The sequence below is a fragment of the Ammospiza nelsoni genome, chromosome Z (genome assembly GCF_027579445.1).
Source record: "Ammospiza nelsoni isolate bAmmNel1 chromosome Z, bAmmNel1.pri, whole genome shotgun sequence".
NCBI lineage: Eukaryota > Metazoa > Chordata > Aves > Passeriformes > Passerellidae > Ammospiza > Ammospiza nelsoni.
In genome coordinates this window covers 85,713,448-85,784,846 of record NC_080669.1, presented here as the reverse complement: position 1 = coordinate 85,784,846, position 71,399 = coordinate 85,713,448, and the positions used below count along the sequence as shown (strand labels likewise).

General features: G+C 44.3%; 2 protein-coding genes across 2 annotated transcripts in view; both read right to left on the bottom strand.

Annotated features, from left to right (window-relative positions):
* Positions 1-376, bottom strand: part of LOC132086366 (urea transporter 2-like) — a 7,554-nt gene extending 7,178 nt beyond the window's left edge. Inside the window, exon 1 of the mRNA XM_059491972.1 lies at positions 229-376. Within this exon, the coding sequence (XP_059347955.1) occupies positions 229-376 (148 nt within the window). The remainder of the gene's footprint in view (positions 1-228) is intronic.
* A 16,233-nt stretch (positions 377-16,609) lies between these two features.
* Positions 16,610-58,571, bottom strand: LOC132086425 (urea transporter 2-like). The gene is made up of 9 exons (XM_059492093.1): positions 58,511-58,571; positions 29,320-29,512; positions 27,213-27,402; positions 26,669-26,797; positions 23,684-23,876; positions 22,009-22,156; positions 20,399-20,533; positions 18,145-18,194; positions 16,610-16,879 (listed from the first exon to the last, which is right to left on the bottom strand). Exons 2-9 carry the CDS (start codon positions 29,483-29,485, stop codon positions 16,610-16,612), a joined length of 1,281 nt encoding a protein of 426 aa, XP_059348076.1. The 5' UTR covers positions 29,486-29,512; positions 58,511-58,571.
* Between the last annotated feature and the right edge of the window lie 12,828 nt (positions 58,572-71,399).

The following is a 71,399-nucleotide window of genomic DNA, read 5'->3' as shown; positions in this document are numbered from 1 at the left end:
CATGCTGGGAGGTAAATGTCATCTCAGACATCCCCAAGATTTAAGCACTGTGTGGATCTCTGCACAAAGCTGATTTTTTCCCCCTACAAAACGGACATAAATCAGTGTAGAAGGAGTTTCTATACTACTCTAAGTTGAATCACATCACTAAGAAGTTAGTTATTACTCCTTTGATGTACTTTTTTTTTTTGGAATCCGCTGTCATTAGTCACAATGAAGTAGGTTTACCTTTCAGCCAGGTTCCAAAATCCTTCATGTCTCCAGTGAGGTAACCCACAGCTCTGCAGAAACTCTTCCCACCCGTGCTCAGTGGATTCTGCTTCATTGGCATTCTTTCCCCCTTGCTTTCTATCTTGACATCAACACAGTTTTCCATGTTGACGTTCTGAACCTTTGGTAAAATTCAAGGGAAAAGAAAAAAAAGAGGGTTCATTACAATGTCTCTTTCTGATCCCTGTTTATTCTCTTTGCCACATTACTGCTCACCACATGTTACTTTGGAACCAGAAGGAGGAAAATCCTTGCTCTGAGCACCTGATTCTTTTGTTTCCATGACCACATTCCCTCTTCGCATTCCCTGTCCTCCCAGACTTCCACGCAGTTATAAGAATATTTCTCATTTATTAAGCTTCTCTGCTGCTTAACCCATACTTCCAGTTTGAATTTTTCCATCAGCCATCAATAATAGGCACCTAAATTCAGTTTTATAATTACCTATTGGGATCAGTTCACCCTTCTCGTGAGCACAGGTTTAGCCTGGGGTTGTCCATGGTGCCTTATTCCATAACTCACATGCATTCATACATTCCTTTTTCTCATTTGAACTGCACTTTAACCTGACCAAACTTAAGAAGTACCCAGCATTGATTCAAGAGTTTCATGCCAGAATTCACCGTTCTTGCTTTCCACTCTGCCTTAGTCATGTTGCTTTTTTCTCTGCTGAGACAATTTTGGGGACTGCATGTTGGAAGCTGTAGTAAGAAACCCTTGAAGATAAATGAAAATACACTTATTAAATTTACCAGGTGCTATAAAAAGTTTAAATAAGATAGGGGGCTGTTATAGGCCCAGGAAAGGTGTTTAGGCCTAAATAAGGTGTTTGGGATGCAGGACTGGGAAATGGGGTCCCCTCTGGGACACACACCCTTTGCATAAGGGGTTGCTGGAATAACCTTTGGCACCTCATACAGCCTAGACAGCATTGTTCAGGCACATGGATCAGAGCCTTACACCTAACAGTAAAAATCAGTGCCTATAGCCAGTTTATTGTTTGTCTAAGAGTCACCATATAAATAAAAAGCCCTGTTTCTGGAGCATACTCTGTTTCCTGAACTAATTCCTGGTGATTATCAAGCAAACACCAGTCAAAGTGTGTTGTTGTGTGAATACAGAACCAGTGATGCTTCAGGTCTCGCTGGTGAGTGCCAGCTTGTGCAAGAAGTAATGAATTTATATTGGGAGCTGATAGTCTAAATAGGATGATACAGACACATAGGTCTTGTGTTAGTTCCTGGTAAACAGTGGGGGGAGAGAACCCATAGCTCAGAAATACAGGTGCTGAGTACTAAAGGTGCTTCACCCCTGGGCATTGCACTTCCAGACCCTTCCAGTGTGGTGAAGCATCTCTGAGTCTGTGTAGGGGAAAGCCTGGTGAATGCACCATTGGTTAATCCTGGCTATTTTCTTGTTCTTGTGGTTACTGGAGGGATGGTGGTGACATTTCAGGAAGCAGTAAATACTTGCACAAATAAAACATGGACATTTTCTGCCTTCTGGAAGAGCTCAGCTAATAAAAGGACAGGTTCTATATGAGATGCTGATTACAGGACCAGTAAATATAGAAGAGTATTGAGTTTGGCTTTGTGTAGGACATGAAGGTAAGGACCTGGAATAAAAAGGCTAAGGAAGAAAAGAAGAGGAGGAAAGAGTGGTGCTAGGGATGGTGTCTTGATAAAGGAAGGCTTTTTTTGGTGTCTATTATAACTTATTATGTTAATTCATTAACCTTCACTTTTTTCATACTTTATTCTGGAATAAGTGAACAGAATGTACTTTCAGTTAAATCAAAATTTCCAGCCAAGATAAACGCTCTCCATTTGGTGAAAGTGCATTTACATTTTCCTTTCAAAGGATCTCCCTCTTTATGCAGGTTGGGCTTTCCCTGTTGCCAGCCTGTAAAATGAGTTGCTGCTGCAGTGCAGAGCAGTGCTGTGAGACCCTGGGTGTTCCCCTGCACGCTGGGTGAGGAGCTCTTTGCACTCAGGGGTCTGCAGGGTGGGATGGAATGTGCATGTGAAGTGTTGCAGTCACTGTCCACTCCCCTCGTACAGTGGAGATAAAAAAATGGAAGAGGCTGAGGGCCTGAATTCAGCAAAAAATGGATGTATTGCTTTGCCATATGAAGGCAAGAGTGAGCTGGCAGCGCTCCTCTGCCCTTTCCAGGGGCAGAAATGAAGCCAGCTCGCTGCAGCTGGCACGGCAAGCAGACCAGGTGACCTGGTGAGTCACTGGCACTAAGCTGCCTCCAGCTTCACACCCAGCGCCTGCCCAGCGCGTTCCGGAGCATTCCGAGCCACAGAGGCTGCAGGGTGATCCTGGTTACCCTCTGTCCTGCAGGGCTGCCCACCTCCTGTTCATTATGTCAGAATGAATCACAGAGTACTTTGTGCTGGAAGGGACCCTTAAAGCTCACCTATTCCACGCCCTCAGGCACTCCCATTTGGGCTGGGCATGAGTGTCTCTAGAGGGACCACAGGAATTTCATTGTCCAGTCGAGCTTGTGGTGAGTAACAGGACAAGGGGCAGTGGCTGCAAACTGAGAGAGGGCAGGGTGAGATTAAACATCAGGAAGAAATTGTTTCATGAGAACATTGCCCAGAGAAGCTGTGGCTGCCCCTGGATCCCTGGAGGTGTTCAAGGCCAGGATAGACAGGTCTTGGAGCAAACTGGGATAGTAGAAAATGTCCCTGCCCATGGCAAGGGGTGGGAGTGGATGAGCTATAAAACCCCTTCCAACCCAAACCATTCTGTGATTTTTTTATTCTTAGGGAGAATGAAACCATTATTGAACAGCCTTCTCACCTGCAAAACAGCCAAGTGGGAAGTGGGTGTAGGCCAAGAAAACCTTTGGTTTGGGATGGGGCCCTCATGACACAGTGAAGACCCAGATCCAGCCCCACTGGTTTCCCTGAATCCCATCCCAGGCACTGTGTGGGGGCTGCATCCTGTCTGAGGGGTTTTGGTGTCACCACAGCCCTGAGGCTTGTGCCATCTGTTCACAAACACAAAGTATGAAGGACTTGCACTACTTCAACTGAGTTGTCCAATAAGAGCATAAAGAGGTAGTGAAACATTTGGAAACTGACACCAGCATAAACTTTTTTAGGCATTTTTAGTGATTTTACAAAGCAGTACCTATATATATGCATAGATTAATGATTTGTTAACATTATGTTGCTTCAGGGAGTAGGTGATAGCAGGAATTTAGGAAAGGAGAGAATACAGAAGGTGTCTTATCTCAGAATTGTGGATATGCTCAGAGAATTTAACACAATGATGTCTGAATAATATTGCAGACTGAAGTGTACACGTTCTGATGGGATTTCATGTGTGCTGGTCTGCAGCAGGTCTTTTGAAGACCTGCAGCTGAAGTTATGTAAACACAAGGTTTTCACTGAAAACATTATTTTTCCTTAGTGCACAAAGCAAGGAAATGGAAATAATTGCAAAAGGAGTGTTCTGCTGCAACAGACTGCTTGGCTTCTGCAGGGGGGTAGGTTTGGTAATTTTTGTATTCTTGATTTCTATTAGTCCAAGGAAAAAAGAAAAAAATTAAAGACTAAGTTCTGTTCTCAGACAGACAGCTTGGAGCACACTGCCTCGTCTCACATAAACTCTCGAGAGGTGCTCCAGCCCTGCAGTGCAAACTCCCAGTACTGGTGTGTAACTGGTGAGATACAGGAGCAGCAGCAGAACCCAGGCAGAGCCAGGCTGAACACACTTTTGATCTCAGTGCTGTAAGTGCCAGTGGTTTGTAGTGTGCTGTAAGTGCAGAGAAACTACTGAAAAACCATTTTCATGGGAAGTGAGAGCTTCCCATGAAACAAAGCAGAAAACACAGAAGATGTTTCTCTTTTATGAAGGTGAAATCATCACAGGGCCGAGATGTTTATCTACCGTGTTTTTCTAATCATCCTTTCAGAGTTAATAAATGTCCTGTAGCAAAGTGCTGACGTTATGCAACCCCGTGTCTCCCTAAATCAATTTTCCTTCCACTGGTGTGCACTTCCTCCCTGCCAAGCCATACCCACGGCATCCCAGTCATGCCTTCTAGAGCTGTGGCTGCCCTCCTGCAGCACCTGGCCCTGCAAACACTCCTTTATCCACCTGCTGAGGAGGAGACAAGCCTGGCCACAGGTTGGTTTTGTGCTGTGCATGGTAAGAGCAGCGTTGTGCTTGCAGCTGGGAGAGGGACAGAGCTTTTAGTTTGGCTGATTAATATTCCAGGTGATGGGTGTTTCCAAGCTAGGACACGGGGCTTTTACCTGTGGAAATGCAGCAAAGCTATCTAGTGCTTTGTCTTCTTTCTGGAATTTTCCTCTCTCCCTGCCAAAATCCAGGTTTCTCTGAGGGTTTAATTTATGGTGAGGCATTTGTTTGTGCAAGGACCTGCTACCTCACAATCGCGGCCATTGTATCTTGCATTCTCCGAATTGTTGCTGTGAAGTCTGCGGGCAGCCCAGCTCTGTGAGCAGCCTGTTTTTAGAGGAATTCCTGCATCCAAGCACAATAGGAGGAAAGGGCCAGACTCTCAGCAGCTCTAATTCCAGCACACCCCTTGTGATGTTACCAGGGGTGTAGTAAAGCTGGATTAATATTGTGTTAGGCATAGGAACACACGCAAGCACAAGCACAGTCCTTGAAACAGGTTATAATGCACCTGACCCTCACTGGAAGAAAACAGCTCAGGTTCTCCCACAGAAGATATATTTCAAAGTATTAGATCAAAAGAAAACTTACACCTCAGATTCAAATATTCATTAAGCTCACACGCAATTCAGTTTTCAGAGACCTGTCTCTTAGGGATAGAGAAATACAGAGACACTATCTCATCAGCTGTGTATTATTACTATCTGGGCATTTTCATTTGGCAGAATGTAAAGGCAGTAAAAAGAAATGTTAAGGAGTTCTGGTTATTTCTTTTAAAAATTTATTTCTTTTCTCTATTTCCTCCAAGGCTCGGCCACCTGGGCTATGCAGTACTAATAAATCCTCACCCTGCTAGAGACTCCTTGATAACTCATATTCTTGTGCTCCTCCTGAGCCTCAGCTGCTCTCCTTCAGCAGGGCTGCTCAAGTGCTGCTTGCCAGGTGTTTTGAGGAGAGGAAAGACCCAGGTAAGTCAATAACAGGGTGCATTAAAAGGAAAGAACAGAGTGCTCTTACCTCTCAGACGAGCTTGGGAGGAGCTGTAGGTTTGCTGGTTAGGCCAGAAGGAAAGTAGGGAAAAAGAAAATGTCCCACCAGCTTATATAGGCTAGCATGGCTCCTGTTCTGATATTACTGATTTGTTTCTCCTCCCACTTAGTGAGCTCCAAGTGAATGTTAAGAAAGTTCCCCTTTGAATTCTCCACCTTTCCTCTTGCTCTGTCCTGGGTCTCTTGCCAACAATCTATCCAAATGTTGTCTTTCCTGCTGGATTTTTTTAAAAGTTTTTTCTCAGTTTTTAAAATTATTTTATTTTTACTTTTTCCTTCTTTTAAAATTAATTCTCCTTTAACTTTGTCCTTTCTCCTTCTCTACCACTTAAAATAACAGAAGGTTTTAAAATGGACTCTCAGTATACCTGAGCTTGACCTCAAGTTCATCCTCAGCATTATCTTCCTAATCCAATACAACTTAGCATCCTTCCCTACCAAAATTCTGACCTGAGAAGGTGCAACACAGCATTTTGTGTTCAGCAGCCCATCAAGTTTTCCTGTTTCTGGGTACCTTTCAGAAGCGCTGTTCTGTTAATGAAATGCAATGGAAGACCTGGTGACTTTCCAATGTTTAATAGCTTTTATATATTATTTGAGAAATTCAAGGGGTATTTTTCTTTCTCTTTTTATTTCTTTTTATTTCTTTTTCTTTCTTTCTTTTTTCTTTCTTTTTCTTTCTTTTCCTTTTTTTTTTTTTTTTTTTTTTAACCTATCCTCCCCATCTCACTGGAGGAATCTGAAATATCAGAAGTGTGGCATATTTGAGAGGTTTATAAGGCTGTGAAAGTGCTGCAAATGACAGAGAAGGCGCTGGAGAGGGAAGTCTTGAATAGCAATGCAGGAGAAAGGACAGAGAAGAACTTAAGGATGAACTTAATGGTGAACTTAAGGGACTTTATAGGCTAATTTAATCCATAGTAGAATTCACTTCAGGACTCTTTCACAGTGATGGCTGAGAGAAGCAGCCTCGAAAATTGATCTGGGTGCTGGAGAGAATGGTTTATTGTTAAACCAGAACCCATCTAGCTGTATGACTTTGCTTCCCCCAGCCCTGTGGCAGCAGCCTCAGCATGCACATGAGCTGGAGGGATGTTTTTCTCCCTGCACTCATTCCCAGGGCTCATCTCTTTTGATGGAGATGTTTTTCACAGCAGACTGGATTTTTTTCCTCCCCTCAGAGGAGGGCATCTGATCTAAGCTGTCAGCTTAGCATTGCTGCAAGAGCTGGTTCTCCTCTGATCAAACAGGCAGCAGCCCTTGTGGGTGAGCCAGACACTGCCATCCTACACCTTTGCGCCCAGCAGAACGTGTAATTTTGCAGGGGACTCTCCCTCACTCTGGTGTAGTTAACATATTTTCCCTTTACCATTAATTTCTCCTCGGGCTGCCTTTGCTTTCTCACTGGTAAAATGAATCCTTGCATGTCCAAAGAAGGGAAATTCATTGAATGATTTGGATGGGAGAGCCTCACAGGGAGTCTGTTCAGACTGAGTTTTGATCTTCACTCCTCTCATATTTCAGGAATGCCCAGACCTGGCTTCAAATTATTTCAAGCAACATCTCCTCAGCTCTCCCTCAAAGGGGTGCAGCACATGGGGCAGGCAGGGCTCACTCCTGGGCTGGGCTGTAGGGTATTTATTACCTCCAGGGAATCACAGTTTCACAGGATATTCTGAGTTGGAAGGGACCCACAAGAATCATTGAGTCAGCTCTAAAGTAAATGGCCCATACAGGGAATAAACTGACAGCCTTGTCCATGTCAGCACCATGCTCTGAACAACGGAGCCAATTCCGGGTGAGGGAATGGGAAATGAGGAATTCCAGGCGTGTTATTGGGAATGGGAGTGGGAAACGAGAGGATGTTACTGGGAATGGGAGTGGGGAACACGGGAATCTGAGGGAGTTACTGGGAATGGAGAAGGAGAAATGAGGATTTAACTGGGAATGGGAATGGGAAACGGACACGTGGAATTCTGGGTGAGTTCCTGGGAATGGAATTCTGGGGGAGTTATTTGGAATAGGGAAGGGAAATAGGGAATTCTGGGTGAGTTCCTGGGAATGGGAAATGAGGATTTGGGTTGGTTATAGAATCCCAGAATGTTTTGAGTTGGAAGAGACTTTAGAGCCCACCTCATTCCACCCCCTGCCTTGAGCAGGGACACCTTCCACTACCCCAGGTTGCTCCAAGCCCTGCCCAGCCCAGCCTGGAACACTTCCAGGGATGGGGCAGCCGCAGGCAGGGGCTGTGCCAGGGCCTCCCCACCCTCACAGGGAACAACCTCTTCCTCACATCTGATCTCGACTGCCCTCTGTCTGCATGAAGCCACTGCCACCTGCACTGTCACCACCTGTGCAAGGGGGCCCGGTTCAGGACTGCTCTGTCTGATTCTGGTGCCTTAATGAGCTGCTTGGCAGGTTGGAGCGACACACAAAGGAGGCAGTGGCTGTCGGGTCAGTGATGGATATCTTGGAGTGGAGCATTGTTTGGATTATCAGAGCTGGTTAATCAGTAACAGGATCACAGTCTGCTGGTGGCAGTGAGGTCCCTGGCAGAGCCTGCTCTGGGATGGAGAGCAGGGAAAGCCTCCAGTGCCATGTGACAATCTCTGGATCCCAGGTGCAGCCAGCTGCTGGAAAGGTGGATGCAGGAATGCCTCCCTGCAGCTGTGTGCCCTAGGTAAAGCCTCCTGGTTGCCCGAGGACTGAGATTCCCCCTGTATAGGATTGGTGTAGACAGGTGGGAATGATAGAAAACCTCCCAGTGCCAGTTCTGGTGCCCAGCACTAACCTCCAGTGCTGTAAGTGATTTAGGTATCCTTTGGGGTTCTTGGTGGGAAAACTGAACTTGCAATGTCCATTCCTAGGGAAAAGGATTGAGACGTGCCACGTGTTTGTCACGTAGCTGTCACTTATCAGTTATCACTTATCCACCTGCCTGGGAGTGGGCCACCAGCTCTGAGAGACCAGATAAATGTGTGCAAATTGATCATGCAGGTGACACAGGGCACTAGAGAGTTTCCTCTTGATCTTAGGCACGTGTGAAGACCACTTGGTGCTGAGGACAAGGCAGCTGGTGTTGGTGTCTGGGAAGGTGTCTCTGAGGAGATCCCTTGGACCAAGCCCAGTGCTGGATGTGGTCAGAACCATGTCACCACTGGATCTCAACCAGACACAGCACCAGAAAAAAGCTGAATGATCCCTGACTGGTTCAGCTCGCCCGGCAGGAGCTGCCTGGCTGCATCAGCTGGGTACAAAGCTTGAACTGGTCAGCTGTGCCAGGAAAGATTCTAATGGCCCTAATTCAGCTTCACACGCTTTGGCTTCACTCCTTTCTCAAGCCTAAGTGGCCTTGAAGTGGTGCATTAAAACCACTTGGTAGCAGATTGGCTTTTACTGCTGTTTTTGGCTGCACTCCTTGACTCAGCTTTTACCGATGGGAATAGGCCTGCTCAGGGAGCTGCATCAGCTGTTGGACTCCAACAAGTGCTTTAAAACGGTGTAAATCCATGTATGGAGCTTTGCAGGTGGCTAAACCCCAAGTCCTGATCTGCTTTTGCCAGGCTGGGGTGTGGATTATGTGATACATGTCCAGCGTTTGTGAGAGAAAGGGAGAGATCCCTTCCCTGGAAATGCTGGCAGCATTCCTCCTTATGGAGCCCACAGAGAGATTTGCTGTCTTGCTACAAGAACACCGTGCTGCACTGTGGTCACCTTGGTGACCACCAGGACCCTCCAGACCTCTTCTTATGCTGCTTTCCATCTGGAGGGCCACCAGCATGTACGGATGGAATTGTTCCTCCCCAGGTGTGGGACTCCACACTTCTTCTGGAACTTGAAGGGGCTCTTGTCAGCCCATTTTTTCCAGCCTGCTGAGGACCTCTGGATGCCAACATAGCCGTCTGGTATTCCCAACACTACTTCCAGTTTTGTGCCTTCCACAAATTTGCTGAGGGTGCGCCAACATTCTGATCCTTAGTTAAGAAATTAAACTTAATATTCCTGGCTTGCACCACTAATGACTGGGGTCTACATGTAATTTGTGCCACTGATTATAACTCTTTGAGCCCAACCATTCAGCCAGTTTTCAATCCAACTTTCTTCGCATTTATTTAGCCCATACTCCATTAACTTGTCTGTGAGGATGTTATGGGACAGAGTCTCAAAATGAGGTGATGCTCCAAATTTGCTACAGCAAGGTAAGGGACTTTTGCAGCTCACCTGGGCTGGCTGTGAGCAAATCTAATGTTTCACTTCCAGAAGTGCTGCCAGTCTGTGGTTCTGGTTCAGGTGTGTGCAGAGCTGGCAGTGGTGATGGAAGCATGGCAGGAGTGAGAGAGAGCCCGTGTCCTGGCTGGGGACACAGCTGCTCTGGCCAGCCGTGGTCTGTCCTGTCCCTCAGGCTGGAGGAGCAGGTCAGCCCCCACCAACATCTGTGGCCACCTTGCTTTTCATCATCTTGTTTTTAGAAGTGAGTGAAGAGTGGAAAAATCTGTTTCAGCACAGAGCACCGCAGGGTCTGTCACAATCTTGGACTTGTTTGCTAAGAGCAATAGTTTTGGGTTTATACAAAGCCAACAGCTGGATGGGAATGGGAAGGTCTATCCCTGCATTTTGGCCTGTGAAACTCTCTAGAGAAAGCTGCTGTTTGCCATTCCCCTGTGTGGCAGGGGACGGGGCTGGGTACAGACTGCTCTGCTCCAGTGTCCGTCTCCCTCTCGTGTGTGACTCCAGCACACCCACACGTGCAGCTGTGGGAATTGCAGCAAATATTCAGATCTCCAGGTTCAGAGGGCTCACAAACAGCAGTTCCCTTGCCCTGGCAGAGTCCAAACTCTTTGTGCTCTATCTGCTGCTCTGTGCTCTGCTCCTAATGGTGTATACTCCCAAAATTTCCAGTTGTCCTAATGCATACACATCGCTTCCCTCCTCCTCCTGCCTGCTCTGGAGACCCACTGTCCTTTCTGTCCACCTGGACATGCTCTCATGACTCACCTGCTCAGCCCATGCAGCTCCAAGGGTGCATAAGTGATACCTGGAAACCAGCTTATTGATTAGGAGTGGCAGTCTCTGCATCCTGGGGTAGGAGTGGGGCAGGAATGTGTGAAGGGCAGGTTGTAGCTGTCCTACAGCTACAGCAGTGTGTAAAAAAGCTCCGCTCTGTCATGGCAAAATAAGTGGCAACTTCAGAGAGAGGTGCAGACTCTCTGGTTCATGCCTGAGTCTGAGCCTCAAGGCTGTTTGTTTTTCTGGTCATCTCTAGCATGGCAGACTGGATCATCCCACTTTAGAATCACAGCATTATAGAATAGTTGTTCAGAGAAGAGCTTTGAGATGATTGGGTCCAACCATTATATTGAATCAGTCTGAAATACTGGAGGGGTTTGAAAGCCTGAGGTTGATTGTATTGCTGTATTTCAGTAAAGGTGGGAAATTGAAATTGAAATAATTCTAAGTTTCAGCGTCAAACCCCTCTCCTGTTCTCCTGGTTCCAAGGAAAAGCCCAAATTCAAAAAGGCTCTTTTTCTAAATCTATCTCGAGACAGCAGGATCCTGTTAGAAATAACAAAGCTGGCCAGACTTGTCTCTTTTTACAACACAAGGCAAAATGTTTCTCTGCTTCTTTATTTACTTTTGCAATTTGAGAGTCCATTCACTTCCCTGCATCCACTCTCAGCTTGATAAACTTCCCTGCCCTTTCTGCTTCCCTTGCTCTGATGGTAGGGCTGTGAGTGTCACCCAGGGTATGGCTGCTTCCAAGGAAATAATCCATTCTCACAAAACTGTGTGTTGTAGGAGATGTATGTGTTAGGCCTTAACATAGAGCAGAATGCTATAATTTTTCCAGCAAAAAACTCTTCCAGCCTATAAATCCCAGTGATTACTACTTTCTTGCCAAGTAGTTCTTATTAGAAGTGGAGGATGCTGTACACAGCATGGGTTGCTGATCAACAAGAGAAAGAGGACTGGTAGCTTCCAGAAATGAAGCATCAGACAGGAGAAACAACTGAAAATTAATAGTCAGTGCAATGGATAGAGGGAGAGTTACTCTGGCTGTGGGATTTTGCAAGCAGTGCTACCAAGTGACATTTTCATGCACAAGCACAAATAGGTATAAATCCATTTGCAAAAAATTTCACATTTTGGGGTAGGCAAAAGAAAAAAAAAGTAATATCTATTGGGTAACTCAGTTTCTGTGAAGGAAGATGTCCTAAATGTGATTTAATTTGCACAAGTGAATGAAGCTCACTTGGCAACAGCAAGAAAGCATTGCTGGCTGACAGTTTGTCATCACCTCTGACTTTTTGTTTTCTCCAAAGACAGGAAATCTCTCCCTGATTTCTGGCTGAGTGCTTCTGCAGAGCAGAGATTTTTGGAAGACAGAGCAACAGACCTGTCAGCACTTGGCTGAAATGAGGGAAGTGTGGAAAAGCAGTGTCAGGTACAGGACAGGGTGTGCTGGGGGAAAAATACTCCAGACCATCCTGAGCTGCACAGGTCAAGGATGCCTCTGCCTCTCTGCCTTTGCCTTTTGCAATTCAGTGCTCAGCACAGTTTAATTTGCAGGGGCTGGGATGTGCTGCACAGCCCCAAGAACTGTGCATTTTGGGTGGTGACATAGCTGGATGCTTTTGGAAGGGCTTCTGCGCACACGTGGTGCTTCAACCCTGCTGTGCTGTGTGAAGATGCGCATTTTGGGAGCAGGGATTTTTGTCAGCCCCAGCTGTCTATGCAAAAAGCTGCCCCTTTTTGGATGAGAGGATGTGAGGATGCAGCTCCGTGAGACTTCAAGCTCTTGAATGCACAGAGGTTCCTGAGTGCACTCAGGAGCTGCTGAATGACAAGTCAGAGATACCCAAACTCATTGTCAGGCAAAACGTGGTGGGAGAAACCTTTGCTTCCCATACAGCTATCGCATGTCTCATCCCACCACTGGAATGTGTGAATTCCAGCTGTGGCAACAGCTGTAGGAATCTGTAAAAGCCCCCTGAGAACTGTAAAATCAACTGCAATCAAGGGCTTGTTTCCTGTTTGAGCTCCTTCCATCTCCCAAATTAAAACTGATGTAGAGGAAGAGGGAGAGTGGGAAAGCATTCAGCAAACAGGTTTCCCCCTCAGAGTGGTGACATTTCTGCAACCCTGGCAGATGTGATCTACAGAAAACCTAAATAATTCTGCAGTGTTGGACAAGCTGTCTGTCTTTGCAGACTGGAGATGTCTGGCACGGACAGAGCACAGGGCAAATCCCCAGCAGCTGGATGTTTTTAGCAATTATCTTATTCTGACAAGTGTTGGAGTTTTGGGTTTTTCAGCTTGTAGGAAGGTTCCATGTTGTTTGACTGCCCCCCTGGAACACAGAGCCTTTCCTGGTATTTCTGGTGCCTGCTGGGATGCTGGCTGGCTCCCTGTGCCAGCAGCCTGGGTGCTGGGGAGAGATGCACACTCTCCCTGTATCTGATGATTTCAGGCTCCTGAATCAGTGCAGGTCTGGACTGATTGCTTGTAGGTATGGGAAGAAGAGGTGTCACATTGCAGAAGGGCTGAAGAAAAGGACAATATTTATTTTAAGCTCACAGCAATGTTGAGTGGAACAAGGAGCAGGGCCCAGGCTCTGCAGCAAAGCAGCTCTGGTTGCTTGAGAGTGGAGTCCAACAGGGAAATTTGTTCATCAGGCTTTAACCCACTGTGCTTTGCTGGGCTGGGAGGGCAAGCAGTGCTGCAGCCACATCTGCCCATCATTGTCTGGAAGCACAGCACTGCGTTTTCCAGGTCTGCACCTCCCTGGTGCCACCACCTCCTGTTGTGGTCTCCCTCTGTGCTGCTCTTCCCATCAGCTCTTGACCTCTGACTTTTTGGTTTTCTCCAAAGAACGAAAGTCTCTACCTGATTTCTGGCTGGGTGGTTCAGCAGAGCAGAGATTTTTGGAAGACAGATTAAGTCTCCAAGAAGATCAGATGATGGAAACCAGTTTTAGAGTGGAGATCAGGAAAAAATTCATTTTGGAAAGGGCTGTCAAACACTGACACAGCTGCTCAAGGCAGTGATGGAGCCCCCATCCCTGGAAGGATTATAATTCCATGTGGATGTGGCACAAGGGGACATGGACTAGTGTCAAGTTTAGCAGTGCTGAGGGAGTGGTTGGAGTTGAGGATCTTAGGGGGCTTCTCCAGTCTATAGGATTGTGTGCTTCTGTGAATCAGGAGGGAAATTTTGTGCTCCAGCAACGAGGATGCTCCAGTGCAGCTTGGCAGCGTGGCTCTGACCTCTGTGTAAATGTCCACTGGGAAAGCAAATCCCTTCCCTCCACCTTCCCTCCACGCAGCTTTGCTAATTATTCATGAGGAGTCATTGCCAGGTCAGTCATCCTGGAGCCATAAATGCCCAAACCAAGATATCTAAAGGGCTTGCCCCTGCTTTTTCTGTATGAGTTCTGTGGCTGATCTTACCAGCAGAAGCACCTATGTCTACAGGAGAAGAGTTGAGAACTTCCCCTCAAAAAGCAAAGTTGCCTTTTTTTTTCTCTTTTAAGGGGTATGAAGCAAATGCAAAAGTAAGAAAAATAATATTTGAAAATAATATTTGAAGAAATAATGTAAGCATTTTTCTTGGAACTGCATTGTGTACTTACTATTTTTTACATTGAACTCCACTTAGAATTGTCTTAATTCACTGGGAAGCTCTCTTGTAATTCCTTCACTTTGCTAAGTCTGTTCTGCTTTTTTAATTTTTTAAGGCAAAATTTTAGGGGGTTGGTTTTTTCATGTGGTATGGCTAGGCCAGGTGTTGGTTTGTACAGGAATATTTATTTAATGCTGTTTAAGGCGGAGGTGAGCTGGGTGGAGTGATGACTCTAACTGCAGAAGAAACTTTTTTTGTTTTCTCCTTTAAGGGTCATATTTGTTTTATGTTAGACCTCTGGGAGCTGTTGCAAAATTATTAGTCCCACTGAAAACTGTACATTTTTTCTCTCTTAATGAAAATTTTTATAGAAGTCTCTAGGTATCAGACTGCTGGGCTACCACTGATAGTTTCAGTTAGTGCTTTTATTGTCTGCTGTTCCCTTGCAGGAGACACTTGATTTGTCTTGCCTGTTTTCAAGAATTATTAGTACTGGCTATAGTTACTGAAATATTTTGATTAGCTAGAGACTTAAAAAAGCTGTTTATACTCTATTTTTTATGGAAGGCTTCAACTCTAGAAATTGCTTTACTAATTGACTTTAGGATGAATTTTCATGTGGCTGAGGAATTAATGCCTGCAGTGGCACTTGGATGACAAATCCTTTCCAATAGTCATATTGTGCCTGGGCTTCACTGTTATTTTTAGGAAAACAAACAATATGTTTGGCATAACTAACTGCAGTTGTGGTTTTTCTTCACATATATGATGAAAAAAACATTATTTTGCTGTAATTTTCCCAGTAACCTTGCACTTCTAGTATTCAAATATTTCTCTAATGCTACACATGATCTAAATTAAACTGTTCATGAATAAGCTCTCCTAGTTTCTGTGTGCTTCATATTTCATTGACTGCTGCAGAGAGGTCTTCAGACAGTTGTGTGTCACCTCCTGTGTTATTCTGCCTCTCCTTATCTCTCTACAGCAGCAGCAACAGGGGGATGTCCCTGACCTTGCAGTTTGCAGTGACCTCAGGAGATTGCTTTGGTCCTAGCATTAGTTTGCCGATATCATGGCTCAAAGGATGTCTTGGAAAAGAAAGGAGGAAGTAGGACCTAAATTTTACCAGAATTCCTGGAATGGCCTCCCTTGTTTAAAAAACCCCAAACATCTGAACTTAAACAACACTGTGTTTTTGTCTCCCAGGATAAATTCATTCTTGGATGCTGTTCTATGGGATATTTAGAGGGGTGGCAGATGCTGGTGCTGCTGGATTTTAGGTGATTAAGGCACAAATAATCCCATGAACACAATCCAGGCTCACCTTTTTAAAAAGTGGTTTTTGGAGGTGGGATCCCACCTGCTCAAAAATATTCACATGGATCTGTAAAACAGCCCAACATCGTGAGGCAGAGAGGGCAGCTTCTGGTCTGAATGTTTGTGGTTGCGTAGTCCCTTTGGATTTTAAATCTTCACATCCCTTGGGCCTGTGATTTTAAACTGACCTTGTAAAACAACTTTAGAGTGAGGAAGCCTTTCTGTCAGGCCTTCTTCACAGAGGTTCCTGAGAAAATCCTTTGCCAACTCCTTAGGGCAGTTGGAGCTTCCCTGCTGTATGGATTTTGAGGAGGCATAAAGTGGCAGTGGTAACCTTTGCCTTGTTAATTTCTCATGGTCTAATGGAAAGGATCTGCTCCTCTATGAAAGAGAGAGAAAGAACTGACACCAGCAGTAAATGTTTATCCTATTCTTTACATGAAGTTTTTTTCATTTCCCAATGGATGTGTGTATGGATTCAGACTTGCTATCCTGCAGTCAGCAGGAGAGAGATCTTCAATTTGCAAGACAGAAAATTATTCAAGAAAAAGAAGAATGTTTGATCACTGCTAGCTAGTCGCTCTTCTAGTCTGATTAAAGCATATATATTCATTGCCTTGGCACTTAATGAGGAGGCAGGAGATGGCACCAGAAGTGCTACAGGATGTGCTCTGTAAGAATATTTACCTGTGTGTGTTGTAGCTGTTAAGAGGTATTAAATGGGTTAGACATTGATGGCACACAAGAAAGGAAGAGAACAGTCTGTTTATTTCACTTTCAAATACACATGCTCTTAATTTGAAGTGCAGCTCTTGACTTAGTTCTTACATTATTTATTATTATTAGACACCGATGCCTTCTCAGCATATTTATTTTGTTAAATTACACCTCTGAAATTAAATGCAGCCTCTTGTCAGCTTTAATGTTCTTCTGCCTATTCTTATAATTATTATTGATAAGAGGTGACTTTCAAGTTAACAGCCAGTGGATTGATAAGGCAGCTGTTATTATGTTACCTGAGTGCTTTTTGGAAAGCTTAGCTCAAGGGCAAACCGTGATTTCTCCAGTGCGGAATGCTGAATCCCCAGCCTGCATACTGCTGGCAAAAGTGATGCTTGTGGCTGTGCTGCACCTGGGTGATGCCTGAGAAGCTGCCCCCAGTCTGCCCCAGGCTGCAGAGCTGTGGGTGCCTGCAATCAGTGAGCGTGGCGGCTCTTGGGGGTGCACAGGGGGGTGCCCCCACTGTTAACCCCAGAGCCGTCAGAGGGTTCCTGCTCCCTTCGCTTCTGCTCCTCCCGCCGGCTCTCCGAGGCCCTTCTCCTCATCCTCAGGTAGTAGATCCGGTTGGCTTCTGGGTGGGTGACCTGGCAGAGGGGCATTTTGTAGATGGCCGGGTTCTGGGAGGTGATCAGCAGGAAGAGGAGTGCCGAGAGGCAGAAGGGCCAGGTGCACACTGGCAGCCCGAGCTGGCAGGGGACACAACACACAAACAGCACTTTGGTACCATTTTTGGTCTCTGTGCTTATTCCTGCCTGTGGCTACACTCTTCCATGTGGGAAGCTGGGAGAGCCTTGGTTTCCCTGAAGGCACAGTGGGCACCAAATGCTGATTCAGCTGGCCACACAGAGGTCTGCTTTTCAGCTGCAGGGCTGCACAAAGCATCTGACACTGCAGACCTCAGTCCTGTCAGTGGTGCAGCTTCAATGCCAGTGCTGGATGGAACCTGGCACCAGCGTTGAAGCAACTGAATCAGGCTCTGAAGCTGTGATCACTTCAATGAAAGCCAAGACAGCCAGCTCACACATGGACACCTGAATTCTCTAACAGAAGAGCCAAATTCTACCCTCTCTGTTCTGTAAAATATGTATGGAGTGTATTATTCATGCATATTTCCACTCCCCAGTGACAATATCACACTGGCATCACATCTAATCCTCAGCCCTCTCCGTTCCCCCACCTCTGGACCTGAATTGAGGTTTTCCAAAAGCAAGATCACAGGGACAAAAAACTGGGTGTCCTTTTTCCTGATGACTCCCAAAAGCAGGTGTGCTTAAAGCAGCCCATATGTGGGGACCTACACAGTACTGAGAGGGTGCCACATGAAAATGTTCAGTGCATGAAGCTGCTAGTTCTAATATTTTTTTTCTTTTAAGTTAGTAAGTCAATTTAATTAAAATATGGTTTTGCTTTAATCTCTCAGATCTTAAAGAAGAAGCAGAGCCTGACATTTCTGTCTTCACTCCTTTCTTGATTTGTCCAAATATAATAATGTTGTACTTAAGAGAACAGTCTCCCCCTCATTTTAGTTCTCATACCCAGTTCAAACATCAAGAATATCTATGAGCAGTGTTGGAGAAAGAGATTGAATGAAGAAAATGAGAATTTAGATAATTTGGAATTGCTGAAAGATAATGTTCAACTAAGTATTTAATCTCAAACCATATGCTGTTGCTGTAACTCACATATACATGCGCAGCCCTGTTGTGGATAACATGCTCCAAAGGTCTTTGAAATCTTATTATCAGATATAAAGTCTTCAGGGGTACAATTCAGCTGACACAGGGTTTGTACAAGACCTGCCAGCTGAGTGCAGCATTCTCATTTCAGTGTTGTCAAAGCTGACATGGAGAATTTTGAGGCATTTCCTTAATGTCATATTTGAACAAATCAAGATGCAGTTAAAAACAAAAATAAAAAAAACCTTAGGTAAAACAGAAAAGCCCATACTTACCACAGAGAGTGCATTAGCAAGAGCTGCTCCAGAGTAGGCACAAAATAGTGCTGAAAAGAGAAGACCAAAGAGAGCTCAGGATGAGAGAAACATTCAATTCTCAATTCTCAATTCTCAAAAAACAAAACCCCAAAAGAAAACCCCCAGAAAAACCAACCCCCCCCCCCCAAAAAAAAACAAACCAAAAAACCCCCTAACCCAAGCAACATTTTCCAAATGCACAGCAAAATATCCTCCCAGATACCTAATGTGAGGATCACTGCTAGTGTTCAACAATTAGTTGAAATGCCCCAAGAGAAAGTGGCCTAAAACTGCACCAAGGGCGATCTAGGTTGAGTATTAGGGAAAAATTTCTTCACAGAAAGGGGTGTCCCACCCCACAGCTGCCCAGGGCAGTGGTGGAGCTCCCATCCTTGGAGGGATTAGCAGCTGTGTGGATGTGGCACTTGGGGATGTGGGTTAGTAGTGGCCTTGGCAGGACTGGGGGCACATTGATGTTCTTGGAGGTATTTTCCAACACAAATGATTCTGTGACTGCATTTTGTTCTTTCTTCTCTGTAGAGATGCATGGTGAATGAAGAACAAAGTTTCATCAAGATGGAGTGATGGTGGCATTTCTTTTATCTTTAATTTTTTTTTTTAAATTTGGCACTACCTGATCCACATGCAGTGGGAATTTCTGAAATTCTCCAGAATTCTTCAGAAATTCTCTGTCCTGTGCCTTCATACCACAACCAGTTACCAAAGGGTCTCTTTGCATCAGGATGCCAGAATGGCAGAACAGGAGGCAAGGTCAGGCACCCAAGGGTTAAATCAAGGAAGGAAAAGCTACTGAGAAACCCAGAAACTGTGCTCAGGACACTGAGATAAAGATAATTGGAGCCTGGGCATATCTTCACAGGAATGTCTTAACTGGGAAATTTCTCCAGCTGTTCCCACAGTGCCTGGTTTTGGCTGCTGTTGCGTGTGGGGTCTTTGGGTGGATGGGTTTTAAACTGACCAGGTGCAACAGCTCCCTTCTTATGACACATTTCCCCCAGTGACACATATAATCAGGAAAAGGCTGCTTCTATCAATCTGTTGAGTTGCTAACTGGTTAAACATGCTCATGGATTAACTTGAGCTCATTCCACAAACACTACTTCCACCCTTTCTAGATGTTTCCATGTTATCAGGGTCTAAAAGTATTCTCTCTGTACTTGCACAATCAAGCCCAATGCTGTTGCTACCAGAGAAACAGCCCTTGCACAGTACGTATTTTTGGGACACACAGAGTGATGGCTGGCTCTAAGCCTGTGCTCCTGTCTTAGGTTGGAAGTGCAAGATGTGGCTGGGGTTGTGTATTCTATTGCCATCTGTTAGAGGTGGGGCAGTTATCTTCTGTTAATTGGGCCACCCTTTAAAACCTGGTGGGGCAGGTTTTTTTCAATCTCTTCCACAACCAATCCTCCCTCTTCTGTTCATGGGACAGTGAGTGTCCCTGCGTGGCTGATAAAATTACATCATCCCATTGGAAGATGCTCTGGCCAGGGGGAGGAGCCAAGCATTCCTACCAGGATATAATCTGATATTTGGACCACAGAAGCCTTTTCCTACTGCATTCCCAGAGGAGCAGCTTTCTCCTCCCCTGCATTCCCAGAGGGAGCCCAGGCCCATCTACACCACCACTGGACCTTCAGAGGAAAACTCCTCCCTTGTGCAGGATCCCTGCTGCAGCAGAACCACAGCTGGCCCTGCAGGAGGGCTGAGCCCCCATGGGATGGGGCTGGGACACCACCCTGACACACAGGGGGGCAGGTCCTATTCTGACTTTGTCAGTGTTGTTTTGTATTACTACATTTTATTTTTATTTTTATTTTTATTTTTATTTTTATTTTTATTTTTATTTTTATTTTTATTTTTATTTTTATTTTTATTTTTATTTTTATTTTTATTTTTATTTTTATTTTTATTTTTTCTTTTAATTTTTATTTTTTCCTAATAAAGATCTATTATTCCTACTCCCATATCATTACCTGAGAGCCTCTTAATTTCAAAACTATAATAATTCGGAGAGAGGGGGGTTTGCATTTTCCATTTCAAGGGAGGCTCCTGCCTTCCTTAGAGGATGCCTGTCTTTTCAAACCAAGACAGCTCTTAATAAACTGCCCAAATTTTTGCCTTCCCTTTATGTAAAAGATACTTACCGCAGGCAAATGAGAGCAAATGTAGAAGATACCACAGGCAAATGAAAGCACATGTCAAAGATACTCACCACAGGCAAGTGAGAGCACATGAGTCTGCCAGGTCAGGGCGTAGAACATGCCCCCGATGGCAATGCACGCCAGGGCACAGTTGTAGTTGTGTAGGCCAAGGTAGATGCTGTCAAAGGGGGATGCAATGCTCAGAGCTGCAGGACAAAGGCAAGGCTGTGAGCTCAGGTGTGAGAGGAACATGCAGGAGGAGTCTGTCATCTCTTCCTCATAACATCAGGGTGGGTTTGTCTGTTCTCACACACGCACACATGCAGGAAAAAGAGGATGTCAAAGGAGGCTCTCATTATTTTAGAGTTCTGATAATGTCCCTGCGGTGGAATTTGGCCCAGTCTCAAAGGCTTAATTCAGACAAAACTTCCTGTGTATTCACTGAGTGTGTTGTATCCACACACACAGATGGAGGATCCAACCAGAGTGTGGGAAAACCTCACCTGGGTGTCCTCCTTGCAGAAAGCTGTGCTCACACACACACTGTTTACACCTCATATGTACCCTAATTTTGAATATCAGAGGCACAACTGCATGTCCTTTGTGGGAGCAAGCAGAGTTTTCAATTTTTCCTAGAGATCTTTGTGAGATATGGTCCAGTTACAAGAGGTAGTCACTCCACCTGTGCAGTGGAAATTCTCCACGGGGATGGGAGTTGGGGGATCTGCCCCAAATTTGACCTCTCAGAAACTTCTGTAGGATTTCTCACAGGCTTCAGGAGTACCAGTGAAAAGGAGAGTTCAATATGTAGTGCACAGACCACTAGCAATATTAATGCATTTCCTTCTGTATTGTCCTCATCTGTACTCTGTTTTATCACCATGCTTGTCCCCAGAACTTTCCCCTGACCTTTCCCTTCTAGACTGAATGCCATACCTCTGCAAGTCCTGCCATATGCTCTTAGCCATACAAGTTTTGTTTAAAATCATGAATATAACACAGCTACATCATGTATAAAGTGCTTCAGAGCACAGAGAAATTTTTGGATCACTGCCTTTACCAAGGAATCAGACTACACTTATTCTGTCATCTGTATTTATTAAAATTGGTCTCTTAAGTGGCATTAATGTTATCTAACTTCTAGGGTCTGCTTCTTGTCTCTCAATATTGTTTCTCTCTGGTTAGTGGAGAGACAGGACATTTTTAGTGGCATTCATTTTGCTATTTTGACAAATCCACAGCAGGGCTGAGCAAACTGCATCCCAGTAAAGTCTGTTTCTCTTCCTTGGCTGATTAGTTCTGGGCCAGACCTTTGCTCGTGGTCATCATTTAAAGCAATTGTGGTGGCAAGAAATCAGTTCTGAAAGTCTTTCTCCAGATTTCCTTATGGTCTCCGTGGGATTTATCACATCCAATGGCTAGAGAGTTAAGTAAGGTGGAACAAACCACCTGTCTGAGTTACAAATCTAACAAAAAATGCAAAGTTTAAAGAAAACCTGCTTCTGTTGTTCCTTGCACTCTGTTGTGTGACCTTTGCTAAGAGCTTTCAAATTTAGAGACAGTTTGAAAGATGAGTGTTTTCCCCACTACGGTCAAGATCATACAATTTTAAAGTCTGGACAGAATCTGCCTTGGATCAAGATACCTTGGTTGCAAAAATAATTTGGTCGGTGTTTCTTACCTGCAAACATCCCCACAGCTGATCCAATTGCAGCATGCAAACAAATCAGTGGGGAGGAGATGAGCAGAGCTACAAGGAAAATCCCTCCAGTCCAGGGGTTTCCACAACCATACACTTGACCAATCCCAACTGGGATGGATTGTAAGAGCTGCAGCAGATGGCAGAAAAGTGCTTGTTATTTATTGTCTGTCTGTGCCCTGAGGGACACAGCAGATGTTCTATCCAAGATACTGGCTGAAAAGGGAAGGAAGAAATCCTGGCTCGGAGCTGGACTCGGAGCACCTCATGGAATCTCAGAATGGTTTGAATTGGAAGGGACCTTAGAGATCATCTCATTCCACCCCCTGCCATGAGCAGGGACAGCTTCCACCATCCCAGGCTGCTCCAAGCCCCATCCAGCCTGGCCTTGGACACTCCCAGGGATCCAGGGGCAGCCACAGCTGCTCTGTGGGGGCCTCACCACTCTCACAGGAAAGGGATTTTTCCCCAATATCTAATCTAAACTTATTCTCTTTCAAATTGAAGCAATTTCTCCTTGGGGGGAATGCCTTCAAAAGTCCCTCCAACTGTAAGTAGTCTTTGCTACACAATCTCTTCAGGTATGGGAAGGCCTTAGGTAACCCCAAAGTCATCTTTTCCAGGATAAATAAACCCAGTTCTCCAAGCCTTCTCTTATAAAAGATTTGCTCCATCCCTCTGATCACATTGGTGCCTCCTCTGGATTCCCTGCAGCAGCTCCAGCTCCTTGTGCTGCTGGAGCCAGGGCTGGGGCAGCTCTGCAGGTGGGCTCTCACCTGAGCCCAGGGGCACAGGGGCAGGATCCCCCTGCCCTGCTGCCCACGCTGGGGATCAGCCCAGGGCAGGGGGTTCAGCCTGGGGCAGGCCCAGCTCTCACCCACAGCTCCCCCAGCTCCTTCTCCCAGGGCTGCTGCCTCTGCTCAGCCCCAGCCTGGGTTGGTCCCAGGTTTTGCCCCGGCCCAGGTGCAGCTCCAGCTCTTGACCTTGTTAAACGCCATGAAATTCCCTGGGCCACTCCTGCAGCCTGTCCAGGTCCCTCTGGATGCCATCCCATCCTCCAGGAGTATCAGCTGCACCTCTCAGCTTGGTGCCATCTACAAATCCGCTGAGGGTGCCCTGGATCCCTCTGTCTGTGTCATTAATGAAGATATTCAATAACACTGGTGCCCAGAAGGATCCCCTGGGACCCTAAACCATTCACCACAACCCTCTGGATCTGTTACCCTGTTCTCCTCTGGGAAGGTGACCCTCCAGAGCTAGAGCTAGACATGAGGGGACTGGGTATAAATGAGTTTCTGTCACTTTGAAATCCTGATGTTTCCTCTGAATTTTCAGATTGCCACTGACAGTGTTGCTGATGTTTTTTTTAACCTGGACAGGAGGAGGTCATATCCAGATGTGTGCTGGATGTACACTCAAGACTAGTTTTGGGCCAAGCCAAGTTTGAGGGGAATGAGAGGCTCGGGTTCTCTGCTCCCTGAGGCTCCACCAGCCTTTCTGCTGGAAGAACCAGGACTGTCCCTGGGGATTCTGTGGCACCGAACCAACCCATGTACTTCTGTGAATTCTGACCCACATAAAAGCATCACCCAGAGGAGAACGCCTTCATGCTCACCTTCTCAGTGAAATACCACAAACCTGTTGGTGTGAAGCTTACCAGAGGCACATTGATGTCAGACCAGGTGATATTGGGCACTGCAGCTACGGGCTTGATGAGGGTTGTGGGGAAGAAGGGGTTGTAGTGTCCTGTGGCTGCCAGGTACAGGGTGACCACAATGTTGAAGGGCAGAGTGAAAACAGGAAGGTCCCATTTGCTGAAGATGGATCCCAAAGCACTGGACAGTACTGGGCTGAGAAAAGGAGAAGAAATAGAATTATAACTTGCTCATCACAATTTATAGTGGTGAGACAGCCTGCCTCTTTGGTCACAAAATGATAACTTTGGCAAATAAAGGCCAATACAGTTCCTTGTAGCAATGCCAGGTGGTGAATACCTTAATAATACCTTAATACCTTAATCTGCATCAAACAAAGACTTGTCAAAAGCTGTTTGTCTTTCTGAAGAAAATAAGGTCCCATTCATATATGCATCCAATACAGCATTTGAGCATGGACAGAGACAGGGAATCTGACTTACTATTCGGTTTAAAATTTGAACAAAAAGCAGAAAAGGAAATTTTGGGAATGTTACGTGAAGAACTGGGGAAAACTTCAGGTGGTCTAAAAAAGCTGCTGTCTTGAGGGGGCAGGAGGGAGTTGGAAATTACCCAATTTGCTTTTTTTTTGGCCTTTTTTTGTTTTGTTTTGTTCTTGTTTAAACAGTTTGAAGGGTATCACGAGATGGGTCTGGAAGAGAAATAAAGCAGAAGAAGTGATCAAAGGTAGTGGAAAATCTTCCATTAAGAAAGATAAAAATATTTACTCTGCTGGACACTGTTTCTGGGGACTCTGAGGCCCAACAGAGTGTAAGATGAAATCATCACTGTAGCAGAGCTGGGCAAGGTGCTGGTACTTGACTTCACTCAGACCCTGACTGATGTAATTTTGTGCTGCCCAGGTATCATCTGAAATCATACACAGTTTACTGAAAACTGAGACTTGTTTTTAAGTAGCTTAATTGAATATTTTTAGTATGTAAAGTATTTGGGGTGAGACTCAACCTAGAGTCAAAACACAAAAACCGTATAAACCTTGAAATACCATGGCCTTTCCCAAAGTTCTTGTCTGTAGAACCTGGAATATAATCTTTCTTTGATCTGCTTTCCTCAGGACATTTCCAGACTCTCTGATTTCCACTTGAAGTGTGTGTCCTACATGAATGTCCTACTGTATGGAAGCATATTGGTAAGGTAATATCTGATTTTTATGGATCTCAGAAAGCTCAAGGAAGAGAAGAAATTGCCAGTCCTTTGTGCAAATGGCCAGTGTTCTCCTTCCAGCTGAGCTCTTCAGCTACAGGTGAGCTGAATAGCTCTTATGGTCTACTCCAAGTAGCAGTGAATACAAAATCAATTTAAAGACTTTAAGTTTTTCAAGGAACTGGATTTGAGCCCTAGAAGGTCATTAAGCTGGTTATAATAAAAAACAACTCCATCCAAGTTATTTGACATTTCAATAGCAACATCTTGTGTCCTGCTGTACAGATACTATCAGTGGGAAAAATGCTTTGTTCTCCCTGTGTAATCTCAGATGAAGCCTATTCTTTTTTTGACAAGTTTGGTTCCCAAAGGAGTTTACAGATTTCCTTGCTTGCAGCTGTAGGGAAAAAAAATAAATCAGTACTTCAGTGAAAATAGTGTCCTAATTTCTGTGCTGAAATACAAAGCTTCTGTCACTTACACATCTTGTCAGGAAAAAAGGAAACAGTTAAATAAATGCTGACTTCTAAAGCTGAAAGTCAAAGTATCGGTTAAAAAAATCACTGAAGTGTCTGATTTTAAAATATTTCAGCTCTACCCTCAAGATTTGTGAACTAAACAATGAAGAAAATTTTGAACAAAAGGCCTCAAGGAATTCTGGCAGATGAGACAAACTAAACATTCTTGCAACATGTCCTGGGTTTTGAGAGATTGTTATAAAATGACCTTTGCTGAGAATGACTAAAGAAATGAAATATAAAAACAAATCTGATCTTAAAAGCAGTGAAAATCCAATAATGGTTAGCATCTTACTGCTTACAGTGATAAAATGTGACTATTAAATTAATTTCAGCTAAGGCTGTTAAACAGATTCTGCAGTGCTCTTCAGATCCATATTTAAAAATGGCAAAATTTAATCCTGATGGACATAGCCTGTTCTTTGGAGCTATTTGGAGGAATTAATTCTGCTCATGACTGGTTGCACATCTGAGAAGGAGAATATTGAATTCAGCCCCAGGATGAGCACAGGGTTGATTCAGGGCTTGGATGAGGAAGAAGCCTTGTGGTGTTGGGTGCAATGACCTCCATCCCATGTGTGTCCTGCTGCTGAGAGCCATTTTCAGAGGCCTGGGGTGGTGCTGCTTTGCCTGTGTGCTGCAACCAGTGTTTCTGTGCCCTCAGCTCCTACCATGTCCCCCACGAGCTCCGTGAGGTGACAAACACAACTCTCCAGTGCCATCAAGTCTGGAGTCACTGGCACAGGGCAGAGGGGCCCTCAGTGTGCCTGAGCTGCTTGTAGGCAGACCTATCCTTTGGGAATTGTCCCTAGGAGGAGTGATGCCTCAGGTTTTGGCTTTTATTTTCAGATTCTGTGCTGCTTTACTGAGTTTCATATTAGGGGATGGTGAGCTCTCTTCACAGAGCAGGGAGACAAAACAATTCCTTCTCTAGCTGAGGATCAGGGACAAATGATCCAAATTTCAGGCCCAAGAGCATAAACAACGTGGACTGAAGAGAAAAAAACAAGAGACATGAACTTGGACAATTAACTCCAACATGTAAATGGACCAAAACTTATAAAAATGAGGGACCCCATGACCGGCAGTCCATTTTATGTCCATTTTGGTTCATCCTGGGTGTAGCCCTGGCTGGGCTGTTGTGCTGCCCAAGGTGGATCCATTGAGGCCTCCTACTAAATGGAGGCCTTCCACTTTTTTCTTTAGCTCTGCCTGGTCTCTGTTCTGGGTCAGCCTTCAGAAGGCATGAGGAGCAGTGGCACTTACCAGGCCATGGAAATCACAGCCACGGGAGGCAGGAGCCACCAGTAGTAGTCGCCCTTGTCAGAGTAGACGGCCATGAGCAGGCCCGCCAGGATCCCGTTGTAGCCGTGCAGCCCAGCTGCGATGGACGACCTGCCATGGGAACAATTGAGAGGCAGAAAGCTTTGCTGAAGGCAGCCCATCTCTGGGGCCCACAGAAACGCAATTTCTAAGTGTCCTGCCCCTGTGAAAAAGCAGTGAGATTACTGATGTACTGCCTTGCACTGGTGTGTGGAAGGGGGGAAGTTTGGGAGCTGCTGGATGATGGAGGGGGATCCTGGTGACTCAAAGGACCTGCATGGTTTGAGGATGGCTATCAAGGAGAAAGAACTGTGTGTTTTCAGGAAGACAGGCAGCCACAGGGACAGGCCAGCTCTTCTTGGCCCCAGCACTGTCTTCACCTGAGTCTTCTGTCTCTAACACGGCAGGGTGACCCATCAGTGAGCTCCAAATAATATCACAACCATCAATTTTTATTAAGTGCACAAGGACACGAGGTGCCACCTACCTGTCCTGGCTGAGGGCCAGTGCAGTTAACGTGGACACGGTAGTTCCAGTGCAGCCCGTGAGCATCCACCAGGGGCTCTGGATGAAAAGCCCCACTAAAATGATTAGCCCACTGAGAGGGTTGTTGACAAACATCACCTGAGAAGTCCCTCGCAAGATCCAGTCCACCAGCTGAACCATTAAGGGCTTGCCTGGAGGAGATCAAGGCAAAACACTGTTGGAAATGCATCATTTTAGCAAAGTACAATCATTGCAGCCCCTTTCTGCGTATAGAACAGAGGTGAAATATTAACAGTTCTGTAAAACAGGTCTCTGATTGGTTGTTGTCTCTGTATATTGTCTGGCACTTGAGAATTAATAGGGATGTACTGGGTACTGCTATAAAATTTATGGAGGGCCAAACACACAAGTGATTTATTTATGGTTGTCAGAGAATTATTTGTCAAAGGATTATTTGCATGGTAGATCACTTTAGATTCTGCTGTAAAATCAATAATGAGACAGACTCTTTTTGGTGTATAATTCAAATGCAGGGGGGGACTCTGAAAATACTTTATGTATATAGGGAAATACAGGAAATATAGGAAAAGGAAATGATTTTGCTCTTTTAGGAAGAAAATCAGCAACCTTGAGCATGAAGGTATGGTGTATATGGGAGATGGGGGTCAAAGATTTCTAAAAAGTATTCTGAGAGCTAAAGAACCTAAATTAGAAAGCAGTAATTATAGTTTGGACAATACTCAGGGCAAAGAGGCATTTCCAGAGGACAAAGAGTTATTGCTCTTTGGAGAAGGTTATTGAACCTGGACAGAGTAAACAGACACCAAGCACAGATACCTCAGGTGAGTGCAGGGGAAAGGTGGGATGAAGGCACTGCAATAACATTTTGCTGCTTGTTCTCCTACTGCAAATTGACTTGAGTTTTTCCTCTGCCTCTCTTCTGGGAAAACTGCAACCATTTCTAAACTGCTGTGTGTTATTAAAGGATGATGCAAGGAGAGTGGTTGGGAAAGGGGAGCTACTTCCATGAACAAGATGTTCAGATGGTCATACAATGTGCATATGCAGCTTTTATCTTCTACAAGATTTGAAATTAATAATCTTAATTTGATTGTTCATTAGATGCAGCTTAAGGTGCCAGGGTATTTTCTGAATATGGGCAATGAGTTATTCCTAAGAATTCCTTCCAGGCAGGGTTAAGGAGGAAGAACAAGGAGGAGGAACAGGTTTCTTAGAGGAAAATGTCCAGGCTTGTCTGAACTAATCTTAATTAATATTTGGTGTTGAGCTATGCAACAGGTATCAGCAATACACTTAGTCTCAGACACAAGTATTAGCTGTAAAAATTCAAATATAACAGAGGACAGCGGCCAAAGCTTTCCAGAACACTGAATAAGAAAAGTTGTTGACAAAGCATGAACCACTGGAGTAAAGAGAAAGCAGGAGGAGATATTCCCCTGTGTCTGGGGATAACACTGGTCTGGCTATAAATGGATGCCTCTTTTTTCTCTCCCATTGCTGGAGGTGTACTGCTAACAACCTCAGCCTTGACAGAGGACCCACAGTCTCACACAGCCTCTCAATCCCCAGTAATTATGGGTATCTTGGACTGTCTGCTCATGCATTGCTCCTGTGTGGACAGTGAACCTTTGAGATCAGTCCTGGCTTCTATCTTATGGCATTGTAACACCCTCTCAGTGCTTATTGCTCCCCCAAGGCTGGGAACTCAAGAGCCTCTGCCTCTATCAGGAGGCAATTCCCCATCATCAGCCCACAGATGGATGAGAGACAGTGGCTGATCCAAGGCAGGAGACTCAACGCCCAGCCCTGCTGTGTGATTCTGGCACTGCTATGTGAAACGTGATGCTAATGACGCGTAACTGATTGAGTGTGAAAGACATCTCAGGACTGTGCCAAATTTTGCCTGCTGACATGGTGGTGGCCAGAAGATGCAGTGGATTGTCTGCCTGAAAGTGGGACAATTAAAAGGCCAGAGTTTGCAATGAGCTTGGACCATGCTGCTTCTGCTCTGCCTCAGGGGGTAAAGCACATTTCACTGGAAGTACTGATGGTGATATGGATATCCCCAAACACATCCTTCTGCTTACTTTTCATCCACTCTCCATATTCATTCATTTCTCCTGTGAGATACCCAAAACTATGGTGGATCCAGTTTCTACTTCTCCACAGCAGGTCCTGGGCTCTTGGCATGTCCTTCTTGTACAGCTCCCTCTCATTGGGAAGTTCAGTCACAACGATCTCGCCCAGCTCCATCCTCTTTTGGGTGATGGTAAAGGGTAACTGTAAATCACAGAGACAGTGTGTTAGAAAAACGTTTTGGGCTGGACTCTGACAACCTCCAGAACCCAGTGGTGGCATCTTTTATCAAAGATAGGATGTTTATAGAGAAGAGATCTGCCAGATCCACAGCTGGGAGTGGTATGTGCTGCAGTGGTGTCTCCTCTCAGGGATGGGCACCAGGCACTGCCCTGCTGCTGTCATGGGAATGTGGCACACACACAGAACTGCAGGGGGAAAGAGAGACATGGCATGGGTGCCTTGCAGCATCCATCTCCAGCTTCTGATGCAGCCTGTGGCAAGCTGCTGGTTGGACATGAGATGCGACATCTGCCAAGAGACTGAGTAGCACCTGTGTGCTGACCATGCTTGGCTGGGTGTAGCTACTGTGGCAGGTGCTGAGAAGGGAGCCTGATGAAGTTTGTCCAGCACTGAGCTGGAGGCAAGCAGTGCAAATTGCCAGTACAGCAGCAGAGAGTAGAGGATAAGGAAACACAAGAGGAGAGGCTGAAGTGTGTGTCCTTTTTGATGTTGTGAGTTTGTGCTTTTGTATATCACCAGGAATCTATGATGCTCCTCATTCCACATCTGCCTTTGATAGAGCAGCAAGAGCAACCTGGGGTAGCATCAAAGCATTTTTTTTGCACAGAAATCAGCATCCACATGTGGCTTTTGACATGGATAGGAGCATTGGCTCAGGGCTGCATGCTTAGTTAGCAGGTGAATATTCAGCAGGAGTAGGGGTTTATTAATTTTCCAATTACAGTTGTGGGGCTTTGCTCATTAAAAATCTATTACCAATGAACATTAAAGAAAAAAAAAATACACAAATACACTGTACTGCAGCCCGGTGAGCTACACTGCGGGTCACACCCTCAAAATTGCATCCCTGCTGCCGGAGGGAGCCTGGCATCAGCTGTGGGATCTGCTCTGGTGATTTCGTTGTAGCGTGGCTGGGTTTCCTGCCGGTGTTGCCCCAAAGCGGGCAGTGCTGTGCAGGGCTTGCCCCCTGTTTTGCGGGATATGGGCACCATCTTCCGGCGGGAGCTGCTGCTGGGCGGCTCGGCCGGGCGGGCTGTCAGCGCGGCAGCCTGGAGCAGGGAGGGATGCTCGGATGCACGAAAGGCTGCTCTGCAGAGAGGAGCACTGACGGGAGGATGGCAAAGGCAGCCGCGGCTCTGAACGCCCTCAGCAGAAGGTCCTTGAGCAAGGAAAGCCGCTTTCCCCAGCCCCTGGCGGCCCGATGCTGGGCGCAGCCCGGCACAGGCGATGTGCTGCTCCTGTTCCCAGTGCTCTGGCTCTCTCTGCCGGCAGCTCTTCCCCACGGCACTTTTTGGGGTGACCTTCAGCATCGGCGTCAGCCTGGGCAGGGCTGCACCGGCGAGAGAGGCTGTTGTGTGGAACCGTATTAACAAAACCTGGGCGTCACTCGGGTTGTTTGAGCCAAACGGGGGAGGATTATTATATTCTATAATACTATGGAAGATACTGAACAGTCTAAAAAAGTAAAAGAAAAAATACTGTGGTTGTGCAAGGAATAGACGCCTGCAAACCTTGAATCAGATAATCAGGGATTGGTTCAAGTGGGAAGGAACCTAAAAGCCCATCCTATTTCACCCCCTGTCATGGGTAGGGACACCTTCCACTAGCCCAGGGTGCTCCAAGCCCCATCCAAACTGGTCTTGGACACTGCCAGGGATCCAGAGACAGCCACAGCTGCTCTGGGAAGCCTGTTCCACAGTCTCACAGCTGACTTTCTTCCTTACATCTGATCTAAATCTCCCCTGTTTTAGTTTAAAATCATTCTCCCTTGTCATGTCCCACCATGCCTTGTCCCCAGGGGCTGTGCAGCTCTCCTGGAGCCCCTGGAGGCCCTGGCAGGGGCTCTGAGGTGTCCCTGGAGCTTCTCTGGTGCAGCTGAACAGCCCCAGCTGTGCCAGGCTGGCTCCAGAGCAGAGGGGCTCCAGCCCTGGGGTGTTTCATGGGGTTGTTAATAAGGGGGTTTTGATGTTCTGCAAAGCTGTGCTCAGTGCAGGAACAAACAAGGAGCAAAAGAAGAAAGAGGGGTTGGTTTTATTATCCTGCTTTGTTTTCTGATCTGTAATCTCATTCTGTCCAGAAGCTGAGTCCAGTTCCTCGTTTCAGTTTAAGGCATCCTTGGTGGATGCCATTTTTGGCTGTTCCTTGTGGCTAACCAGAAAGATTTTGGTGTAGGGAACGCTGAGCTGGAGTTCCCCTTCTCCTCCCATGTATCCTCTAGGCTGGGGGAATTTGCAGTGGTTAGACATTGGGAATTTACATCCTTCTGAGGTAGGAAGAGACCAGCTTCTACTGGAAAATATTTGTGCCTGCTCGCATCCCAATGAGCAGTGAGGCTTTGTAAGATGCACAATTTTCTTGGGTGTAGCTCTGAGTGTAGCCTTCAGGTGGAAGTCAGGGCATCTCAACCCACAGCTGCCAACAGAAATTTCCTGCTATTCCCACAGACAGCTCAACCTGGGTGCTCTAGTGGGGCACCCAATAATTTTTGGAAGGGACACAGGGTCTGAAGTCAACAGCACAAGCAGGGAGGAGATTCCAGAGCAATGCCAGGCCAGCACCTGGCTGTCGCTGAGGTTACTTTCCCTACAAAGGTTCACAGGCATGTTTAGCCATTGTTCTGCTAACAGAGATAACTCTCTGGTGAACACTGGAACAGACTGCCCAGGGCAGTGGTGGAATTGTCATCCCTAGAAGTGATCAAAAGCTGTGTGAATGTGGCACTTGGGGACATGGGTTAGAGGTGGCCTTGGCAGTGCTGGGTTATTGTTGGACTTGATGATCTCAGAGTGCTTTTCCAACTTAAACAATTCTTTGCTTCCGTGATCCTATTCCATTTTGTCTGCTTTGTTTATTTGCTCATGTTCTCCCTGAAGTGTTTTCCAAAGGATTTCAAGGGCTGAGGTGGGCTTAGAGAGCTGCTCTGGATGCATGTAAAGAAGACTGGAATATGCCTTAGGGTCTCGAAGTTTTTTTGGGATGCATCAATAAAGAAAGGTGAGTGGTCCCTTTGCTGTGAACAGTAATCTCCATGAGCTGTGCAGTACAGCTGTAACCAGCAGGGACAATAAATGCCAAGGGGCTGTGTCTAAGTCATCACAGCATATGAAAAGCTTATGCTTATTTTAAACCCCACCAGGAAAAATTACTTGGGGGTTTTACAAAGCAGAAACATGACTTCAGAGCTCCCAAACCCTGTACTTACAAGGCTGCATAGCTCAATTCCCTCTGAAATGGAGATGTGGGACCTGTGTATTTTTAAAATTCTTGTCTTGCTCACATCATTTAACTGTCAGGGGTTAAGGGCAATGTTGTCATATGAGACTCCTTTCCACTCAATTCCTCTCTGTAGGGAGACATTAATATCTCCAGAGAGTGATTGGTGTCTCTTTTTCCCAACATACCTAGCTGATTTGTGAAAAAGGGAAAAAGAGAGTGTGTTCTGCCTCTCTTTTTCCACTGTCTGCGGAGGGAGCCTGGTGGCTGAGCTTTTAGAGGTCTGTTTGCAGGCAAGAAAAGTTCCAGCCTAAGAGACTTTGCCAAGGTCAACCCTGAATATTTTGGGAATGGGATCTCTAGTCCCAAGCTGGTGCTTTTAAATCACTGAGCCATCTGCAACAGGCCTGTAATCGACATCAAGTCGGGCATTGAAGTTCTGGGGCTAAGAAAACTGCCCCAAAACTTGCCCCTTTTTATGATTCCTGCTTGCTTTCTTCTTATGGATTGGATGGGAATTGTCTCATCTTGGATGGAGCCCACTCACCCTCCTCAGATGGCACAAAGCAACTTGGGACATGGCTGGAGGAGAAGGCTGAAGAATCACCAGATTTGGGGGGAAAGAAGTAGTGCAAAAAGAAAATAAAAAAGATATTTGAGGGTGCTGAAAGCCTCTGAAGTGCTACTGTGGTGAATCGTGGGGCTTTATGTAAGAACAGCCCAAGGGGCTGCAGCAGCTGGGTGAGACCCTGGAGGGTTGTGATGGGCACAGTGATCCCTGCAGGATCATTCCACCCTGGGAAAAAAAACACCATTTATTTGCAGGGAACACCTGTCAGTCTATTGATGGGCTGGTGCTCAGTGGCACAGGCTGCATGAATAACAGAGAAATCATTCTAACAATTATCTAATTAGGGCTAATGAGAGCCTGAATCACTTACAGCACACCTAGGGCTGATGAAGAATTCCTTGAGAAAGGGCCTTTTGTTAGCAAACACCAATTCATCAGCGTGGTAATGAGCAGTCCTGCTTGTTAAGAACATTTTGCAGACTGCAGGGTAGTGGCAGCTGGTTGGGCCTCACCTCCAGATCTACCTGTGCCTGCTCATCCCAGCAGACAGCGGCTGCAGCCTGCTTTTGAGGAGCAGGGTGCTGACAGCACAGAGATGTGTATTTTTAAAGCCTTCCACATCAAGCTCTGGGTTTCTCTTTGGCTTGTGCTGCTAAAGAAAACGTTCCCAGCATACCAATATCACAAAGCCTTCAGTGATCTGGTGGCCTCACGCAAATTAGAGAAAACCAAAAACAGCCCAATATTTTGGTCAGAACAGTGAGATGGTTCATGATCAGCGTGGTGGGTGATGAGTATCACTTGAGCCAATTGTTCTACAGGGCTGCTGTTTGTGTTGGGAGCTTGGCCATGTGTTAAGGTACCTGAAGCCAAGCCTGGATAAATTATCTTTCCACTTCTGTGCTGAAAGCACAGTCATCAGAAACGCATTGACTTCAAGGGACGTGGCCTCACAAGGGCCTTGAAAAGAAACAGTTTGCAAAAGCACATTTCTCTCATAAGAAGCCATAAAAGAATAGAGAAGAAATACCATGTACAGCTAGAGGGAAAAACTTTGGGATGGTGACAGAACACTTGGCTGAGTCGTAATGACTTTGCCAAGTGAGGCTCTACCAGGGATCAACCTGTGACGTTGAAAGCAAATGAAAAAATCAGGGCATTTCAGAACAATTGCTGAGGATGCATGCAGCACAGTTTCTGAGAATAGTTTCTGAGACCTTTAAAATAAGAAAAAAAGAACAAAAAACCAAATAACAAACCGACCAACTAAAAAAAAAAAAAAAAACACCCAAAAGGAAGAAAAAGGTATTCAGGTGACCTTTTTTCCTATCACAGTCGTTAAAAGAAGCCACATCCTGCAGCAGTTCTATCATATCTTTACAGGCACAGCTACAACAATTAGCAGTTGGAGTAGTTTAATGGGGCTAAATATGATTCTTACATCCTTATTTAGATAATTGGCTTTTACAGTGTGGTCTTGGAGTCTTTCTGTGTCTTCCTTTCCCAGTCTCTGTACTGTGTAATGCAATACTTTGCTCCAAGGCAAGAATTTACTACTTCTCCTTTCCCCCTCTGCTGCAGCAGTATGTCCCATTCTGCCAGTGGAGGCACAAAGTTTATTTAATGGATTATATTGGTGTCTGTGGTAGGAGCTGTGCTGGCACCATTTGTGTTTGGACTGTCTGTACAGCCACAGTCACACACACATGTGCACATGTGTGTAGCTGTGAAGGAGGAGGCTTTGGCTTCCTTACCACAGATCTCCTGAATGGTGTTGCTAGAAAGGGATTAATGGGCTCATAAAGTGGTTTGTGTCGAAATGGACATTAAAGCTCATCCTCTCCCACCCCCTGCCATGGGCAGGAACACCTTCCAGGCCTTGGACACTTGCAGGGATTGGGCAGGGCCACCTTCCCTGGGCAACATGTGCCAGGGCCTCATCACCCTCACAGGGAAGGATTTCTTTGTAATATATTATCTAACTCTAGTTCTATTCATCTTGACTCCCTATAACCATTTAAAGGCTTATCATTATGTTGCTTCTCCATGGCTGACATGGAGATGATCAGTATCATCTCCAGGGAGATCACCCAGGTGTGTGGGGACATCATTGTTGGGATGGGATGGATTGACTCCCAGAAGTGTTTCCCTCCTCCTTTCAGTGACACAGAGAGGCTGAGGTGGGACCTACAAGGGTTGGCGTGTGCAGTGTGGATGTCTGTACCTGAGCATCTTGCCTTGATCTGGTCAATGTATGCATCTAAAGCATGATTCATCCTCTCCCATCCTACACAGATGAATCACATCCCAAATGCTGTCGCAGTTTCTGTCTATAACGGGAAAGACAGACAGCTCAGATGCACACAGCTGCACCACGTGTGCGCAGGGAGAGGCGTGATGAGTCTCAGCTAAGTGACTGTCCTAAGGTTATTCAGGAAATCTGCAGCTCACCGGGATACCAAACAAGAACACCTTCACGTTTGAACCAAGTGCCTCATACGTGAGGAATTTTCAAAATGCTATCTGTTTTTCAGTAATAAAAGTAGTCAGGTCAGGTAGATATTTTAAGACACAAAAATCCTGTTTTCCCGCATATGGTTCCAGTTATAAAACCAGAGGGGAAAACAAATAGAGAAAATATGAAATATAAAAACTGTAGCTTCTAAACAGAATGTTTTTCAAAGGTTTCCATGAGGTGTTGGCTGTTCTGCAAAGCAGACTGTAAAACAATTTTACAAGCCACATTTATTCTAAGAGCTCCAGTTATTGAAGTACAATTCAAACTCTTGTTCTGCCGGCCAAGTTCCATAAATTAAACACTTGTCCAATAACACATACCTCTCCTCTGTTTCTTTTTGGCTTTTTGTGTTTGTGAGTCTCACTCCTTTTTTTTTTTTTTCTTTTTTTTAATCCTTTGCAAATGGAAACAAAAAGGGTTTGCTTGTTCTAGGAATAGATTTAAGAAGCAGAGCAGTAAAAGTAAAAATAAGGCAAGGAAAAAGAAAACAGGTCAACAGACTAAAATGAGACTTTTGTTCCATTATTTTGCATCCTGCTGACACTGATTTACAGTGAGGGCTAAATCTGTGGTGTGAAGCTGTGTGATCTCAAACATTCAACTAAAGTTGTGCCTCTGGATATTATGAGAAACCAGCCAGGTGACCTGACAGCTAGGAAGGGAGGTTGGATGTGTGTTCTGCCTTCAGAGAGAACCCAATATCCCTCCTTCCCTAGAGCATTTTGCCCTTAGATATGTGACCATCACCAGGATCAGCCTTTTCTTGCAAGAGAGGGGACAGGGAGTGTGAGATATCCTGTCTGATCTGGAGCAGGAATGGACCTGCAGATATGTCAAGGAAAAGCCCTGCCAGTAGTGCTCCTGGGCTCACTGTCCCTTCCCTGTCCCACCTTTTCTCCTGTTTCTCTCTGCTGTCACCCACCTTCAGTTCATGCTGGTCTAGAGCCTCATTTTCAGGCTGTATCTAAACCTTGCATTTTCTTTCATTGAATCATAAAGGTTGGAAAAAACCTCCAAGATCATCAAGTTCAAACTTTGAGCAATCCCCACCTTGTCACCCAGACCAGAGTACCATGTCCAGTTTTTCCTTGGGCACCTCCAGTGCTGGGGACTCCAATGTTTAGCAGCCCTTTCCATGAAGAATTCCTGTGTCCTCTTGTCCTGTCCTATCTCTTTTCCTTCAGCACAGGATCTGTCCTAATGGTCACACCTGCCTTGTTGTGTCAGCATCTTCCTGAGTTTCGCTTTGATGTTTCCCTGTCTTTCTCCTCCACACTGACTGTGAGCTGCCTGTCTTCATTTTCAGAACCAGTCACTGCTCTGTGTCATCAGGAGGAAAAAATTAACTCCCACATCCCACAAAGCTGCCTCTACTTGTCAGAAGCATTTCTAAAGATCCTCTCCTGTGGTGCAAAGCTTAGGCATCCAAACATGAGCTCCAGTGAAATGAATGCCTTCTTTAATCCAGCGAGGAGAGAGATGGGAATAATGCAGCAAGGAACTGGACAATGTCTCTGCTTTCTTATTAATTCACAGTGAAAACTTGGGCAAGTCAGCTACTGAATGTCTCTCATCAATTCAGAGGTGACCTCTTAAACGAGAATAAATCCTTTTAACTCGCTGTAGTGATTCAGGGTCTTGCTCTGTGAGGCTTGAGTGTGACAGACATGGGCAGCCAAATGTGAATCAGTTTGGAGCTGCCAGAGAAATTACTGTTCTTTGTTGAGGGCTACCTTCTGCCAGGCTGAGATACTCTAACTGATGGGTGTGAAAGAGAGGACAGGGAAGGAAATGTGCCTTAGGACATTTTAGTATGGAAGAAGGCAGATTTAATTTAGCTTCTGCTGAAGGTGATTTTAGGCAGCCTGCTCATGCTGCAGTAAGGTTGGAGGCAGTCTTGTGGTCAGTCTCAAAAGCTGGGGAGTGACCAAAGGATGGCAGGGACATTAGCTCTGTCAGAGGGGCACTGGTTAAGGGTGATGATTCCTGCCTCAGCTGCCCACCCAGACTGCAAGAGCTCAAAGAGGGCTTTGAACAAGGAATTTTTTCTGGTTTTCTCTGTGGTTGTGCCGTGTGGTTTTCTCATGCCAGGGAGCACAAAGGGCAAGGCAGGGGTGGATCATCTATGACTCCATCAGTGCTCTGCAGACAGGTGATTGGTGGTCTGCAACACCTGTACTCCATGACCAAATGGCTGATGTTAACATACACTGAGAAACCTTATTTATTCTATGCAAAATTACCCTGTTGTTAAACCTTTAAGCTTTTCATCTGGGGTTGGATATCCTGTACAAGCCTTGGGGAGCTGGCAAAACCCCTTCAATTTGGTGTGAAATACATTGCTTTTTTTTCTCTTAGCTTAGCTTAGCAAAGCTTTGCTTGTAAATATTTTAACTGCAAACACAATCACATGGTGTCTGCTGTTCCTGGGCTGATCCAGCTGAATACTGGGCTGTCTTTAGGAATGCATGGTAAACCACAGACTGTAAAGTGCTAGGTGCTGTTCACAGTGGATTGAAATGTCAGAGCATGGCCATTATTTGGTTAATCTTGGGACAAAGCACTCAGCATTTTAATATGGAAACCGTAAAGGCATTTCTCCATATAGTTCACATTTGCTTGCTCCTTAATAGAAAGTTAATGGGGATTTTCTTTTTCAGATAAGAACAATTTATCATGTGTTTCCCTGGTAACTACAACATCGTGAACCTTCCTTGAAAACTCCATTGGGATTCCTGCAATGTTTGTGAGCATAATGAATGGTAAGTGTAAGGCAAACCCATTGAATCACTTTATTTTAAATTCTGGCAGAGACATAATTTCCCACAGTTCATAAACATTTACAAAAAAGGAGTTTACATGAAGAAAAACAGTTGTTTTTATCACTCAGATCAAAGAATGCATTTATCTGGATGTATGGATGCGTTTTCTGCCAGCTTTTGATAAACTCAGGTGACAATCTTTAAGAGGCTTCACAGACTAGTGCAGAACCTTTGAAGTCTGCAGCTTTGCTCACCTGAAAACACAGACATCACTTCTGCTCTCTGTTCTGTGTGAGCCTGAAGTTTGCACTTCAAAGATTGTAAACGACAGGACAAATTTCCCAAGCTGCTGGTTCCAGAGTTATTGGAATAAAATGGTGTGGTGTGGTGGCACGTTGCAGGATTCTCAGGATGGGGCTTGGAGCAGCCTGGTCCAGCAGAAGGTGCCCCTGTCCACAACAGGGGGATTGGAACTAAAATACCTTTAAGGTGCCTTCTAAATCAAACTTTTCAAGGATTCTTTAATTTAATTGTTGTCTCCACACCCTGTGGCATCTTATCTGCTCCTGTGCCATGGGATTGGCAATTGCGCACTGCAAAAATGGCTTTATGTCTTTCAGAAGTGCAATGCAAGGGATTCCCCTAAAACGTTCATGGTCTTTTCATTAGACCTAAGATGGGAGAGATGGAGAGGAGTGAGGGCTGCAGCTAAAAACTTGTGATAGAGTCTGGCTGTCATCTCAGGTTTTATTCCTCTATAGTTAATAAAATATCTCTTATATAAGTGAGAGAAGGGTCATATCCATCAGTCTCAGTGGAGCTACTCTGGATTCTTGTTGCTGTACATAAAAAATGTTTCTAGTGCTATTTGCAAGTGTGGACTTGTTTACTGCAGGATGGAGCAAGGTTTCTCTTGCTCTTCCTTTTGCTGAGGATTTTGAAGGAGTGTGAAGAGCAGCCATGTTCTTTTACAGATATTTCTAACAACCAAAAGATATTAAAATGGCTATTTTATATATATATATATAAATAATATACATATTTCAAAATGTTTAATTTTGCTTTAATTTTTTTAGAAGCTAATATTACTTATCTACAATGTCACATGTAAATGTGCCCTGTGGCTGCAGGGTGACTGGGGACATTGCTGGCTCATTCTGAGGCTGTCTAAAGTTGTGTCAGGTGCTGTCTAAGGTTCAGCCTTACCCACCAGTGCAGGTGGTGCTGTCTCCTCTTTCCAAACATGTTTCTGGTAAAGAACTTCAACTCAGACCAAAATCTGCCTTTTGTCTTCTGGAGACTGACTGAATTATGCATTTAGAAACAGTCTCAGGGTTAAGATTTGTGAACTTCAGCACAGCACATCCCAGTGTATTGGTTTATTTACTTTTGTACAGAGGGCATTTTTTACCAGTTTCTCGTGGCTGTGGTGGCAGCTGAGGCCAGTGGATGCCCTGTGCACATCTAGCATTGGGAATGGGAATTAGTGCCCATTCTATGGGGGATAAATGGGACTAAAATCTATGAAATCAAATATTTTAGGTGAAATGCCCATGTTCATGAGGAAAGGAAAGGCAAACAAAAAAGAAAGAGTGTTTTGCCAGATCTCCTTCTGTGTATCATTTACAAGTGTGAGCGCTGTGAATTCCCCAGACAAGGCTTGGAGATGTGCTCAAATTGAGCTTGGAGACCCAGGGGCAGATCAAGGTTTGGCTCTTCCAGAGGGGAGGAAAGGAGGGAATGGGATATAGGGACTCTTTGAAATTAGGAATTGGAGAAAAAGTCGTAGCCAATTTCTGCAATTAACAGCTAATTCTTCCAGTGGAAAAGAGGTGGAAATGTGGTATTGGTGTCTCTGAGTAAGGTACTCCCAATTTTACCCTGTGCGTGAGAGTAACACTGGGTTCACTCTCACAGCTGGGTAGGTGAACGAATTTGGGGATGACCTTGAGGCTGAGCTGAGTACACAGCCTGAGGCTGGGAGTCAGCCGCAGGTGCAAAATGATTTGGAAGAACATGGAGGTAGGTATTAGGACTTCAAAATTTAAATTTATTTGTTGAAGTTTTTTTAAATTAAAAAAAGTACCAGAGTTGTAGAATTGGTTCAGGCCAATTTGTACAGGCTTTTTAAAAAAAAGTATTGCTACTTTTTGTTTAGTAGTAGAAGCCTGTAACAAGATAGTGTTCAGGTGGGATTATGAATATTAAATGATTTGCTGCAGAATGATGGTTAGGGTTGAATTTTGTTCACACATAGAAAAAAACTGTGTGCTGCTCTGAGTAGATTTGGTTGCCTTATTCTGAATTTTTTCTTGGTGTGTATTCCTGCCCTTAGATCAGGGACAACCTCTGTGAAACTGGTGACTACAGAGCTATTTTCAAGTTTGCAAATCCTGTGATGCAGATATCACTGTGAATACTTTGAGCTCTAGCCTCTTGATGTGCTTTATGCCTTTTTAATTCTCTGTATTATTAGTGCGAGTTATTTTTACAGGATTTGAAAGATGCATTGCAGAACCTTGCTGCTGAACTTTGGCACAGCAGTGAAGGAAAACACAGAGTTTGCATCAGCTCGTTTTACTCACAGTAAATTTTCACCCTGAGGGATGTGCCTTATCTGCAGCCAAGGTTAGGTTTAGAGCCGGGTTCTATTGTAATGCTCAAAATGCAACATTTTGTTTCAATGAAGGCTTCCAGTTATGTAGAGGAAGCATCTAACTAGTGTGAGTTATTTAAATGCCACACTCTTAGTCTTGTGTGACCCTGAGTGCTTTCTGCATAGCCAGTTCTTGGGTAATATAGGATTTATGAGACCGAAGGAGGCTTAATGAGGCTTACAATATAAATTTGCCAGTTGTACCGAGTCCAGTACAAAGGTTGGGATTAGTTTGGAGGTCATGAAAAGTTGATTTGGAAAGCCAGGGGTTTGGCTGAAGCTTTCCTGATGCGAAGGGAAGAGCCAAGGGCTGCTTCTACTCGCTTTAAGTCCTTTAGTCTGAACCTCATCTGAGGTGAGGTTATGCTTGGGATGCACCCCAGGCTCCTTGCTGTGAACCAAAATACCTCTCCACAAGGCTGCTCTGGGATTTCCTGTGTTTCCAGGAAGAGCTGAAATGCTGTGGTGACATAGTCACTGCAGAAACTCACTTCAAATAATTTTGCCCTTAGCATTAGATATGTCACTTCTGTGCCATGGTTATGTTTTCCATGGCTGCAGCACAAGTCAAATCCCATGGCTGATTCCAATGCCCCACCATGAGTAAATACTTAGTTTTGCTGTATAAGAGAGGAAAAGGTTAGATCTCTTTCTGTCTTTGGATATAAAAGAATAATTTTAGAGAGAAAGATGCCTTTTATTGCTAAAAAAGCAGTTTCAGGTCACTCCACATCCAGAAGTAACAGCTGTGTTTAGCAGAGTACTTTGTCAGAAGAAAATAAAAAAAGATCAAATGCAGAAAGGGAAAATAAAAGAGTTACAGTCTGCATGTATTAAAGCCTAGTTTAGCTAAATTCAATGATAATTTTTCAAAGGAGAAAAGTACTGCAATAAAACATTTATTGTGTTTTTGTGCTTGTTGTCATTCCTTTGAGAAAAATGAAACAGTTTTAAGACTCATTCTATACTAATTTTTTTTTTTTTTAGTTTTTCAGTTCAAGCATTAAACAACAACAAAAAAGAGTTATTCACACAGTTCTCATTATAGATTTTATTGGAGGAAAAAGTCGTAGCTTTCTGGATGGTCTGACCCATTCAAGAAGTCATCATTTGTTTTAAATGGACATTGGCAAGGTCCTTAATAAGGATATGAATGATTAAGGAAAACCAGATATTTGGAATTGAAATGAAGGAAAAAAATATCTGAGTATAAAACCCCCTAAAATACATGTGCTAGGAATAACTCATCTACATGACTTGTGCTCAGATCCATTTGGTGGAGAATTGTTGAAGCCTGAGGCAGAAAAAAGGATGTTTGGGCAGCAGAAGCCAACTTGGAGGCTGTAAAGCGATTTGTTTCTATTTCCTTGTATCAATTTAAACAGTCAAATCAGCTTTACAGCTCTGAAATAAACACAGTTGGGAGTTTATGTGAGTTCAGCATGGTGTAACTGTATGGTTTGGACATGGTAGGGAAAGGAGAAGAAACATTTGCATCCAGTTTGCCAACTGACATATCAACAAGCTGGTTGAGGTAATGGGACACATCAGTATTTTAGGTCGTAAAAGTTTAAGAAGCTGAGAATGTGGAAAAGAGAATTAATTTTGAAGTTCAGCAGTCATTCACAGCCAGACACACGGGATGGTGTGAGGGGACCTTGGGCACTGCTGTTTCTGCCTTGTTTCTTCCCTTGGTGCAAGGGAATTTTGACTCATTGGAGAATGGACGTGCATGAGGCAGAGGACAACGACCTGTGGGCTGCATTCAGCCTGCCAAAACATCATCCAGCCTGGCAGCTGCCTCTCCCTGACCCCCGTCCCAGGCACAATGAGCTGCTCCACCTCTGCTGGCAGCTGGGATGCGACTTGGTCAGAAAATACTTCTCCTAGTCTTCCAGCCAAACGTGGAAGAATGTTGTGCTTGTTGGTTGAGCTGAAGATGAGGGTGGCTGAAGGAAACATTATTGTTTTATCAGACCTGCATTAAGTTCTTGCTTTCCTGCAGTAATATGAGCTCCTGAAATCTCTGTTCCCAGTGTCGTTGGTTGTCCATCAGTGTCTGTCCAAAGCTCCAACCTTTGTAACTCAAAGACATGAAGTCCCTGTCCAAGCCCTGCTGAAGTCAAGGCACACATGGATTGCTCTGTTGTCCTCTCTGGATCAGGCTCTGGAACAGGCCACCTACTGAGCCGAAGCTTTCATCTTTCCATCAGTTTTAAAAGTGATTGATATGAATTGTGATAACGACTGGTTTGTAGATCTTGCCTTTGACTACCCACAAAGCTGCTTAGAGAATTGCAATCTTTATGTGACCATGGATATCTCAGCCATGTCACTGACCTCAATGGGAGGAAAACTTTTAGGGATTAATCAGTACAGAGAAACTCTTCCTGCTTCTGAAAGCCTCTTAAAATATTTTTTGCAGCATTTACTTACTTATCCCTCCACTTTCTGAGCATGGTTCTTCCATTGCCTAAAGAGTCAGTCAGCTCTAGAAATAACCCTGTCATTGCTTTGGAAAGGTGGATGAAGTGCCTTGTTTCATGTTTTACAGGTGGGGAGCCTAAGAGTAGGATCATTTAAGTCTGACATGTTTTCTTGTGATTATGGAAATATCTGTAATCAAACATTTTAACAGTCAGTGCTATTTTCTAATCTGTGTGTGTGCAGTCTGATGTCTTTTGAAGGCAGCAGGAGGCAGGAAGGCCTCACAACAGGGAAAATTAAGCCAATTATCTCTGAGTAGATGTAAGGACTAAATGCCCCAATTCTAACCTACCACTTCAATACCTCTACGATTCAGCCTTTCCCTCTGCAGTGAAATGGGAATCACACTGCTGGGAGCTTGGGGCAGGACCTCAGCGAGAGAGATGAAGGTTTAAAGAGCTTTTCAGCCCTTTGCTTTTGTTCTGACAACCCCTTCCAGCTTCACGGGAGGTGTCATGATGTCACATGGATGGCAAGGTGAGGATTTGCCAGCCCAAGCAGGCCTCAGCTCTGATCACAGAATCACAGAATGGTTTGGGCTGAAAAGGACCTCAAAGACCATCCTGTTCCACCTCCTGCCATGGGCAGGAACAGCTTCCACTAGTCCAGGTTACTCCAAGCCCTGTCCAACCTGGCACTGAACACTTCCAGGGATGGGTTGGGCCGGTGGTGTGAGCTGCCATGGCCAAACCCTCTGCTGTGGGTGATCCTACCAGGGTGGGCTGATGGGTGTCAGTCCTTTCCTCCTGCCCTCTCAGACTGGGACCCGAGATCCTCTCCTCTCCTTTCCATGCTGTTATTGACAGCATGTTTTGGCCATAAGCTCTGTTCCTCCTGTGTATAGAGTTTATTTCTGTATCATGACTGAAGTACCTGATGAAATTTATAGAGGTCGGTACCGATAAGTATCCCATAACAGCTCTGAAGTTTATGTGGATTTAAATATCCAAGGAGTCTCTAGTGAAAAACTGATTTTCAGGGTATTGCCATTGGTTAAATAGATTTCAGGTCTTTATTATGCTATTGAAATACTTGAATCACCACTTGAACTAAATGAAAGCTTACTCTGTGTGCATATAATTGTTTTTCTTGCTACCTATTACTTGATTGGGGTTGAGTAAGGTTAGTAAAAGCATTAAATTAATTTTCTTGTAAACTTATGCATTATGAAGTAAGAGGTATAAAAGTTACATTATACATGGCAAATGTCTTGAGGCTTTGGTTTATAGACTTGTTTATATTTTTATTTTAATGATTATTGCTTTCTTTGTGTCATTTCCACTTTTGAATCTCCATACTCATTACATTTTTATTATCTCTTTTATAAAATAAATGGCAGCAAAACCAGACAATTTTGTTGTTGGAATAAATAGATCTGAATATATCTCTCGATAAATAAAATGTTGTGACTGCAAGAAGGACTTTTCCAAAGTCACTAAATTGAAGGCAAAGCCAATTAATAGCTGGCCTTTCATTTTTATGGACCAGGGCATGCAACACATCCATCTGACTTGGCAGATTTGAAATTATCCAAGAGATAGCTGAACTACATTGAAAGATATGTGAGGAAAATTAGTGCTCATGGAAGGCAACAGATCAACAGCCCTAGAAATCAAATCCCTGTGAGCTGTGTGCAAACCCTACTGAATTCATTTTGAACACTTCCCCTTGACTTCAGGGGCTCCAGTGTGAGGGTCTCTGCCTCACAGGGTTTTTGGGAGCTAAGCAGATTTTAGCCACTGATTGTCACTGTGGATCTTAACTGATTCATATTACCAAACACACTGTGAGACCTGTAGGTGTAGCTGGTTCTTATTGGGAATCTTTCAAAGCACCAAACAGAAGCGTGTCTATTTCAGAATCACAGAATCACAGGATGTTTTGGGTTGGAAGGGACCTTAAAGATCCTCTCATTCCACCCCCTGCCATGGTCAGGGACACCTTCCACTATCCCAGGTTGCTCCAAGTCTCATCCAACCTGGCCTTGAACATGTCCCAGGAGCTGGAGATAGAAAATAGGAGTTTAATTTGTATATCTGCAGTACAAGTGCAATTGCTGTTCACAAGCTTGTGGGTGAGAAGGTCTAGATGAAATGTCTCATGAGGAGCAGCCAAGGGAGCTGGAGGTGTTTAGTCAGGAGAAAAGGAGGCTCAGGGGACACCTTCTCCCTCTCTACAACTCCCTGACAGGAGGATAGAATGAAGTAAGAGTCAGCCTCAGCTGCCATGTCCAAAGTGAAAGGATGAGAGGAAAAGGCTTTAAGTCCTGCCAGAGCAAGTTCAGATCCATATTAGAAAAAACATTTTCACTGCAAGAGTGGTCAAGCATTGGAATGAGTTATCCAAGGAGGTGGTGGAGTCACCATCTCTGGAGCTGTTCAAGGGGCATCTGGATTTTAGGGTGATTATGGTGTTGATTGATGGTGGGACTATCTGATCTTGAATGTCTCTTCCAACCTCTGTGATGAATCTTTGATAAAATTAACTGGTACTTTTTAGTAATGTGCGGCCTCTGTTCTCTGTAATTTTTTTTAATGTGTATAGATTTTTTTCAATGGCTTTTATTTTCTTAGTATAATTTTGCTGTTCTGAAACATACGTCTATGCAATTTTTCTCCTTTGGATCTAAAGCTAACATTTATGCTGTATACACACAACAAGTTGGGATACCAAGTCCTCCTCCTGGTTGCCACCCATAAATCCAGTTTATAACCCCACAGACAAACCCTTTCTGCATCCAAGAGCCAGCTGTGTTTCTCCCTGGGTATTTCAATGTAAAGTCTGTTCTAGAGCTTTCAGGAATTTGATGTTAATCAGTTCCTTCCTACTTTCTCTTGTTCTCCCAGTCTTCTTCCAGGCTCACTGGGAAATTGGAGCCATGGTGGTGAGAATAATTTCCTTGTTAGGAATAAGTGAACTGAATTAAATCAGCCCAGTGGTGTGAGCAATAACATTTGGTAGCAGTTTCTGGTGTGCTGAGCTCCGGCCTGCTCAGCTGACCAGGTTGGCCTTGTGTTGTGTTCATGTTTTTACATGTTTGTCTGTATCAAACTTTTCCTTTGTTCCATGTTTCTATCCCAAACTATTTTGGAGCAGAGCCATCTTTTTGGACTGGGAACATGTGGCCTAGTGGGATATATTATTAAGGCTTCCAAAAGGAGCCCAATATGAATAGTAAGAATAATGTTAAGAATGAATAGTAAGAATAATAATACTGAAGAATATAAGCTTGTTAGAACAGCTAACACAAGTTCAACATCTAAAAATAGAACACCAGCAAGAAAGTTCAGATTAATTTAAAGTAGGGGGGGTTGTAGGGTTTTGGTGTTTTTGGTTTTGTTTTTGTTTTTTTTTTTTTTTTTTTTTTTTTTTTTTGTTTGTTTTGTTTTGTTTTTTGTTTACTGGGATTTACAAGTGGATGGGGAATCGTATTTTGAAAAACTAGCATTTTACCTTATAAATGTTCTAAATGGGAATTTTAGGAAATAACTGTTGAACCATGCCATCCCTTTTACTCCATGGCAAACACCCTTCTGATGTGTAGTAATGATATGGTTGCCAGTAATGATATGGTTGTTTTGAACTCTCTTGGAGTTTTGCCTTGGGCAGCAGGGAAGGATTTGGGATCTGGTACCTTGTGTGGCAGATAAAGCATTTAATTGCATTTCAGCAATAAGCAGAATGTTTCTCTTTACACAGTCTTACTGCTGTTGGAGAGCAGGAAGAAAAATTGTGATCCAAAAGCTGCTTAAATGGAATTTGAAACAATGAATAGCTGTGGGTACAGAAATGAAAATTTATGAAGCTATTTGGCTATTGCTGCCAATCCTAATGATAATGTTCTATCAGGTACTGTTATTTGCATGGTGGTAAAATTTTCTGTGTTGGTCATGGAGCTGGGTGGTCTGCAGTACACTTCATGAATGCAGAACCAAGATATAGCCTTTCCAGAGGTAAGGAGCATCCTGGTTCCTCAAAGAGACTTTGATCCAAATTTAAATCATACAGAAATGAGGAGAGAATTTAGTTGCAGAAGTGTGTGTAATCTGTTCTTTCTTGGGGGACTTTCTGTTTACTTTTGAATCCTGGAATCACAGAATGGTTTGGATTGGGAGGGACCTTGGAGACCATGCAATTCCACCCCTGCCTTGGGCAGGGACATCTTCCACTAGACCAGGTTACTCAGAACCCCATACAGCCTGACCTTGAACATCTCCAGGAACGTGGACTCTACAATCTTCTTTTCCTGTCCCTGCCTGCCTTGTCCCCAGGGGCTGTGCAGCTCTCCTGGAGCCCCTGGAGGCCCTGGCAGGGGCTCTGAGGTGTCCCTGGAGCTTCTCTTGTGTGGGTGAGCACCCCAAGCTGTGCCAGGCTGGCTCCAGAGCAGAGAATCTTTGTCACCCTCTGCCAGACTTGCTCCAACAGGCCCATGACCTTTTGTAAGCTTTGTTGTGTAAGTAAAGAATAACAGGGTTAAAGTCCTCTGTGAGTTCTGTGGATTGTGTTCCTCGCCTCCATGACATCTCTGGAAACAACCTGTAAATCCATGCTCATGAGGCTCTGGTCTGAGCTGGCTCACACGACTGGGGAATTTGGGAGCTCTGGCACTGCAAGGCAGGATGTGACATCTTGATCAGAGATGGAAATGAGGGCACCAGGCATCCTTTTGTCACCGCTGGTTCATGTTCCCTCCTGTGTCAGGGGGCTTTGGAATAACAGGGACTCAAGGCATGGACACTGGTTGCTGCCACCAAGGGTATCCCTGCAAGAGATGTGTCCCCATCAAAGGGGATGTGCACCCTGTGATGATGGCTCCAACCAGCAAGGGCTGGAGCTGGAGTGTGGAGGCTATGCCAATAGCATACCAAATTTTATTTTCACTCAGCTTGCTCACTGGATATCTGTAGCTATGATATTTTCTGAAAAATCCTTTCAGAAAAGATTTTTTAGGATTTTTCCTCCTGAGAAGCTGAGAGGCCTCAGGAACAAAATGTAAACAATGGTTATCTGCTGCTGTGGAATGTAACAGGTGCATCTGTGATTGGCCCATGTTGGATGTTTCTAATTAATGGCCAATCACAGTCAGCTGGCTCAGACTCTCTGTCAGAGACACAAACCTTTATTATTCATTCTTCCTTTTTCTATTCTTAGCTAGCCTTCTGATGAAATCCTTTCTTCTATTCTTTTAGTATAGTTTTAAAATAATATATATAATAAAATAATAAATCAGCCTTCTGAAACATGGAGTCAGATCCTCGTCTCTTCCCTCATCCTCAGACCCCTGTGAACACCGTCACAGATATCCAGTAAAATATTCCCAGGCCATTTCTGTCTGTTTCTTTTAAACAATCTTCCTTTCCAGTAAATACACGCTTCCTGTAGCTGCCACTTTATATATTGAATTAGTAAAGCTTATTAAGTCCCCCATTATTTTGCTGCATGATGGAGAATACAGGTGTTTTTCCACATAAAATGTTCACATGACACAGCAGGAGTAGCACTTTAAGCCTTAATGGCATGCACTTGGTTATCTAATTTTTGCACATTAATCCTCTCAAGATGTCTGTTAACACAAACCCTGCTAATTAATGTTTCTTCAGTGTCTGCAAATGTATGATTCAGTTTTTAAAGGAAATTGGAAGACCACAGAGCACTGTATTATGAATCATAATATCAATGACATTTAAAGACGTAAAAAAGCTTAGCTGGTACGTGATATAGAATTATAACACAGTCTAACCTCATCAACAAAAAAGTCATATCTCTGATACACCCATTTTTGTTTATGTTCTTAGACAATTACTGCTGTAGCAAGACTTGGGCAAATGTCTTTATTTCAATGTGTTTTTGTAAGGAAAAAAGAAGCGATTCTCACCCCAAAAAAATGTCTAAAAAGACATGGAGGTCCAGATAAGTTACTCTAGACTTCCCTTTTTAGTAAATAGAGATATAAAGGCACCTACAGAAGGTAAATAATCTAATCAAAACCTAAGGGAATTGACATCTAACCCTTACGCAAACAATATTGAAACAAGCTCAAGTTCAAAACTATTTGTACCAAAAAAAGTGGGTACTTAAGGGACTTTAGGCATTCCTTTTCCCTTCTTATTTGGAATGGGAAATAGCAGACATCCTGTTGTCTCTGTTTTGGCATATCTGAGGCCAGCAAATGTGTCAAGCTTGCACTGTTGTCCTGAAATTTAAGCCTTTATTTCCATTCCAAAGGGATCTGGAATTTTAAAGTTACACGGATAAATTTCTGGATATTTGACTTGCAAAGCAATTTCTAGTCTTGAACCGATTTACTGCTTGCAGTAACACTGTTCATCAGAAAATGTGAACACAATTAACAATCATCCAACCTACATCTTTCTATCATCTACTGGCAGCAAATGTACACAACAAAAATGGGAAACCTTGTACCAAAATTATGAAGAGATATTCAAATATCATCACCATTTCCACACAGAATCTTAAAAACTACCTGTGGATTTGGTGGAGCAGAACTTGGTAGAGACCATGGACAGAGAAGGATGCACATTATCACTATTTGTACTTAAAAACTTCAGAGTTAAGACTCCCGTAGATAATCCTAACCACAGACATACAACTTAGATCCTCCTAGACCTCAAGGCTTATTTATTGCATGGTAATGTTTTTAACAGGGGGACTGATTAGCTGTTGGAGCAAACTACCAGGGAAGGCAGTGGATCCTTCTTCTCTTGAGCTTCAGTTTTGGGATGAAGACTTCAACATTGCAGCGCTCAATACAGCAGCTACAGGATGAAGTTTACAGTCAGTGTTACATGGGCTGAATGCTCAAATCTCCTGTCTGGCCTGAGCATATATGAATCTCAGTGTTTCCAAAGTACCTACAGATCCTTGAATAAAAGACACAGTTGGAAGTACAACGTATTTTATGGGAGAGCTCCGTCTGCCTCTCGCGGAGGTAAGGAAAACCTCACGTGGTGAGCTCAGGTACAGCCACATCTCATTAAACTTATTACAGCTTTCAGCCACGTGGGTGCCTAGACATAAATAAGCAGGGCCAGGCCAGCTTTACTAAAATACATATTTTTCTCACTCACACAGTCATGCAAGGGGCCGCAACTGCCCGTGTCTCGAGGACAATTTTAACAGCAAGACCTTTCTCCTCAGGGGACTGCTCCCACTTTTTCATTTAGAAGAGGAGAAAGGAAACCCAATCCTAAACATATGATGATTTTATTATGTGAAACCCAATAGGAAATGAAGTAAGAATATCGGGCTGCTTTCAGTTTCCTAGCAAGGGATTTTGTTTTAAGTTGGAAGAGGGGCAGCTGTGTTGGACGCTCGCTTCCCTCTGCCTAAACATCAGGACCTCTTTAATTTTTGGGGGTCGTTGTGTGAGTCGTGTGGTGCAAAGACAGAGCAGGCTTGGTGGGAACTCCTGAGCTTTGATCCAGGCTCTGCTGGTTTGGAGAGGAAGATTCAGCTGGAGAAGCAGAGGATAAAGGACTGCAGGAGCTCCTGGCTGTGTCTTGGTGTGCAGGGATGCACACTCAGAGATGCCTGAGTGTGTACGTGTGTGTGTGTGTGTGTGTGCGTGTGTGTGTGTGTGAGCACCAAAAGCGGGCCAGCCAAATTCCATCTTCATGGACAGTTCAATGGAAAGTTAGCTCGAAAATGCAGTATATCATATTTCATGAATTTAATAGGGTTTTCATGATTTTACAAAGTGCTTCAACCAGACACTCATGGCTGGAGGCTGCACAGCAGGAGACCTAAAATACTGCATCTGTGTTTTTCAACTCCTGCCAGAATCCATTGAATTTGATCCGGAATGACTATGCATCTTTGGAATGTACATTCACTTTTCTCTTGCCTTATCCAAATAAAAGAGGGACATGGGGGGGTTGAGGGGGAGGGAGAAAAGAGTCCTGTGAGAATTCCATATGGAAACACTAAACTAGCATTATAAAGGATTTCCTATAAACAAAATTACGGTCACAAATTTTGGACTCGGACCACATTTGAAACAAAGGGCCCTTTGTCTCCCTCTTTTAATATATTTTTTTATCTATGTTAACACACACGTTTTTATTTTTTTATGGCAATAGATAAACAGATGTACATGCATACACTCATGCAAAAATGAATGTATATATTAGTTTGAGGTCCAGTTGCAATCTCTCTTAATTTTTTTTTCGATTGCAGAACTCCTAACAAGAGCAAACTTTAATCGTTCAGTGCACTAAATCCCTTGAAAATAAATATCCAGGGCAACTTCAAAAGCCCTTAATTAGAAGCACATGTGTGGTGTTACAAATTTCTGGCTGAGGCGGCTGAGTTGTAATTTAACGTTATGATCTGCCATAAATATTATCCATAATGAGCAGACTTCATGTTACACTTCTGTACGTCAGATAACTGCAATATTTTTTGTCTGCTTTTGTTCAATCACTGAACCTTAAGTGAAGCTTAAAATTAGAAGGAAAGGAAGAAAGAAAGAACCAGTTTTCCCACCGGGAAGCTGAAAATTTCTGTCCTCCTAGCTGCAAAGAGAGCTATTGATTTTATTCTGTTTTCTTTGTTACAGCTTAAAAATGTGGCTAACAGATAATAACTTGGAGATGATGGGGGAAAGGGAAGGATAAGGTTTGGAACTTGGTGAGATGATTGTTGTTGTTTTGCATAACTTTCTGATAGAAGCTTCCTGGAATATTTGCTGTGTTCCCCACTACCAAAGCAAACCCCAAAACCCCATTTTCATTTCTACATGAAAATCTAAACCATTTCTGCCCCTGTGTTGTACCTGAACCAAGTCTGTCACTCTTCAGAAACTTGATGGCTGAGGGTAAAATTTTCTGTGTTAATTTTAAGTGGTTTATGAATTGGTTTTGCAGCCTTGGCACAGACTGAGCACAGTTATATGTGCATGAGTGTATGTGTGTGAGTGTGTGTGTGTGCAAGGAGGGGGTAGTGAACTAGACAGTAAATTTACAGTGGAAATGTGCAGCTGTGGGGATTATGCACTGGTTGCTTAAATGTGTGTGAAGAAATGCAGAAATAGCGTGGGGCTGCAGAACAAGTCCACAGCCTCATGACTTGTATAAAGAGGCAGTTTGGTTTGGACTTCAACCAAACACATGGGCTGTGAGGTTTTTGCCTTGGAGAGCGCCCCAGGACCCTGTGCCTATTTAAAAGGACAAGCCTTATCTGGTGTTTCTGACTGCAGGTATCCAAGCCTTGCCTTGGCAGGCTGTTGCTGTTCAGCCTGGAGAGGAGAAGGCTCCAGGGTGATCTTACTGCAGCCTTCAAGCACCCAAAGGAACCATAGGAGTGCTGGAAATGGACTTTGGACAAGGGGGAATGGCTTCACCCTGAATAAAGGCTGGGTTACATGGGACAGTTGGAAGGATTTCTTGGCTGTGAAGATGGCAAAGCCCTGGCATAGGTTGCCTGAAGAGCTGTGATTGCCCCATCCCTGGAAGTGCTCAAGGCCAGGCTGGACAGGGCTTGGAGCAGCCTGGGATAGTGGAAGGTGTCCCTGCCCATGACAGGGGGTGGAATTGGGCCAGGTTTAAGATGCCTTCCAACCCAAACCATTCTATGGAGCAGGGCCCAGGAGGGCTGCTCGCTCCTGGGACATCTCTCCTAGACAGAAGACATTGCGTGTCCTCAGCCTCTGCTTCCTCCAGCAGAACAAGCATTTCCTACCTCTTTTCCTACTCACACCAGCCTTCTCATTGGAACTGCTTTTCTGCTTGATCTTTAAAAACAAAAAATTACTGCAAGAGTGAGTAAAAATCTTTGTCCAAGTGCCCAGGGTGGGGACATGTCTCTATCGACTGCAGCATCTTGGCATAAAATGTGGCTCCCACAGCTACATGCTCGAGGAGCAATTCAGAGCAGGGAAGTGCTGGGCAGAGGCACAACAGTTCCAAGCTGCAGGCACCACGGGCCCAGATATAAAGAAAATAGATGGCTGGAAGCAGCATGCTCTGTGGGCATGATGGCTATGTGATATTGGTACCTGTCTGTTTGGTTTTGGCTGGACTCTGGCTGCTCACATTGCTGCTGGGGAGAGACTGGGGTGTCTGGGCTTATAACTGCTCCCAGGAGATGTCAGGCTCTCATAGGAACAGTACCAATTTTTAGTGGCAGCAGGAGGAGCTGCAAATCCAGTTCTCCAGGGTATCCACCACAAGACTTTCTCTCTTAGCTTTGTCTCTCATTCCCAAAATGCCTGTATGCAATTTTTGCCTCTGCTGTTGCAGAGCCTTGAGCTGGATCACATCCTATCAGTTCTCACAGCTCATATCAGATACAGCAAGCTGCAAGCCAAGCTGGTTCCCTGTGCTACCTCTCCTCAGCCCAGCTGAGTTCACTGGGATGGATTTGTACACCTCCTTCCCCTCTTTGGGTAGTGCAGAGCAGAAGTGGGGCTGTAAACCTTCCAGGTGACAGGTTATCTTCAGAAAGGCTTGCCAAATTACTTTATAAACTTTAGATATGCTGGGGAGAAGATAAAAGCTGTAATGTTGCCCTTCAGAACCCCATGATGGATGTGTTGCTCAGTCTCTGAATGTACTGGATGTATCTGACAAAATCTTTCATTATGATGGAGGAAACAAAATACCTCTAATCTCCCCCTTCCCTTCCACTTCCATCTCGAGTTTCTGGAACCACAAGTGACAGGAATGGAGAGTCTGTTGTCAAGGTGTTCCTAGCAGAGATGATGGAAATGCCCATTTCTCTGTGACTTCCAGCATCAGTCTGTCATCAGGGAGGGTTCAAATAATGCTTGGAGACCCGCAGAGATGTGTGTTTCTGAATACAATCAGCACTCAAGACTCATATCCAGTAATGCTTTTAGAGGCACTTCTAGTAGTTTGGACTATTTACCAAACCAAATTTAAACCAAGTATATTGCTGGAGAAAAATTTCCCAGTCCTTATTTCAAAAGGATATTTAAAACTTCACGTTTTGCTTCCAACCAGGGATCAAGAAGTTATTTAAGAAGTATGAATCATTTCAGTGTTTGAGAGTAACCCCCTGAAGTCATCCACTGCCACCTCCACCTCTGCCTGCCCAGGGAGCCAGAGGTGATTTCCCCAGCATGGACTGGAGCAATGCAACTGCTGGAAGAGAAATCTCTCCGTTGTCGCCTTACTTGCCATCAATTATTTGGGTGTGTGCCATTCCAGGTAAGATGGGGATGATCTGACACACTCCTTCAAACACGAGCGCAGAAAAGCTGCGAAAGATGCTAACAGATACTTGAAGTGAAAAAGTACTTGGCAATCAAGGTCAAACACTAGCAGTAAATTTGAGCCAAATAAGACCTCAGATTTAATGTGGCTACACATCCCTTCATCTTCATTTCTTCACCTCTCTATAGTTTGCACTAATTGCCTCCTGTAGGCTTTGGGACACCCTTCAGACCAAGCAATCTGGTAACGATGCTATCAATAAAATCCTTCATTTTGGCCGGCTTGCATCCTGCTTTCTTAACTAAATCACAGCTCTCTGTCACAGCCCAAAGAACTAATATCCAGATAAACATCCAGCTTGCCTGAGCAGCTGTCCTGAGCCCACGGAGGCTGGGTGTCAGGGACACTGCTGACACAGGACGGTGAGAGGGGCAGCAGGGAGGGAGCTGCTGCCCCGGCCGCTCCGTGTTCAGGATGTCAATAGATGGAGCTGAAGGAGCGAGGCACAGCGAGCCAGGGAAGGCGCTCATGGGTGTGTTTGCTTTTTTCAGCATGCCAGGAAGGGATCGCACTTGTGAAATGGAAGAAGTGTGGCTGTGCGGTGAAGGGAGGGCATGAGGGACGCGGGGCTGCTGCAGAGGATGGTGCAGGAGACGTGGAAAAGGAGTGGACAGCATAGAAACCTACATCTATGACAAAAAACATTTTCTCTTGTCTACAGGCCTCTCCAGAGTATATTCTGCGTATGATTGGACTTCTACACACACAGCATCAAAATAGACTTGATTTTTCCTGGTAAATCTTGCACATAATGAATTCCAGCATATGATTTTGCATATCTGGCTTAGATAGGACAATCACTCAAGTGCTTTGTGTGTCACAGATGTCCAGCTTGAGATGATCTAGAACTCAGTTAAGGCAGGTCAGGCACACTTGAACTGTCCCTTTGCCTAAATAAATCACCTTGTGGAAAAATCCTCGGTAGTCAGTGTAAATAAGGATTCTCATGTCATGGTTTGCTTAGTCTGCTAATCAAAACATGTAGCTCTGAGCACTTACCATTTAGTGCAGCTTATGAAAATCAAGCATCATTATTGCTGTCTGATACATTATCACCAGCAGCCATATAATGGGAAAAATGTTCCTGGCTTGAAATGAGTGCAATTTATGATTCTAAATTGTTATGTATAAAGAAAGAAGAGTGCAGCTGGATATTCATTAGACACATTCAATTTAATGTATTGAAAACAGTAAAGAATATGTTTTAATTAATAAGCCGAGTGCACATGGCAATGGAATCTGTAAAGAGAGCCCACAGAGCTCTGCAGCTCTTACTGGGAAGGGAAATGGCAAAGCTGCTCCTTTCTCTACAGTGAGGTCACCTTTATTCACCTGCAGACCACAATTCACCTGCTTTGGCTGTCTCTGCTTTATTGCCACACTTGGAGGATTTTGCCTCTCAGGCCCATCAGTGGTACAAAAGGAATCAGATGCTTTTTATGCACCCTACTGTTTGGAATTCCAATTTGCAAATCTGTTTCATGAGGAAGATAGCTAGCATATTCCAAAAATTAGGGCCTTTGGTGAAATTGCTTTCAAAATAGGCACTTAAGAAGGGTTAAAAAGACACTGAAAACATTGCAAGTGTTGCCTCTGTGCTGCAGTGTTGGAAGGAATGAATAGGAAAAACCAGGACATCAACAACTGTGAGGTTCATGTCCCTAAATGAACTTCAAAATCAAAATGGCATCTGACATTTCCCCTGGGAGTCTGAAAATGGACTGAAGATATCAACCAAATAATTTATTTCTTGTGAAGTCTTCTTAAGAAGACCCCAAAATAGAAAAACAGTAGCATGAACAATTATTAAAGTTATTCTTTTGAATGGAACTTTCATTCTAGCTCAAAAATCTTGTTGAAGAAATTTTTGGCACCTGACATTTACCAGGTTTGTTAGAAGCCAGGAAGTGAATCACCTTGGAAAATCTGAACAAAATTTTCTTGGCTGCCATCATGCAAAGGCAGATGAAATGTATTTCCAAAAAATAAGAAAATTTTAATGTGATTGCTAATTCATACCAACTAGCTCAAAATAAGCCAATATTTGCTGTTTGTAATTTAAATAGAATCTTCTTGACTCTTCTTGAATTGATAATTTGTTATTTGATAGAGAGGGAGGGGGATGGGCTACAGTGATATATTATTTATATTAATCCCTGGGCATGGCCTTTCCTAAGATAATCCACAATTCAGATGTGACCATTACAAGTCACAGACTGGATCTCACTGAGTGGGGCCATATGCATCCCTCAGGGACTGGCTGTAAGAGGTGAAGCCATTTCTCCTGAAAGGCTGTGGGTTACACCCTCATGGAGTCCATTCTGAAGGGAATAACCTCCATGCTCATGCCCTGCTTTACCTTTTAGAGACTAAACCATGTCAAGAGAAGCTCAACATTGCCCACCAGTGTGCACTTGAGCCCTGAAAACCAAATCCTGGGCTGATCCCCAGCGTGGGCAGCAGGGCAGGGGGATCCTGCCCCTGTGCCCCTGGGCTCAGGTGAGAGCCCACCTGCAGAGCTGCCCCAGCCCTGGCTCCAGCAGCACAAGGAGCTGGAGCTGCTGCAGCCAGTGCAGAGGAGGCCACGGAGCTGCTGCCAGGGCTGGAGCCCCTCTGCTCTGGAGCCAGCCTGGCCCAGCTGGGGCTGTTCAGCTGCACCAGAGAAGCTCCAGGGACACCTCAGAGCCCCTGCCAGGGCCTCCAGGGGCTCCAGGAGAGCTGCACAGCCCCTGGGGACAAGGCAGGCAGGGACAGCACCCAGGCAATGGCTCCCACTGCCAGAGGGCAGGCACAGATTTTGGCACATTGGGAATTAGGAATTGCTGGCTGGGAGGGTGGGCAGGCCCTGGCCCAGGGTGCCCAGAGCAGCTGTGGCTGCCCCTGGATCCCTGGCAGTGCCCCAGGCCAGGCTGGATGGGGCTGGGAGCAGCCTGGGACAGTGGGAGCTGTCCCAGCCAAAACCATTTTGTGATTCTGTGAAGCTCTGCTACTACAGGCAATGTGTGCACACAACTCTCCCCTCTCAGAGTAGTAGCTGTAGTGAGAAGTGGTGGCTTTTTAGTTATGACATAGCTCTTCTGCCACCCCATTTCCCCTGTATCCTGCAAGGAACTAAATATGTTTTAATTTGGGGGAGTAGTTGCTCCTTACAACATCCTGAAAGTGACCCTTGAGATTGTCAGAGCTACGGGGTGGACTGAGAGCCTTGCTGTGGCCTGGATGTGTTCATGGTGCTGCAAACACCAAGGATCCTCCTGTGTTCTGTCTGCCAGGGTGTCCTCCAGTGAAGGGATATGGTTGGTTCTGCTTCCCTGAACCACTGGTTGAGAAACCACTTTGAAAGGCAGCTGGGATAAACTGCCTTCCCCGCCAATTAAATGAGTTTCTGGCCTCTATGAAAGGGTCTGGCGTAGCAGGGAGGTGAATAACATACTCAGATGAGAGACTTCCATGGACAGGGAGACACACCCACACACACTCAGGGAGCCTGAACTCACCAGGGACACGTGGGATGATCTGTCCTCTTGCAGAGCTGAGCCTGTCTGGTGCAGCCTGCAGTGTGCTGGTAACTGGGGATGGCTCCTGGACACGTCTTCCTAAAGCAAAGAGATACAGGAGTCTGAAATGCTGGAGAGCCACAGAACAAGTGTGACAGCGGGACAATAATGTCACAGAATGGTTTGGGTTGGATGGACCTTAAAGACCATCAGTTCCAAACTTCCCTACTATGAGCAGGGACACCTTCCACTGTCCCAGGTTGCTCCAAGCCCTGTCCAACCTGTCCTTGGGTGCTGGAAAGAAATTCTACCATGTGAGAATGGTGAGGCCCTGGCCCAGGGTGGCCAGAGCAGCTGTGGCTGCCCCTGGATCCCTCTGTCTGTGTCATTAATGAAGATATTCAATAACTCTGGTGCCCAGATGGACCCCTGAGCCATTCACCACAACCCTCTGGATGCAAACATCCAACCAGCTCCTAATCCATCTAATAGTTCTCCCATTAAGTCCATCTCAGTTTATAGAGAAAGATGCTGTGGGGACAGCGCCAAAGGCTTTATTGGGCATCAGTAAATAAAGTGTGAGTGTATTTACAGGGCAACACACCGACAACTTGTCTAGATGCAAAAAACCTTTGAGAAGTACCAAGGGCCCATGGGATAAAGGACCCCGTTGCTGGGACCACTGTGATGTTCTGGCATCTCCACCCCTAGGTGGTGAACAGAAAATATTCCCTTTCTGCTGGGACTTGAAAGGATCTGTCAGAGTCCACACAAACTCCTTGGTGCCTTTCTTTGTGTACAGCACACCCAGCCTGCACTCAGAGGAGCTCTGGATTGCTGGCCCAAATTCTCTCCACTCGTATTTCAGCACAATGAAACAGACATATGCTTGTGTGAGGAGTTTGTTTGCATAGATGGTCCTGAAGAGTCACCTTTTAAAGACATCTAGAAAGTCTTTAAAAGTCTTTTTTCTCTTTTCCTTTTGCTGTCAAAAGCTGATGGCTTTTGGAAACTGCAGTTTTAATGGGAGAAGTGTCATCTTTGCTAATATCTTGAACTAAAGATGTAAGTGGGAACAAGCTGTTCCATGAGCAGCAGAATTAACAAAACCATGTTTCTTGTGGATGTGTGTCTCAGGTTTGAACTTTCTGGTTAAACTAGGGTGCCAATTTGAGATTTTCCCATAGCTGTGATATGAATAATGTCTCCACCCAACACAGATTCCCCACAGTTTGATAAAGGGTAACTGGAGCCTCTCTTGTTCCGTCTGGTGCAACTAATCAAGTCCCTGTCTTCCCCCAGGCAGTAAATTTTCATGAAACATGTACAATTCTAACAAATTTTGTTGAAACAGGTTCAAAAGTTGTCAAGAGGACTCGAAGAGATGAGATGATACGCACATAAATTGGATCATGTAAGTCCTTGTTTTCTTTGGAAAGCAGGGCAGAAACATTCTCCACAGGCAGCTTTTAATGCAGAAAATGGCTATTTATGGAAATCTTTACAGTCTTTTCTATCTTAGAAAAGGACAAGATAGAAAGGGATGCAACTTGGCTTCTCTCCTCTGAATTATTTATGACATTTAGGAGAAGCAGTGTATAGAGGTAACCTATAAGGGTTTTTCAGCAATTGTCCTTCTTCCTGTTACAAGTTTTCTAAATTCTTGTTGTGCATCCTTTTGACAAACAGAACCTCAGCAACAGGCTTTCTCATTTTCAGTTCTAGTATTTCTCTGCTTGTCCTTGCTGAGACTTTCAGTGAATAATCTTTGAGCTGTTTTGTAAGGACCGTGTGAATCAATTCAAGTGCCAGTATTTAAATTTTAAGACAGGTTTTCTGAAGACCAAAGGTTAAGCACTGGTGTTGTATAAACACTCAACAAAAATTCCCCTTTCAGATACTTTACTTTTTCTTATCTTACACTTTAGTAGGCTTTCTGTCATCAGATAGTGCTTTACACTAGACATAATAAAAATAGAAAATAAGATATTTTTAAAAAAACCCATCAGTTTTATATCTTTATATAGGAAAGAAACATCAATGATGCAAGCTCATTTGCTCATTCACACGTCCTCTTTCTTCCTTGAAGGAATGGTGAAAAACTTTGCATGCCCAATCCCTGGAAGTGTCCAAGGCCAGGCTGGATGGGGCTTGGAGCAACCTGGGACAGTGGAAGGTGTCCCTGATGGGGTGATCTTTAAGGTCCCCTCCATCCCAAACCATTCTGTGATTCTATAATAAAGCTTTGAATATATCATCTCAAGACAACGTCCCACTCAAAGCCTAGTTAGATTTACTTTTCTCCTCTTGTCTTTCTTCATTAATTCAAGACTAAGAAATGATAAAAACATCAGTGTTTTGATTTTAAACAGGCCACTCTTCCTAGGAGCTGGCCCTCAAAGCTCTTTGTGTCCTGGGGGGACTGCAAAGCCCAAACCCACTCCTTATGATTTCTGCTCTTTTGATTTCCAGAGAGGGTTTTTTTCTTAGCCAGTCCTTGTTGTGGCCAGTACCGGTGACAAGGGAAATATTTATAGTGCTGAAATCAAAGGGGCACAAGGCAGTGCTAACAGCACTCCATCACTTCCTTTTTCAAGGGAGGGATGTAGCTGCAGACTCAAAGATCACTCATCACGATAGGAATATTTATCTCTTGGAAAGCCTTTGTGCTACAACTGCAGGGCAGTGAAATGAGCACTGGGCTTTTTGCATGATTCACAGTTTTTCATTATCCAGTTTGAACACTGCTGGTTCAATCAGCACAGTTTTTTTGATGGAGACCGTGGTGCACAGGGCTATTCCTCAGTCTTCCTCACCCATATTTTCTTGTGCTGTCTGTGCACTCAACCTTTCATTAACTTCTTATTTTATTTCTTTTTACACATTGCCTCTTTTTGAAGTCCATGATGGATTTTGCACCGCAATCCTGGGGGGCAGCTCATGGCAGCAGGGAGAGCTGTAGTGCCCGCAGCTCTGGTGCTTCACTGTTTGTCCTCAATGGCTACAGGCTCTGAATCTGAAATCAGAGCATCAGTTTCATCTGTCCCTAAACTCCTCTAAATCTGGGTGCGTGTTTGTCTCAGGTCACTCATGTCAGGAGAGTGACAAAGGCAGCGCAGGAGAGTTGGACACGAGTTGGGGTGGAAAAGCTCTGGGAAACGCGGGAGATGCAGGCAGGAGCTATAATGTGGATTGTCACCTGAGACTGAAACGCTGAAAGGTGCTCAACCTGCAGGGCCATATCAGCTTTTACTCCCTGACTCTCATTTTCCTCCTGTCCTCCTTTCTCAGAGTTTGGTGGATAATTGCTGCCCCGAGATGCGCAGGATGTCTCTGTTTCGGCCCGCGCGTCTGAAGAATGAGTCAAAGCTCTTCAGTTTTCGGTCTTGAAGTTGTTTATTAATCCTTATGTATAAAATTTTCTTTCTGCCCTGCTGAGGTCTGCTCAGCAGGGCAGCCAAAGGCACTTTAACTCCCCCTGGGGCAGAGTTGTTTTTTTAGACTACAAACTACATATAACATATTTACAATTACTTTCCAATACCTATCACCTATGTTAGACAGTGCACTTCTACTCTAAACCAATCCCAAAGTGCCAACATCACGGCAGAAAATAGAGACCAAGAAGGAGAAGATGAAAGGCTGGACACACCCAAATTCCTCCATCTTGTCCCCAAAACCCCCATTCCAAAAATCCTAAAATCTGCATTTTAACACTGTGATAATTTTTTTATTACACTATTCAAACTTCTATGACTTTCAGGTCCTCATACAAAGCTGGTAATTTGCTCCACGGGTCATAATCAAATCCCCAGATGCTCTGGGCTGTGTGCCAGGGTCTCCAAACCCCCCAACAGGGTCTTTGGCAGCTCTGGACACCCCGAGAGATGCTCTGAGTTCTGACGCTCCTGCAGCAATAACCTGCCCTGGGGAGCAATAATGTTTAGCCTGTGCAGGGAGCTGGCCCAGGCTGGACCAGCTGGCCGTGGCTCTTTCCTCTCCCCTCTGCTCTGCTGCTGAAGACCTGGCAGCAGCTCCAGGGAGTGATGGGAGCCTGACAGAGGGGATGTGAATAGCTCGCTCCTGATTGACAGCCCCTCCGTGGAGTAGTCTGTCAGATTAATTATCTGTACTTCAGAAATCCCTGGAGATCCCATCACCATTTCACAGGGTGCTGTGGAAACACATCATGAAGTTCCAGCCCCCTTTCCCTGAAATGGCAATCTGTCTCTAAGAGACAGCAGGTGGAATCAGCTTGTGGATGGCAGTAAGGAAAGAAAAAAAAGGCTTTTGAAGGGTTTGGGAAATACACAGGCACCACAAAGTGGTGTTTCCCTTTGGCTCATGGCATCAGCAGAGTTTCCTTGGTGTCCTGTGAAAATTGAGGTCTCCAGTAGCTGATCACCAGCCTGGGTCGTGTTCCCCATCTGTGTGGGTTTGATCCAGCCAAAAGATAGCAGAGAGCATCATGTTGGATGAAGACCCAGAAATTTGGGCTCCAGTGCCTTAACCTGCAGATATTCACTCTGCTGATATAGAAATAAGGCTAAGATTTATTACTATTATTATTATTATTATTATTATTATTATTATTATTATTATTATTATTATTATTATTTCCCAAGCAGCTGTCAAAGCGAATTTGAGAGAAGGGACTTTTAAGTAGTGCTTGCATGAGGAATTTCTCATGGAAAATTCCTCCTCTGAACTTTTCCAATTTCATTAACAAAGGAATGTTTATAAAACAAAGCCCTGTGCTAGACACTGGCGTTTCTAAGATTGAAATTGCTCTTGTAGCAGTTGAAATGAAGTTCATGCATCAGTTTGAGAGCAGGTACTACATTTAGGTGGAACAAGGACCTACTTGGGACAATCAAAAGAGAGAAATATTCCTTGTCGGACAACAGGGCAGCACTGAGATTATTAGTGAAAACATCTGAGCCTGGTGAAAGCAGTTCCTTGATCAGACTCTTTTCTAAAGTCACCACTACTTAACAAGAATAAATTATTATTTTTATCTTGAGCAAATATTGGCCTTCTCTAAAAGTGAGATGAATCATAAAATGCTAGAGTTATGGAATGGTTTGGGCTGGTAGGGATCTTGAAAAGGGAAGGGATATTTAAAGATCATTCAGTGCCAAGCCCTCTGCCACGGGCAGGGACACCTTCCACTAGAGCAGCTGCCTGCAAGCTCCATCCAACCTGGCCTTGGACATTTCCAGGGATCCAGGGGCAGCCACAGCTGCTCTGGGCAACCTGTGCCACCACTCTCACAGGGAATGATTTCTTCCTAATATAATGAAATCAATCTAATCTGTCCCCTGGCAGTGTTTACTCCTGTCATTTCCCCTTGTACCACAACTCCATGCACTTTCCAAGGCCCTTCTCCATCTCCTTTTCTCATGTAGATTATGGATTGCCAGTGCACACTCATGGATATTGAGCTTCTCATCCATCAACACTCCCAAGTCCTTCACCTCCAAGATCCCCTCAGTCCATTCTCTGTCCAGCCTGTTTTTTGGATTTCCCCAAACCAGGTGCAGAACCTTGCACATGGCCTTGTTGAACTCCATCAGGTTCACCCAAGCCCAGCTCTCAGGGCTGCCCAGCACTCTGTGTCACATTGTTTGTTACCAGTAGCTATTCACTCTCTGCCTTGATGCAGGCATTTGTTGTACAGAGACCAGATTCCTCATAGACTTCCCTGCCTATAATTGCATCCTCATTAAAGCCAGCCAAACAATCTTTTTTTTTCTTTTGTTTTCTTGCCTTTTCTATTTCAGCCAATGCCAAAACGCCCTGCTCTCCCTATATCCTTCTAAATTATCTTGTTGTAAAAGACTCTTAAGGACAGTGCTATGTCATTCAGGGGCTCATGGTCCCTAAGGGGTAGGTTGAAGGTTTTCTCTTATAAAGTACTGAATGCTACTCCTGGTACTGACCAGTGATTTGAGCCTTCATATCAAATAAGGATGATGAGAACATTCTGCAAACATAAGGACTCCTGTGCCCATTTTGCTGGTGGATCATGGACACTGAAGGGCTCACTGAGGCCACATGTCCATGGTGTCAAACACAGAATCACCACTTTCCAGCCTGGAATTTGCAGCTATTCCTGATCTCTACTATTTATCAGCTTCTAAAACTCACCTTGCCAAAGCATATCCAAACTTACAAGAAGTGAAGAGCTGGATGACTTCATTTATAATAAAGAAATTCTGCCCTGTGAGGGATCCCTGGAAATGTCCCAGGCCAGGTTGGACAGGGTTTGGAGCAGCCTGGGACAGTGGAAGGTGTCTCTGACCATTGCAGGGGTGAAACAGGATGAGATTTAAGTTCTCTTCTGAACTGTTCTGTCATTCTACGATTTTATAACTGTGAGCCATTTTGATTGAGATTTGGTGTGGAACCCACAATAACTCTGATTTTTACTAGGGATGGCATAGCAGTCATGAGAGTAAAAATGTTTGGCAAAGTTTTTGTTCCTAGTACTTGTAGAAAATGGCAGGCAAGGATCTCCTAGCATGAAAAGCAGATAAATAGGCTTCAGAGAAAGAAAATTTCTCAATGTCACCTTCCTAAGAGAAACTTCTGAGACCCCAAATATAGCTTACCCTGATGCTAATGCTATGCAGAAAGGCAGCTTGGGCTATGTCACCAAGGTACTCTGCAGTTATGAGGTGTATATTTTAGGAGATCATGTGAGGAATTAAGCATGAAGATGCCATTTAATTATACATTTATGCACTTGCTTTTTTTTTTTTTTTTTTTTTTTTTTTTTAAGAGCAGACTCTTTGCTGAGCATTTACTTCTTTGAGTTAATGACAATAATTACATGAAAATCCATTTGGCCTTCTCAAGATGCTGAATTTGCAAACTGGCAATACAAATACTTTAATACTCATTTAAATACACTGTAATTGCACTTGATTCTAAGTAGTGGCATTTTAAAAGCTGTGCCATTTGTAAATATTAGATGTGCCCCTCCCCCCCCCACTTTAACATCAATCCTTGGTGTATCTGGTTGATGTCAGTCTTGATAAATTATGCTGCTGAAAGAGCTGACCATAAAGAATAACGTTTTCCATTAAAAATTAATATATTCCCATGCCACAGGTCCTTGTGCAAGTGCAATACAATGGTCTGTATTGTCTGTCTGTCAGCACATCCGTGTCTGATTTGTGGTTTACCTAGATCCTACAAAGTCCTGAGAAAATTACAGTTTTGATACCTGTCATTCATTAGTAATATTTATATTACTAATGTGTTACAATATTTGCACACTGACAAGTGACACCTGCAGTCTGGTTAGCTGTCAGCCAGGCTCACAACATGAAAGAAAAGAAATTACTTTTCCTCCTTATTGAATGAAAAGACAACATTTTTGCTGCCTCTCCCTCAGCACTCAGTTTTCCCAAGGGATTTCAAGCGGCTCCCTGCTTGGTTTAGGATGGGCACAGCTTTCTGCAGCCCTGGGGAAAACTGGAGCAGTGGAAACAGAGTCATGAAGCACCATTCCCCACACCTCAGGTCCTGATTCACATCTCTCTGCTCAGAAACTCACTGCGTACCATGCCAAAAGCTGTTTGAGTTTCTCCCCTCTCCTTCCTTTTGCCACGGTGGACATCCTAGGACCTGATATCCCGTGCGCTCCCTTCCAGACTGAATGCAGCCTTGGAAATTTTAATGTGGGTGAGGGTAAAATTTTAAAGTTCTCCTTTTCTTTTGGCAACGTTTTTCTTTCCTTTGTATTGTTTTTCTGTGTACTGAGTTATTGTAAATGTGGACAACTGTTTCATACCATGTTTTCAAGGAACACTTTTTTGCTTATGTACACATTGTCTGTGTACATATTTTGTGCCAACTGTTTAGAAAATGCATTTTCCTTCTCCTTTCTGCATTTCAACCTGTTCAGAAAAGTCTAGTGAATGATGCCTCACCTGTGGAAGTGTTTTTGCTCAAGTGCTAACTTTGCAAAACTCACTTGATATTATGAGGTTTTGTTTCAGAGGGGTACTGAAGCAAGGTTCTAAAGGTCTTTTCTAATTTATTTAATGATTTCCTGCTTCGATTTTTTTAGTTTTGTGTTGGATGACAATATGCAAAAGCCCAAAAATAATACAGAAACCCAAGAGAATGTGATGCAAAAGACTTCATTTTCCAGGAAACAGGTTTTTGATTATTTCTGTGAGGCTGTTCCCAAACAGAATGAAAACAGCTGCTGAGAAATTAAACATTTTTCAACTTTCCTTCTGTAGAAAGAGAAAAGTGAGAGTTACCTATGAGCTCAGGCCAAATAAAAGAGAGCTTTGTTATAAGCATCATGTAAAGATAAAGCTGATTTTCAGTCGGCCCAAGGATCCTACATTTTCCATTCTATTATGTTAATAGATATGGGAGTGAAATATTTTCTCTCTTTCTCTTTCCCCCCTTTTCCCTCCCTTCTCCTTTTCCTTTTCCTTTCCTTTTCCTTTAGGATTTGTTCCTTTCAGGGATCACTAGCCCCTTCAGTTGCATGGTGTCCTGGACTTTAATTCAGATTATGTATTTAATATCAGAGCAAACCAGAGTCAGCAGTCAGCCTTGCACACGTGCAGCTGAAGATCCATCAGATATTTTGTTGACAGAAAGTGCACTCTCTCTATGATTAAAATCCCCCAAAATTTCTTGTTGTGTGAAGCAGCTGAAAACACTCTGGTTCCAAAATTCTGTTTAATCTACAGAAATATGTTTAGCAATTAAAGTAAGCAAAAACGTGTGTTGTGTGGAAAATTTTGCCCAACAATCTTCCAACCCTTGCCCATATGTGTATTTTTATTGGAGTTCATCTGCCCTAACTCAAGGATCTCTAAATGAGATCTGAAGAGGTCACCTGATAACTGAAGAACTATCCTAGGTGGGAGAAGTATCAGAATTGTATGTTTCAAGACATATTCTTAAATCCTGATTTGCATAACTGCATAACCTTTGCGGATGTGTTGTACATAGAAAAAATATGTGTACACCTTCTGTTAACAGTTATTGCAGTTTTGCACGGAAGCTCATTCCTCTGTGGATGTCTTTGCATATGCACCAGACACCCAGAAAAGTGTCCAAATATTCCTATGCCCTACATTTCCCATTCTTTCTTCCAATAAGAGAGTTTTCTGAAAGACCGGTCATTTTAGCAAAAGGAAACACACTGATGTGACATGCTGATACCCCACACATAGGGAAGAGTGAAAGGATCTGCCTTTGAGTGAGAGCTCTTTTGGTAAACTCACATGCTTGAATTATTAAACCCAAGGATTAAAATATCTTTTACAATGTGTATTTTTTTTTTTCTTTCTCTCACTAACTAACACTGGGAAGGGAGGACAGAGGAAGAGAGAGAAATAAGCTTATATTCTTAACTTTCCTAACTCATATTCCATTCCAGAACTATAAGATGTGATAAAGATAGGTAAGCAGATTAATTTAGCAGACTTCCAGACTTCTGATGCAAAAAAGGGAGGCAGAAACATTTTATCATTTCTGACATATGGAGCATGTAGTTCTGACTGCAATATGGAATGGATGATCAAAGTCATGTTTTCAATAGATCCTAGGAACATTTTTAGCCTTAAAGTCATTAGTAAACTTCAATTTAGGAGCTGAACCCTAAAACCTTAATTTGGACAAAGCAGCCCTACTTGGGAGCATAGCAACTCCCTCACAGGTCAAAATTTAATATAATTCTTGAACCAGGCAGCTCAATGTCTTGGAGAAAATGACTAAAAAATACTTAGAAAATACCTTCAAGGTATGAGGATGAAATTGAGAGCTAAGCACAGGGAAAATAAGAACTAAGGCTTTCAAAGAAAATTGAAGCTTTGGAGAGCCTTCAACTATTTTGATTTATATTTAAACATTTTAGAGATTGGAGCTTTGATTAGCTGAGACCCTCTCCAATTCCCCTTCAGCCCTGATTTATGGGCAGGCTGAATCTCAGTAAAATGAAAGCTAAATGAGGTGTTCTTTAAAATTACCTTTGAACACTTAAAGAAGGTAAGGAAGAGGGCAACTTGGTTGGTGCTGACATGAAGGGGAATGGGATATGAGGATGAGTGTTTTTAGGAGCTGAAGTATTTTGAATATTGGAGAGGGGGAAGGAGCAGAAAGAACAGGATGTCAGGGTGTTTCTAATTGCTACATGTGATAGCTGTTATATATACATCACTTTTGACTGGGAGATGCATGAAACTAGACTTGTTAGCACAAACAAGGCTGTTTGTGCATATGTAAGACGGAATTTGGTGAGGGTTTTTGGGTGGCTTATTTTTTGTTGGGAAGAATTTCTTTTCTCAGTTTACTGAAGAAATGGCTTTCTCATTTTGTTGTCTACAATGGATTGTCTCAAGCCTATCCAAGGTTATTCTGATAGAAATTTTGTAGCTCCCAGGAAGCAGCTTGACACCTCCAGGGGAAACTGTGCAGGGGTGGTTCATGGGGAATGACCCCAGAGGCTCAGCACAGAATCACAGAATGGCTGGGGTTGGAAGGGAACTTAAGGATAATCTTTTTCCAAGGTCTCTGCCATGGCAGGGACGCCTCCCACTGTCCCAGGCTGCTCCCAGCCCCATCCAGCCTGGCCTGGGGCACTGCCAGGGATCCAGGGGCAGCCACAGCTGCTCTGGGCACCCTGGGCCAGGGCCTGCCCACCCTCCCAGCCAGCAATTCCTAATTCCCAATGTGCCACAATCTGTGCCTGCCCTCTGGGGCATTCCCTGTATGCTGTCCCTCCAGGCCCTTGTCCCCAGTCCCTATGCAGCTCTCCTGGAGCTCCTTAAAATATCCTTTACTTCAGGCTGAGCAACCCCAACTCTCTCAACCTGTCTTCCTAAGAGATGTGCTCCAGCCCTCATAATTTTTGTGACAATGATCCTGGACTAGCCTCCTTTAATAATATGGTGGATAGAAAAAGTTCTGTACATGACCATGGTCTTTCCAGTCCTCCCCAGTGTTTTGCTTTTTGCATTTCCATTCTATCTAATAGAGAAGAAAAATAATGAACACCAACATTATCAGAAGCCAGTCACAAATGGCTAAAAGTGGCCTTTAAGGCAGCATCCAGGTCTACAAATGTTCTCAGCCCTGCTCTCCTCACAGCTGCTGGCTGTGAGGAATTGTCTCTGCTCAAGGATGTGCACTGTGTGACAGTGGCACACAAGGGGTCAGAGTCCCACCAAGCTGATGCAGTTGTCTCATCCCTGCAAGAAAAATATCAGGTGCAGAGGAAATTGCACATGACAATTGTTTGAAAACATGTCTCTTAAATGAAGTAAGGAATGTGTCATAAGCAGATGATCCCTGTGAGAGTGGTAGCTGCCAAAATTGTGAGTTAGGTCATGATGTTTGCAGAAGATTTTAATATTTTGCAGCTGGAATGTGCATATAACAACGTATTTCCACCCCACATTCTTGCTGAGTTTGAAGGCACGGATACAAATGATTACTGATTGGCTCAAAAACTTCCTTGCAGATACCACGGGTTTGTTTCTTGACAGCCTTTATCACGGCAAGAGGAACTGTTGAGGTACCATGAGTGCAAAAGATTGAGTCTGACTGTGGGGGAATGTTTAAGTTTTCCTAGTTAGTTAAAACAGCCGTAGGGCATCTTGGATTGGGTTCAGCTTCATAGCTTGGACACAGATCTCAGTTATCCTCTATTCTTGGCACTGGTCTTTGCTTGCCTGACAGCCTGGTGATGGGAATCCAGGATCTTCGACTGCATAAATCTGTTCCTACATAGGTGTCACCTCATTCTGCAGCGGCGTGCGCGGCATTCAAGCATTTCCCTTGGTCGTTTCTCACTGACAGCTGCTTCTTCCCACTGGGGAGCAGATGAGCTGTGGCAAGCCATTATCACTCCTCCAAGACGATGTTGAGTCAGCCTCAACATCAGTCCTGAAGATAGCCGTGGTCTTGTGCAGCCAGTGGCTTGGATCTTTTCCTGCTTGCCGGAATATTGTCCCAGCAAGGCAGTCTCACCCTTATCAACACAGATAGCTCACATGCATCCCCCTGGGACATGCACATGGGTGAGTAGAGGCCTTCCTGTGGTATCTCTTGCATTCCTTGTAGGGTTTTTATTCCAGATACATGCAACAATTTTGATGCTGCTCATGTGGCTGTTTGCAGCCAGTTTGAGAGAACCACTGTGGGCTGAGGTGCATAGTTACTATTTTTGTAACTACTGGCATCAAGCTTCTGGAATTAGCCAGATCCCACAGTTTTTCATCTTTATTCTTGGGACATTTATCTTCCCCTGTCTCCCTAATCACTTTCTCATGTGTTAAGTCAGGGCTGAGCCTTTCTGACGCAAACACTCTTTCATGCACAAGTCATAAAGTCACACGGAGTTACATCATGGTTCCAGACTGAGAAATGGAAGCTTCTTAGGAGAATTGCATTGGGACTGGAACCTCAGTGCAGAAGTTCCCCCTCTTTTAACCCCTGAGAGAGACAGCAAAGGCCTAAGGAGGTCACCGGAGCTTCTTGCCTGCCTGAATAAAACCCATGGCTGAACCAAAGAAGGAGCTGGAGTAGAGAAAAAAGATCTGTGCAGGCATGAATTATCCAGCCACAGCAGATGAGGCTGCTCATCCTGCTCTCGCTGAATGGCAGGTGCCATTGGTATTTCCTTTGGAAACACTTCAGTATTGGGGATGTCTTGTGGCCAGTCCCAAAGGGGAGGCTGCCAATTCCAGGGAGAGCATTGAAAGTGGTGATCGGGCTGCCTGAAAATGGCAGCACAAAGACACCCTCATGATGGTGTTCCCTGTCTGCCACCCACTGCCATGCACAGAGACTAAAGAGATATTTAGTCAGATCCAGATCCACTTCCGCCCAAAACTGGATTACTTATTCC

Excerpts from the sequence above, each read along its gene's own strand:
- LOC132086425 (XM_059492093.1), bottom strand. The coding sequence starts at position 29,485 with ATGGAGCTGGGCGAGATCGTTGTGACTGAACTTCCCAATGAGAGGGAG. Across the intron at positions 26,798-27,212 it reads CTGGCCCTCAGCCAGGACAG|GTCGTCCATCGCAGCTGGGC; the intron begins GTAGGTGGCACC and ends TTCCCATGGCAG. Across the intron at positions 23,877-26,668 it reads GCTGTGATTTCCATGGCCTG|CCCAGTACTGTCCAGTGCTT; the intron begins GTAAGTGCCACT and ends TCCTTTTCTCAG.